Below are 72,089 nucleotides of genomic sequence, written 5' to 3' on the forward strand. Positions count from 1 at the left end.
ACTTGAAACATTGAAAATCAGAATTTAGATAATCTGGTATCTTGATTCATATCACTACAAGAAAAGGTTTCCTTTCTTGGGGACTCTGATCCCCAGCAGGCCTAGTACACTAAGTTCACACGAAAATAGCTTTTAGGATGCCATAGCAACGTAAAGAAATTCTTCTATCTGAAAGTTACTGATTTGTAGGCCACTGTTTGAACATCTTTTTTTTTTTTTAACCTATTTACATACATTCAGCCCAAATCAGTAGATAAAATGTTTTGTCTATATTACAATAGGCATTGTCAACATTTCATCAGAAGGCCAGTGCAAGACAATTGTTAGTAGCCATTGCCCAGCATTTAGGAGATTTTAAAATATCATACAAATATACAGTTAGATTGTGAGAAATCTAATTTTGCGTGTGATATCGGTGGTCTCTTTTACAGACACAGAATGGCAGAAATTAATCGACAGGACAGTAACTAGATGCTACTCATCCAGGGCCTAGTTCTCAGCTGGTGGCTGGGCCTCTTTCCTATGGAGGGGCTCAGGTGGCAAAGACTCCTTTACTCTTAATGCCAGTTCTACCTGACTCAAAGTGACAGGGACACTTGGCCATCATCTCAAGTGTAGACATATCTGCCGCTTCTCCAAGATCCATTTTTCTTTTATGTATACTTCGTATGTAATGAAAAATTAAGGATCTTGAAAAACAGCATTATTTGTCTAAATAAAACTGTTAGACCAGGACTGAAAGAGTCATCATTACTCTGAAGAAACGAAGCAGGCTGGGCATTTGGCCCTTTCTGAAGACTTGTGTGATGATAAAATGCATGGTCAGGACAAATACGTTATCCTCAGAAGAAAGCAGACAACTATGAAGTTGGACCTTATAAAGCTGACTGAAATTTAAATTATATTTAAATTAATGGGTCTAATTAAGGGACTAATAAATGAATGATAATAACAAATGGTAATTCCAACGAGTTTATTCATGAGGGAGAACTTTTTAGTCACTTGGGTTAGGAAATGATATTAAAAATGTCAAAGTAAACTGAACTAACCTGAAGTGTTTTTTTAAAAAATGAAGGTGGTATAATGCATACATGATGATATTACACAGATATTTCTTAATATATCAATAAGCACCAAGTTTAGTGCTGTCAGCCCCTTTGTCCCTTAATTTATTATATATGATTTACATCTTGAAAGCACATCACACTCTAAAATCTACATTGCATACACACAAAGAGTTTCAGAAATGAATCTTGGAATTTTTCTACCTACAACAAGAATTTTACCTTCGCCAGGTCTCCATAGCTGTGAGAAGAGTTGGGAAGTGCCTGGTGAGCTCTGAAATGTGTGGATTAATATTCAGGATAACTCAGGACAAAAAATTGGCAATTCTTAAATGGAAACTAGACCCTGGTGAGTTTTTTCGTAAACCAGCTTCTCTCCTACAGAGATTTTATAAATCCTCTAGCATCCTGAGCCCTCATCTGCATATCACAGGGAGAAAAGCAAGGGGAGCCATCAGGTGGATCTGAGCTGTATGAATAGAACTACAAGTATTCCGGCCTGGTCCACAGACCATATTCAGCCATGGACCATAAACTGCAAGAAGGGGTCTTCTCCCCCATCAGGGTGCTCACCAATCTCCATAGCTACAAATCACCAGCTAAACACTAGCTCTCTATTTCCCTTCATCCTATGCAGGCCTTGGGGTGCTGTAGGAGTCATAATTTATCCCCACAAGGAAAAAGAGATTTTAAGTAAAATCAGGCAGGGTCAAGCGACTTCTTAAGCAATATCACTCCTTACTGAAAAAAGGGCCCAATTCTGAGCACCACGGCACCACTAAGGAGGAGGAGGCTGGGGCATAAAAAGAAAGATGTGCTCATGGCTATTCTTTAGCAGATCTTGCTAACCATGCACAGAGGAGAAGTCCACAGCCTCAGCCCAAGCCTACCCAGGCAAAGGTGGGGCCTGGGCTGCCACAAAGTACACCTGGTGAAGCACAGAAACAGCCATTCATCATCCAGGCACCAGTCACCAGCGTGTCAGCCCCTCACTGCCCTCATCTGTCTCATCCACTGACTTGGCTTCCTTAGCCACATGGGCCAGGCTGTGTTCAGACTGCCTGATATCTACCCAGTTGCTGTCAAGTCAGTTCTGACTCACGGTGATCCCCCATGTGTGTCAGAGTAGAACTGTGCTCCACAGGGTTTTCAATGGCTGATTTTTCAGAAGTAGATCACTAGGCCTTTCTTTTGAGGCACCTCTGATTGGACTTGAACCTCCAGCCTTTTGGCTAGTAGCCGAGCACTTAACCATTTGCATCACCCAGGGACTCTCCAATATCTATCGTGCTACTTAATCTGGGATCGCACCACCTACATGGGCAATTGATACATTTTACAGTGTGGGGCTTATTTTTTAGAACCGCCTTCCTTTTGGCGACTTACATTTAGTGACTTACATCTCCCCTCGTGAACTCGACCAATATTAGGTGCTCAGAAGCCAAAACACTCTCATTTCCTAACATTAACACTGTAGATACAAACCTTCACTTGAATGTTTGCCATTGATTACTCCTTGCTAAACACTGATTTTATGTAACACCTAAAGGTCAGTTTAGTAATACTCGACCCAATCTCTTAAAGGGGTGGGGGTGTTTCTGAACATTTATAGTCAGTATTTTTAGTACCAAGATTTCTGGAAGAACTCAATTACAGAAACTGAATTCATGTGCAAGAATGCAGCAAGTGGTACAGTTTACACCTGGTCACAGATGTCTCACTTTATGACACTACTCTAACAGTACAGGATAGAATCACACAGATACACACATTTATATTCACACACAGCATCATTTTACTGATCCAGACGATACTTCTTTTCAATTAAAAAAAAAAAAAATGAAAACTGTTGTTTTGGCCCCCCAGGCATGAAATCTACTTACACCTGGAATATAAGAATGCAGTACTCCTTCAAGTAAACAGCAACTGCACAGTGATAACGATATACATTAAGATTAACACGTGCTGTCTTAAGAGGTCCAGTAATAGCTAAAGACTAAGGAAAGTCAGAGATATCAGCCAAAAAAGTCCAATATGCCTTCTCTCTTCCGTTCTGATTATAATCCATTACCCAACAGAAGAGGTATAGTCCAGAAGATAATAAATGTCTTCCTATGACAATTTTAAAGTGTCAATGAATTAAGTTGAACGCTTTGTTTTAGATCTTCAAATTCTTGGGTTAACAGAAAAATAAACCTTCATGGGAATTTCAATGTCAAATTCAAACAGAGGTATTTAAACAAATATTAAGGTATCTAAAGACACATCATGGGTAATAATTTTTAAAAAGTGGTCTCATTGGCATATATCCACTGCTTATTTTCCACTGTTCTCATAAAAGTCTTTTAGTTTTGCTGAACTAGACAAATATAAATAGCACATAGTAAACACTGATATACATCTCACAGGACAGAACACATTTTACAAAATATCTCTACTTTGTACTATAACTGTTGTAAAAATGAACATCTGTGATACTTAAGGACAAATACATTTCACATTATAATGCAAGTTATGGTTACAAAGGCATTACTCATTTGATGGCATTTTCTATGGATACTCAGACTTCAAACTGCGTAGCCAAAAGTTTTCCTCTTATTTTATTGAGATTCTGAAAGACCTTTCAGTCATTTAAGCAGCAGGCTTTCTTCACTGTAAACCCTTGAAGAACAGACTTTGAGAATCTAAACTGTTGAAACGTCAGAGAATTGATAAATGATCATGGTGACAATCACCTTTTCACTGAGCACGGTAAACTTAAAAATATAACCGATGAGACGACCGACTCCTCTAGATTTTGAGCTTTAAAAAGACAAAAAAAAAAAAAAAGGATTCCGTTTCCTGTGCTGCCAGGGAGGCATCAGGCTCACAGAGCCTCGGCAGACGTGTCTGTGGACACAGACATGGTCACCTTGGCAATCTTGACCGTGCTCTTGATGCAGCTCTCTGCGGCCCTATGAACACTGGCTGCATTGTTGGCATGTTTGTGCAGGCAGTCCGAGTCCCCCATGCTGTTATCAAGAGGCTGCGCGGTACCTTCACAGGAGGGGAACATGCTCCGGAAGGCATGCCTCAGGTCCTTGCTCCTCAGAGCGTAGATGATGGGGTTCACGGTGGAGTTAAGGAGACAGAGCATACTGCAGAATGCAAACACCGTCTTAATGAGCTTGTTCATCTTCCCAAAGACATCATACACCATGATCGCAAGCAGAGGGCCCCAGCAGATGATTAAAACCACCAGGATCAGGACCAGGGTCTTAGCCAGCCTAATGTCCATGCGGGCTTGGTCTGGCCGAGTCACCTGGACTTTGCCATCCTCTGACGTGTGAATGATGATGCTCTTCTGGGTGCCGCGCTGAATCATGCGTACTGCGTGGCTGTGAGCCTTCCAGAGAATGTACATGTATGCATATACAATAAAGAGGAGCAGCACGCTGGTGACTCCGATCCAGAACATCAGGTAGGTTTCATCAATGAGTGGGAAAATGTCTGAGCAAACGGATTGCAGTTTCTTGCAGTTCCAGCCTAGGAGAGGCAACACGGCAATCACAATCGCTATGGTCCACATCAGGCAAAATGCCACCACGGCCTTCGGCCGGGTGACGATCCTCTTATAGGCCAGAGGCCTGTGAATAGATATGTACCTATCGATGGCTGTGAGAAACAGGCTGCCCACAGAGGCAGTGAAGGAGGCTGTGACTCCACCCAGTTTGAACAGAAACACGTTGGGGCTATCTTTGCGGTGGAACACATGGAAGTCAACAAAGCTGTAGACAAAAATGACACTGCCAAGGAGGTCTGCCACCGCCAGGCTGCCAATGAAGTGGTATGAAGGCCTGCAGCGGAGGCTGCGGGAGTGCAGGATGACGCACAGCACCAGCAGGTTCTCCAGAACTGTGAAGGTGCCCAGCGTGAGGGACAGCACAGCGATGGCCAGCTGCTGGCTAGGGTTCAGAATCATGAAGCACTCCATGTCCATGAAGTTCTCCCCACACTGAATGTTCTCCTCATTTTCCTTGTAGGACGAAAGAGACTTGTTGTAAAATTCTGTAATGTTCACCTGGTCTGCTGGGACTAACTGGGGGTTGTCTCCTGCAGTCATCTTTTCTTGGAAGGGACTTCCCCTAAAAGAAGTTAAAGGAAATTTCTGTGGGAAGTATCCTAATTTGGATGCCATGTCACCTTTGATGTCTTCGTACTGAATGTCATTGGAGCCCACGTAGAGAAGGTCTGTCGTGATGGTGCGAAAGGTGGTATCTGCAAGGCCATCTAGGATTGACTTCATAACCTCAGTCTTCGACTAGGCCTGACTCAAAATGACATGGAAAGAGACTCGCAGGAGGGAATCCTAACAGGAGGGAAAACAAATAAAATGATGAGAAAACCAGGAGAATATAAAAAGCCACTGTAAACACCCCAAACAGGTAGCATGGTGTTACTTCATTCCTTTCTCTGAACACAGGTCAAGGGCTTGTAGATTCAGCAAACTGAATGAGTCAGCCACTCAGAGAAAAGCCTCTCATAGTTGGACAATGGAGCAGGACACCAGAAACATGTTTCCTTCAATATTTAAGCTCCCTGGATTATATCACCATGTAAGTCTCATATGGATCTCCAGAGTCTGATAGGCCAACATAAATGGAATGTTTCTTGGTGTAGTGTGCATTTCATGGTTGTGTTAGGAAGTGTTAATCACCAGGCTTCTACCATCGCAAACACACCACACAGGATCCTAATGCTATTGGGAACCGGGCACATCTCTGCTCTTGAAGACTTTATCACCTGTCACACAGATAAGACAGCCAAAGAACAAGACTGCGTAGAATCAAGTATTGAATTGCATAGGCTATGTGTTAAGTGTAAAGATAAGGAAGAAATTATTGAGAATAGGAGAAAGCATGAGAACATGCTGGGCAGATCTGGGTTTGAAACCTGACTGCACCAGGTAAGCTTCTTCACTCAGAGAAGGAGAGGTTGGAACTGAGTCATAGCTGAGATGAACTTCAGCTCCAAAATTCTACACCAGGCAACAAAAATTTCATGAAGGGCAAACCTGCACTGAGGCTTACGGGAAACCGAGGTCTTTAACACTGGAAAAGACTGATGATGGATAGGACTGCCTGATAGTGTCCCCCATGAGCAGGTGACAGGAGACAGGCTTGATGGTGTCCATGGCTTTCCATGCAAAAACAAGGATGGCTGAGATGAGGGGGCCAAATATTAATGGTGGTTTGATTCTTATTAAGGAATTTGGTTGCTTTTACTGTTTGAAATGTGGCTATTAGGTTCTATAATTTATGAAAGTTAGAAGCATTAATTGATATCCAAAATAACTAAAATAATCATAAAAACCAACATTTTATATATTGATTGTCTTGTGTACATTGGGGGGAAAAAAGGGTCAGTCATTATTTTGGAACAAAGTAAAAAGTTCTGGGTCCTCCAGCTAAAATTCAGATCCTATCTATCTGAATCAATCACTCATTCATTTATTTATTCATCCAGTCAACAAATTATTGAGCATCTACTATGTGCTAAGCATGGTATAGACACTAGGGATACAGAAGTGGCAAGAAAGACAGAGTCCCTGCCACAAACTAAGAGCCCTCAGCACTAATGGGACTAGTAAGCCAGGTGGGCTCCCTTGGCCCCTCCCCCCATGGTCCTGTAGCCCTTTTTCTTGAGCAGTGTAGCCTATGATGGCAATATGGAGGCACCACCAAACCAAAGGCCCTGAATCCTCCATGGGTAACTTTCTGTCATGATTCAGGAAATTAGAGCTTTACCCCTTAGTCTGGGCCTTTGAGCCAGTTCTATACACACACTCCCTCTCCAAGCCCCTGCACTGCCACAGAAAAAGGCACATGGGAGCTATCAGCTGCTTGACCAGAGGCAGGAGTTCCAGGGTAAAAACCATGTAGACTGTGTCAACTCCAGCCAAGTCAGAGCAGTATTCCAGAGGCATAGGCTACTAGCTGAGGATACAGAAATAAAGGATACAGAAATACCCAACAACCAAGCTGGTTGCAGAGCTTCCTGGTTCTTTTACTTAAAATCTCTCCTGAATCCCTAACCTAGCCTAGCTCCAACTGTTAACTCTCAAGTGTCCCTGGGTTCTGTTTATGGATCCCTTGGTTATACCCTTTCGCATACCCTCGTCACTTCCAGAATATGTCCTATGTATCCCACCAGTGGGCTATTTCCATGAATTAACTCTTGCTTTTTACAAATTTATGTTTACTTAAAAAACTCCATTTACATTGAAATGAATGAAGTTTTCATCCATAATCAAAGAGTCACAAGTTAGCCACAATGTGTGAGCGAACTATTCCTTCCATGGCCCCAGCATTTCCTCAAACCCACATTTTGCCTCTCAACTCATTCTTGAACACATAGCTTACTCCTGCCACACGAGATGACCTGCTGCTCTCTGCATATACCACTGCACCTGCCTATCTTCCTCCTCTCCTTCTGCCCTTCCCTCTGCCTGAAATACTCATTTCCAAGCTTTCTGCCTGGTACACTTATCTTTCAAGGCCTAGTTCCAATCTTACTTTCATTTCTGTGAACAGGTCTTCCCATCAGGCAGAATTAGCTCGCCCAGTTCACGTTTCTTTCATAGGTTTCATCAAATTGTATAACAGTAACTAGACTATGGTTTCCGAGTACAGGAATGGTGTCTTTTCTTCTTAAGTGATTCACTAACATGACAGCTGAAGAGAGGGCGAGCACAGGGAAGGGTGGCTCCCTCAGAGTTCTGAAATGTTCACGCAAACCTAATAAAGTGACAGCTGAATTTCATTAGCTGCTGCATTAAACCAGTTATTTAATAATACTTACTTGCATTTGCTTAAAATTAGAGGAGAGAAAGGTAATTACCTCAATGGGTATTTGGCCTAAAGACCAAAACTTGGATCCACATTTCCAAGTAGCTACTGGGAGCCATTCTATGATCTCTTTTCCATAATTCATCATCCCTCAAGTAACTAACACCCCCTCCAGCGAACCAGTCTTCTACCTTAGAGACAAGAAATAAACTATTTCTTATTACCCCTTCCAGAGATATTCCATGCATATTTAAGCAAATAATATATACATTTACACACACTTTGCTTGCAAAAGTACAGGGTCGGGGGAGAGGCGGAGCCAAGATGGCGGACTAGGCAGACGCTACCTCGGATCCCTCTTACAACAAAGACACGGAAAAACAAGTGAATCGATCACATACATAACAATCTACGAACCCTGAACAACAAACACAGATTTAGAGACGGAGAACGAACTAATACGGGGAAGCAGCGATTGTTTCCAGAGCCTGGAGCCAGCATACCAGTCAGGTACGGCACAAGCACAGAGACCTGCTCCACCCCCCTGAACTAACCCCGGGAGGGGGACTAGCCGGTTCCACGGGCGGCGTGGGACGCAGCCGTTAGGAGAAGTCCCCGGGAGGCAGTGACTGATCTTGGAGCAGAAAGAGCAGCACCCGAGCCGGGGAACCGTCCCACAGGGATTTGGACTGCACGCAGGTACGCCATAAACACGGAGAGTTGCTCCACCCCCTGAACTAACCCCGGGAAGGTGACCATCCGGGTCGCGCGGGCGGCGTGGGACGCAGCCGGTAGGAGAAGTCCCCGGGAGGCAGCGACTGGTATTGGAGCGGGGAGAACAGCGTTCCACCCGGGACACTCGGTCACGGCACAAGCACGGGGAGCTACTCCACCCATCTGAACTAACCCCGGGAGGGGGCCCACCTGGTTCTCGGGGGCGGCACGGCCACGCGGCTGGAGGGACGAGAAGTCCCCGGGAGGCAGCGACTGATTTTGGAGTCGAGAGTGCACCGTCCCAGTAGGGGAGCCTTGACGCTGGGCGTGGGGCTGGAAGCGGAGGATCTGACCGTGACTCCAGCGGGCCAGACCCCCCGGGGGCAATCTCCACACAGACAGCACACATAGGCGACGCGCCCGCGGGAATCTCAGATATAATAGTCTTTCCAAGCAAGACAAGCAACTCTGGCTATATTCTGAGGTGCTACTCTCCTATCTCTCTGTTCCCTCCCCCACCCTCCCCAGGCGGCTTCATTAACATCTGAATAGCCTGAGCCAGAGGGAGAACTCTGATAGGGATCTGACTGCAGTTTTTTTTTAGCGGATTTTCTGGAAAAACTAGTTTCCCAGTGATGGCTCGGAGACAACAATCCATATCAAACCACTTAAAGAAGCAGACCGTGACAGCTTCTCCAACTCCCCAAACAAAAGAATCAAAATCTTTCCCAAATGAAGATACAATTTTGGAATTATCAGATACAGAATATAAAAAACTAATTTACAGAATGCTTAATGATATCACAAATGAAATTAGGATATCTGCAGAAAAAGCCAAGGAACACACTGATAAAACTGTTGAAGAACTCAAAAAGATTATTCAAGAACATACTGGAAAAATTAATAAGTTGCAAGAATCCATAGAGAGACAACATGTAGAAATCCAAAAGATTAACAATAAAATAACAGAATTAGACAACACACTAGAAAGTCAGAGGAGCAGACTCGAGCAATTAGAATGCAGACTGGGACATCTGGAGGACCAGGGAATCAACACCAACATAGCTGAAAAAAAATCAGATAAAAGAATTAAAAAAAATGAAGAAACCCTAAGAATTATGTGGGACTCTATCAAGAAGGATAACCTGCGGGTGATTGGAGTCCCAGAACAGGGAGGGGGGACAGAAAACACAGAGAAAATAGTTGAAGAACTTCTGACAGAAAACTTCCCTGACATCATGAAAGACGAAAGGATATCTATCCAAGATGCTCATCGAACCCCATTTAAGATTGATCCAAAAAGAAAAACACCAAGACATATTATCATCAAACTCACCAAAACCAAAGATAAACAGAAAATTTTAAAAGCAGCCAGGGAGAAAAGAAAGGTTTCCTTCAAGGGAGAATCAATAAGAATATGTTCTGACTACTCAGCAGAAACCATGCAGGCAAGAAGGGAATGGGACGACATATACAGAACACTGAAGGAGAAGAACTGCCAACCAAGGATCATATATCCAGCAAAACTCTCTCTGAAATATGAAGGCGAAATTAAGATATTTACAGACAAACACAAGTTTAGAGAATTTGCAAAAACCAAACCAAAGCTACAAGAAATACTAAAGGATATTGTTTGGTCAGAGAACCAATAATATCAGATATCAGCACAACACAAGGTCACAAAACAGAACGTCCTGATATCAACTCAAATAGGGAAATCACAAAAACAAACAAATTAAGATTAATTAAAAAAAAATACACATAACAGGGAATCATGGAAGTCAATAGGTAAAAGATCACAATAATCAAAAAGAGGGACTAAATACAGGAGGCATTGAACTGCCATATGGAGAGTGATACAAGGCGATATAGAACAATACAAGTTAGGTTTTTACTTAGAAAAATAGGGGTATATAATGAGGTAACCACAAAAAGGTATAACAACTCTATAACTCAAGACAAAAACCAAGAAAAACGTAACGACTCAACTAACATAAAGTCAAACACTATGAAAGTGAGGATCTCACAATTTACTAAGAAAAACGCCTCAGCACAAAAAAGTATGTGGAAAAATGAAATTGTCAACAACACACATAAAAAGGCATCAAAATGACAGCACTAAAAACTTATTTATCTATAATTACCCTGAATGTAAATGGACTAAATGCACCAATAAAGAGACAGAGAGTCACAGACTGGATAAAGAAACACGATCCATCTATATGCTGCCTACAAGAGACACACCTTAGACTTAGAGACACAAACAAACTAAAACTCAAAGGATGGAAAAAAGTATATCAAGCAAACAATAAGCAAAAAAGAAGAGGAGTAGCAATATTAATTTCTGACAAAATAGACTTTAGACTTAAATCCACCACAAAGGATAAAGAAGGACACTATATAATGATAAAAGGGACAATTGATCAGGAAGACATAACCATATTAAATATTTACGCACCCAATGACAGGGCTGCAAGATATATAAATCAAATTTTAACAGAACTGAAAAGCGAGATAGATACCTCCACAATTATAGTAGGAGACTTCAACACACCCCTTTCGGAGAAGGACAGGACATCCAGTAAGAAGCTCAACAGAGACACGGAAGATCTAATTACAACAATCAACCAACTTGACCTCATTGACTTATACAGAACTCTCCACCCAACTGCTGCAAAATATACTTTTTTTTCTAGCGCACATGGAACATTCTCTAGAATAGACCACATATTAGGTCATAAAACAAACCTTTGCAGAGTCCAAAACATCGAAATATTACAAAGCATCTTCTCAGACCACAAGGCAATAAAACTAGAGATCAATAACAGAAGAACGAGGGAAAAGAAATCAAATACTTGGAAAATGAACAATACCCTCCTGAAAAAAGACTGGGTTATAGAAGACATCAAGGAGGGAATAAGGAAATTCATAGACAGCAACGAGAATGAAAATACTTCCTATCAAAACCTCTGGGACACAGCAAAAGCAGTGCTCAGAGGTCAATTTATATCAATAAATGCACACATACAAAAAGAAGAAAGAGCCAAAATCAGAGAACTGTCCCTACAACTTGAACAAATAGAAAGTGAGCAACAAAAGAATCCATCAGGCACCAGAAGAAAACAAATAATAAAAATTAGAGCTGAACTAAATGAATTAGAGAACAGAAAAACAATTGAAAGAATTAACAAAGCCAAAAGCTGGTTCTTTGAAAAAATTAACAAAATTGATAAACCATTGGCTAGACTGACTAAAGAAATACAGGAAAGGAAACAAATAACCCGAATAAGAAATGAGAAGGACCACATCACAACAGAACCAAATGAAATTAAAAGAATCATTTCAGATTATTATGAAAAATTGTACTCTAACAAATTTGAAAACCTAGAAGAAATGGATGAATTCCTTGAAAAACACTACCTACCTAAACTAACACATTCAGAAGCAGAACAACTAAATAGACCCATAACAAAAAAAGAGATTGAAACGGTAATCAAAAAACTCCCAACAAAAAAAAGTCCTGGCCCGGACGGCTTCACTGCAGAGTTCTACCAAATTTTCAGAGAAGAGTTAACACCACTACTACTAAAGGTATTCCAAAGCATAGAAAATGACGGAATACTACCCAACTCATTCTATGAAGCCACCATCTCCCTGATACCAAAACCAGGTAAAGACATTACAAAAAAAGAAAATTATAGACCTATATCCCTCATGAACATTGATGCAAAAATCCTCAACAAAATTCTAGCCAATAGAATCCAACAACACATCAAAAAAATAATTCACCCTGATCAAGTGGGATTTATACCAGGTATGCAAGGCTGGTTTAATATCAGAAAAACCATTAATGTAATCCATCACATAAATAAAACAAAAGACAAAAACCACATGATCTTATCAATTGATGCAGAAAAGGCATTTGACAAAGTCCAACACCCATTTATGATAAAAACTCTTACCAAAATAGGAATTGAAGGAAAATTCCTCAACATAATAAAGGGCATCTATGCAAAGCCAACAGCCAATATCACTCTAAATGGAGAGAACCTGAAAGCATTTCCCTTGAGAACGGGAACCAGACAAGGATGCCCTTTATCACCGCTCTTATTCAACATCGTGTTGGAAGTCTTAGCCAGGGCAATCAGGCTAGACAAAGAAATAAAAGGTATCCGGATTGGCAAGGAAGAAGTAAAGTTATCACTATTTGCAGATGACATGATTATATACACAGAAAACCCTAAGGAATCCTCCAGAAAACTACTGAAACTAATAGAAGAGTTTGGCAGAGTCTCAGGTTATAAAATAAACATACAAAAATCACTTGGATTCCTCTACATCAACAAAAAGAACACCGAAGAGGAAATAACCAAATCAATACCATTCACGGTAGCCCCCAAGAAGATAAGATACTTAGGAATAAATCTTACCAAGGATGTAAAAGACCTATACAAAGAAAACTACAAAGCTCTACTACAAGAAATTCAAAAGGACATACTTAAGTGGAAAAACATACCTTGCTCATGGATAGGAAGACTTAACATAGTAAAAATGTCTATTCTACCAAAAGCCATCTATACATTTAACGCACTTCCGATCCAAATTCCAATGTCATATTTTAAGGGGATAGAGAAACAAATCACCAATTTCATATGGAAGGGAAAAAAGCCCCGGATAAGCAAAGCACTACTGAAAAAGAAGAAGAAAGTGGGAGGCCTCACCTTACCTGACTTCAGAACCTATTATACAGCCACAGTAGTCAAAACAGCCTGGTATTGGTACAACAACAGACACATAGACCAATGGAACAGAATTGAGAACCCAGACATAGATCCATCCACGTATGAGCAGCTGATATTTGACAAAGGACCAGTGTCAATTAACTGGGGAAAAGACAGCCTTTTTAACAAATGGTGCTGGCATAACTGGATATCCATTTGCAAAAAAATGAAACAGGACCCATACCTCACACCATGCACAAAAACTAACTCCAAGTGGATCAAAGACCTAAACATAAAGACTAAAACGATAAAGATCATGGAAGAAAAAATTGGGACAACCCTAGGAGCCCTAATACAAGGTATAAACAGAATACAAAACATTACCAAAAATGATGAAGAGAAACCCGATAACTGGGAGCTCCTAAAAATCAAACACCTATGCTCATCTAAAGACTTCACCAAAAGAGTAAAAAGACCACCTACAGATTGGGAAAGAATTTTCAGCTATGACATCTCCGACCAGCGCCTGATCTCTAAAATCTACATGATTCTGTCAAAACTCAACCACAAAAAGACAAACAACCCAATCAAGAAGTGGGCAAAGGATATGAACACACATTTCTCTAAAGAAGATATTCAGGCAGCCAACAGATACATGAGAAAATGCTCTCGATCATTAGCCATTAGAGAAATGCAAATTAAAACTACGATGAGATTCCATCTCACACCAGCAAGGCTGGCATTAATCCAAAAAACACAAAATAATAAATGTTGGAGAGGCTGCGGAGAGATTGGAACTCTCATACACTGCTGGTGGGAATGTAAAATGGTACAACCACTTTGGAAATCTATCTGGCGTTATCTTAAACAGTTAGAAATAGAACTACCATACAACCCAGAAATCCCACTCCTCGGAATATACCCTAGAGATACAAGAGCCTTCATACAAACAGATATATGCACACCCATGTTTATTGCAGCTCTGTTTACAATAGCAAAAAGTTGGAAGCAACCAAGGTGTCCATCAACGGATGAATGGGTAAATAAATTGTGGTATATTCACACAATGGAATACTACGCATCGATAAAGAACAGTGACGAATCTCTGAAACATTTCATAACATGGAGGAACCTGGAAGGCATTATGCTGAGCGAAATGAGTCAGAGGCAAAAGGACAAATACTGTATAAGACCACTATTATAAGATCTTGAGAAATAGTAAACCTGAGAAGAACACATACTTTTGTGGTTACGAGGGGGGGAGGGAGGGAGGGTGGGAGAGGGTTTTTTTATTGATTAATCAGTAGATAAGAACTGCTTTAGGTGAAGGGAAAGACAACACTCAATACATGGAAGGTCAGCTCAATTGGACTGGACCAAAAGCAAAGAAGTTTCCGGGATAAAATGAATGCTTCAAAGCTCAGCGGAGCAAGCGCGGGGGTCTGGGGAACATGGTTTGCGGGGACTTCTAAGTCAATTGGCAAAATAATTCTATTATGAAATCATTCTGCATCCCACTTTGAAATGTGGCGTCTGGGGTCTTAAATGCTAACAAGCAGCCATCTAAGATGCAGCAATTGGTCTCAACCCACCTGGAGCAAAGGAAAATGAAGAACACCAAGCCCACATGACAACTAAGAGCCCAAGAGACAGAAAGGGCCACATGAACCAGAGACCTACATCATCCTGAGACCAGAAGAACTAGTTGGTGCCCGGCCACAATCGATGACTGCCCTGACAGGGAGCTCAGCAGAGGACCCCTGAGGGAGCAGGAGAGCAGTGGGATGCAGACCCCAAATTCTCATAAGAAGACCAAACTTAATGGTCTGACTGAGACTGGAGGAATCCCGGCGGTCATGCTCTCCAGACCTTCTGTTGACACAGGACAGGAACCATCCCTGAAGACAACTCATCAGACATGAAAGGGACTGGTCAGCGGGTGGGAGAGAGACGCTGATGAAGAGTGAGCTAATTATATCAGGTGTACACTTGAGATTGTGTTGGCAACTCTTGTCTGGAGGGGGGATGGGAGGATAGAGAGAGAGGGAAGCCGGCAAAATTGTCAAGAAAGGAGAGACTGAAAGGGCTGACTCAAGACGGGGAGAGTAAGTGGGAGTAGGGAGTGAGATGTATGTAAACTTATATGTGACAGACTGATTGGATTTGTAAACGTTCACTTGAAGCTTAATAAAAGTTATTATAAAAAAAAAAAAAGAAAAAAAAAAAAAAAAGTACAGGGTCAGCGAAAAAGAAGACCCTCAACAAGATGGATTGACACGGTGGTTGCAACAATGGGCTCAAGCATAACAACAATTGTGAGATTGGCACAGGACAGGGCAGTATTCCATTCTGTTGTACATGGGGTCCCTATATATATATATTAGTCTCTCTTTAACAAACAATAACATACTATACACACTGTTCTGCATATGTTGTAACAACTCCATATAAGCCTACAAAGACATCCCTCACCATAGAGCAGCTGCCTTAATGAGCTGTTAGATCCATACGATCAGCCTCCTACTGGTGGAGGTTTAGGTTGTTTATCATTTTTGGCTATTATAAATATGCTGCAGTGAATTACTTTTAAGTGCGTCATTTTTCACATTTCTTACAGTATTGCACCTAAGCTCATACCTTGGACTTACCTTGGACCGCCTCCTTCTTGGCCTCTAGAATCACCAAGTCTTGCTGATTTTCCCCTTTTGAGCACTTATAGAGTGATTACGTGCAGGTGGCAACCTGAGCCTCTCGCATGTATCAATCCGTTTATTCTCACAGTGACCCTATCAGGTAGATGCTTTACTTATTCCCATTTTACAGATGAAAGGCACAGAGAGCATAATTTGTCATTCACACAGCTCATAGGTGGCAGAGCTAGATGTTCTGGCTCTAGAGCAGCACAACCCAATAGAAGTGTAATGCAAGCTACATATGCAATTTTAAATTTTCTAGTAGCCAGGTAAAAAGAAAAAGGTAAAGATGAAATTAAATTTAATACTATTTTCTTTAACCCAATATATGTAAAATATTATCATTTCAAATGTGGCACTAGCCACATTTCAAGTACTTAATAGCTACATGTGGTTTGCGGCTACCGTATTGGATATGCAGGTCTGGAGCCTTTGCTCTTAACCTTTATGATACAACACCTCTCTAATATACGTCAGGGACACTGCCATATCCCTTCTTTTACCCACTGATAGCAACTAGCCAAAGCACTAGTCAGTGGAAAGCATTGAATTAGGAGTTAGAAGACCAAGATTAGTGTCAGTCTTATACTTGGGCAACTAATTACACTTTCTAAACCTCAGTTTTTTCATTCACAAAATGGAGATAATGATAATGATGATAATGCCTACATAGAATTGTACTGAAAATTCAGTGAAAGAATGCAGGCAAGACACTTAGCACAGTGCCTGGCACAAAAATAAGTCTTTAATAAATATTAATTATTATCATTACTTAGTACTAATGGCTACCTGCCATATACTATTAATTATATTTCAAGGTAATTTATTGTGTTAATTAGATCATAAGTTGCTCGTTCAATTTTATGTTTGTCTCAGCACTTCAAGCAAGAAGCAAATAGAAGAGATACACAAAGGTGCAGGAGGGGAAACTTTCAATTGAATGTCTATTATATTCAGGCACTTGAAAGGCTTTATGCACATTCTGTCACTAAATTGTCATGATAACCCTAGCGTGTATTTATTTTTTAACCCCATTTCACAGATGAGGAAACAGAGGCCATTAGATGTTAATTAAGTTGCCTAGAATATGAAGGGTTTGCAGCTGAATCTGTGTCTGTCAAACTCCAGGGTCTCTGCTTTTGGACTTTGTACACTGTCTTAAGAATTAACAACAACTAAAGTGAAGCTGGAGCCCTGGTGGCACAGTGGTTAAGAGCTTGGCTGCTAACCAAAAGGCTGGCAGTTCAAATCCACCAGCCACTCCTTGGAAGCCCTATGGGGCAGTTCTACTCTGTCCTACAGGGACACAACTACAGTAAAGCTATTTTGCATCTTTAATATATTCAAGTCTTCTACTCTCTTACAAACAGAAATTGAGGCATTTTGTCCATAATTACAACTACTGCCTACTAAATCACCATTTCCTATCCCAGCCCATCTAGGTAAATTTGCCTACTGGCATGGCCCCAAGGATTAAAATTTTAGTCAGTATTTGGAAGAGCTACAAAGCTTCTTCAGTGAAGACAAAGGATCACAGACCTTATTTGAGTAATACAAAAACATGTGTTCCTGTGATTTATTCTACATTAAGATCACCACATATGTGATCACAATTTTCCATTTTAATGCAACCAAGCACTTTCATTAAAACAAATTAGCTTGTTAAAATCTGAGCCAGTGTATGGTGTGGTTATGAGATATAGAGTAATTTCTGTCTGATAATAAGATACTAGCCAAGTTTAATTAAAGAGTACAGTTAAAAAATACATGGATTTTGTTCAGTTCAAGGACCTTAGTAATATCAAAACACCACTGAGCACAAGCTATTTTAACAGTTAATGGGATCATGGCAGGAAAATTGTTCTCTGCATTTTGGTAATTTTTTCCTTTATTTCTACATTTGGATTATTACAGTAATTTCCACCTTGTTATTATTATTATTTTTGCATTGAGAGTCTTCTTTGAGAATTCATTAGTAATACAGTTTAGGCTTTGGGGGATGCAGCTACCATTAATCGTTTTTGTTTGCTACTGGGAAAACCATAATTGGAAATTTCTAGCAAGATGCATAGATGCCCCATTATAGAAGCAGCTGGTTTTTTTTACAGTTATAGTAAAAGAAAAATCCAGTGACATTTAAGAGGATTTCCCTAGAACTCTACTTTTAAAAAATATAGCCAACATATTCTAATGATTTAAGGTACAAATCATGCCTTTCAAATAACAAAAACATTTTAATACACTGAATATATTTTAACCCTCAATTCTGGAAATTCTATTATTCGCTATTTTGTCCATCTTTCTATACGCACACTTGCCTCCCTTCTCCAATCATACACATCAACTACCAGCCTACGGTATCATCAAAAGGAATTTTATGGATATAGCAGCAAGCCACTGAGTTGATTCTGACTCACAGCAACCCCATGTGTCAGGGTAGACCTGTGCTCCATAGAGTTTTCAATGGCTGATTTTTTGGAAGTAGAATGCCAAGGTTTTCTTCCAAGGCACCTCTGGGTGGACTCAAACCTCCAATCTACAGGTAAGTAGTCAAGTATGTTAACTGTTTGCATCACCCAGAGTCTCCCATGGCAGCAACATACACAGGCTTTAAAAAAGTGTTTATCCAGAGTCCATATCTTTGTGTCTGTAACCTTTACAGCTGTAAAGCATCCATGTTCTGATTAAGCTGAGCATGGAGTAGGCCCTCAAAATAAGGTTTCAAATACAATTAGAGCTATTTCTATACCAGTAAAATTTAATAGCATGTTATTTAATTTTCATTGTCCCGCTAAAGAAGACTTTCTTTAGTTAGAGGGACATTTCAATAATTTCGATATTTACCACTGTTGCACCTAGAGTGACAATATTTGTAGGATGTTCTGGCCTGGGCACCATCTCTGGCCTGGGTGAATACACAGCAGGCCAACATTTCCTTCTTGTGGGATATTGTGTCCAGGAAAGCAGAAAACCCACTAGGAGCATCCAAAGGACTGGTACTTCCTAATACAATTGCAGACTGTGTGGGCTCACCATGCTCCTTCTCAATTATTCTAAGTTTGTCAATGCTTTAAGGAGGCAATACCAAGCTCGTAGTGCCTAAATTGATATGAGTCTAGGATATCAAATGTAAGAGTTCCCAGCCTTTGTTTAGCCCTATTGTTTTCCTTACTTTGCTGGTTCTGTGTTATTCTGCTAGGCTGGCCTCATGGAAGAACCTTGTGAAGGGCTCAAGAGAGTGAAGGTGCCGCTGGATATATCTGTTTGTTATTTTTTATTCATTGCTGGAAACCCATCTTGTTTCTATGAATTTGATGGGGGGGGGGAACAACTGTGCTAATGTAGTTTTCTAAAGTTAGTAAGGAAATTTTTAATGGACTCTTAGAACTGCATTGTATCTAAATCATATTCTCAATATACATGGCTGGTATCACAGGCCAAAATCATAACCCAATGAGTGATGCTTCTGTTACAGTTGAATGAGCAACTCAGTCTTTTCTCTTACTTAATCATTATAATTTTGGCATTAGCAAAGTAGTTTGGCCACTTTTCCCATCATTTTCTATAGCAAAGAGAAATAAAGTATTGACTTAATTATCCTAATAATCTGGGCAAAAATACATAATCCTTCTTCCTTGTGTTAGTGTCAGCCTCTTTTCCTGTATATAAAAGAAAATTTCATTATGCTGGTAATGGTTGGTTGGCTCTCAAAGCTTTAGTTTTTCATATATTGTAACATAGAATAAAAGTTATTAACTGTACCACTTTCTCTGGTCTATTCTCTACTATCAATATGAGTGAGTGTTAGATTTTTCATAAAAAATATATCAATATGAATTAAATAGACATTCAGACACTTATAGAGCTATACTGCTGTTCAAACTCAACTTGAAGTATGCCTAATTAACTTTTAAAGTTTGTTAAAACTTGAAGAATCTCTGGACTCAAGAAAATGATGCCTTTAAACTATACTGGCTGAGGCACTTATCATCAGGTGACAATGCTGTAAGAAAAACCTATCATGAAGGTGAGCTAATGATACAAATTAAAGGATCTGCTGACTTTTATAATGGATTCCATTTACCATTTAATTTTGTTCTGCCCTTTAGATGTTTCCTTCTACTAAGTGCCTTTGCCCTTTTTGAGAGACATACCTTTTCTACACAGTCTGGGAAAAAAAGTAACCAAGCATAACTGAAGTGGCCTTGCCTTAAATAAGAACATACCAAATTTTAAGTTTGGTAGAAGCCATGCGCCATACACAAAATACTTCATAAGACTGTCCTTGTCTTGCACATGTGATTTCGTCATTACTAACAGGAAGTGATATATTTTTCTGGTCCACAAAATGCAAAGAACTCCGAAGTAAGCATGTCCATGTCTTTACAGAACACAACAGCAATAGCTAAAAGTGTTCTAATGTTGTTGAACTTGTGTGGCACGCTCCTCACAGCTTCTTCTCCTTCATCTATCAACAAAAGGATATTTTCTCTTTGAATCCAAGAGCATACAAATCAAGTCCAACTAAAAGCCTTGTTTCTCCCAGCTCCAATCTCACAGAATTTGGGAGTAAATACACAACAGAGAAAATTCCAATTCCTAAATATTTTCATTAAAAAACATTTGAATTTTTATTATGTGCCAGGCATTGTATAATGTGTTCTTATACTCCCCATTCTACACGAGAAAACAAAGCATCCAAAAAAAAAAAAATCCAAACCCATTGCTGTTCAGTCGATTCCAGCTCATAGCCACCCTAAAAGATAGGGTGAAACTGCCCCTTAGATTTTCCAAGGAGTGTCTGGTGGATTCCAACTGCTAACCTTTTGGTTAGCAGCCACAGCTCTTAACCACTACAGCACTATGGTTTTCATTCTACACAGAAGAAAACTGAGGTATGGAAAGGTAAAACACTTTGCCCAAGGTCAATAGAGGGGACACAGTGGAACTTCAACCAAGGTCTGTGTAACTCCAAGTCCTTGCTCGTAACTCGAAAGGTTCCCAAGGACCAGGGAAACTTTCACTTCTAGAGATGGCAGGAGGGTTGGTTTTGGGGAAAGGTGGGAATAAATAGTACATGATAATTTTACTAAATGAACAAATAAATTCTGAAGGAATGATCTACTGACAGCTAAAAGGTTGTCCATAGCACCTGCAAATAATCCTTGCCCCATGGTCTTCAAGGACAAGGTATGGCAGTAACTACAAGCTTTAAGTCCTAACCCTGAATCAGCACCTTATTTGTAGTGACCGTTAACAAACAACAAAGCCTAACTCATTGCTACCACTATTTTTTAAATTAGGGAAGATTTTTTTCTTCCTCGTTAGTCAATTTTAAGGGTTATAAACCTACTTTTGTTGATGATAATGATGTTTTCCATAACATAAGTGAGGAACGGAGAGGGTGCCTTCTTTAGGTAAGAATGAGACATGATGGTTATAAGTTTGAAACATCCATTCTCCACAAGGAGATATTCAAATTCACTTGAAATAACTCAGCTTCCTAATGAGCAGCGTGGTTCTCTTAGACTCAGAGGGAAAAAGACTCTGGACAATTCCTAACTTCTTGGCTGGAGTTGGAAGTCAACACAGAAGAAATGCTATAAACTTCAGAAGGGTTCCAAGAGAACACTTGTTAGACTTCTGGTGCCCAGTGGGCATAAGGCTGCAGCGATGTGGCTGATGGATATGAAGTTGTAGACCCTAACACACTTCACTTAACACACTTGTATCGAGCACACATTCTGTTCCTAACACTGTGGACATTATACTCCAAGCCACAAACCTTTTCTGTGACATTTTTGTTGCTGTTGGGTGCTGCTGAGTTAACTTCAACTCAAAGCAGTGACCCCATGTGACAAAGTAAAACTGCCCCATAGGGTTTCCTAGGCTATAATCTTTGAGAGCAGACCACCAGGTCTTTCTCCCACAGAGCCACTGGGTGGGTTTGAACCACCAACTTTTCAGTTAGCAGCTGAGCACTCAACCATTGTACCACCAGGGGCCCCTTTCTGTGATATACTACCCTGAACATATATCCACGTAGCACCCCTGAATAATGCATAAGGGACAAGAAAGCAAAGGAAATGATTCTCCATTCCATCAAATAGAGCCCACCTATCTCCGCCCACATTCCCACAGATGGCAATCAGATATTTAAACATCAAATAGTAATGGGCTGTGTAAATTCCCTTCTTCTATGGTCTTTGAGGTTTTCTCCCAGGGGAGATGATGGGCAAGTCTAAGCCACCCTGGACTAGTCCTTCTTGTGTCTAAACCCTTCAGACATGAATGCCTTGAGAGTAGGGGCCCAGCTTCTATGGCCCTTATGTCCTCTGCCTGGCACAGTGCCCGGCCCAGAGGAGGCACTCACTACCTGTTTACTAAATGAATGTTGGTGTGCATCAGCACCGTGACTAGTCTAACTTAACAGAATAGCTTGTAAATGTGGATAACTTTCCTTGACAATAAGCCAGATGATCATTAAGGGGATTAAACCCCTGAATCTTGGTCCATACAAACCTCCATCTGAAAAAAACTGATATAAACTGATAAAAAATGATATAAACTGCATCAATAATTATTTACCCCAGGATCTTTTATCTCACCATAAAATGGGAGTTACTTTGATGACAAGTGGAAGTTACGAGCAAAGATCAAGTATCTACTTTTTATTCCAATTCTTGTTTGGCCTGGGTGTGTATCATAAACCACAATGCTTGGCCATATAACTGACATTTAAAGAGATCTCTTTGTGACATGTACAACCTTTAATGAATTCTAATTGCACGATCTTGATAGACCTTTAAAGCCAATATATGAAAGTATTATTATAATGGACTTTTTCTTTCCCCCAAATGCATGTTATTATTCATTGATCTTTTCCAAATGGGCTTCTCCATATGCAAGTGTTTTCAAAACAACTTGTCAAGAGAAATTATGTGAGTATTCAACCACTAGATGGGGTGGCTTTTATAAGCCCTCAGGAATCAATTTGTTATTCTATTCAGTGGACACAGTTCTTGCTTTGGTTGAGCAAATTCTTCTCCTGCTACAACGTTTTATGCATTTTACAACTGAATTAATTAAAACATAAATAAGAAAATATGTTACAGAAAGCTAAAGTAGCTTATTACTACTGCTTATCAAAACTAAATTTTTAATTGCATTTCTGGGGCAAAAGGGCATTGAAAAAATTTAATATATTGATAAAAATTAATTGTGAGTATTTGGAATTCTGCCTCAAGAACGTAATTAAGGATGAGTAAAAGAAAGCAGTTCTACAAGAAAACAGGCGCTATGTTTATGCCAAGAGATGCTCAAAGTCAGAGGAGAGGTCTCAGGAGCCCAAAATCAATTTTAATAACAAACTCAAAGCATTTCTATTTTATGAAACTTTGGGCTTTCTACTTCCCAAATATGAAATCATCAACCCAGGTCATAATAAAATTATTTTATATTATTACGGGAGCTAAAATGGAATATTTCACAGGAAAAGTGAATATTTGTTCAAATACTTCATACAAATCAAGGATACGATGGCTTTCTGAATAATTTAACTTCTTTCCTAGCATTCTTTCACTGGAAAAAATTTTAAATATGGTCTTTATTATTGTGTAAATCCAGGTTTCCCTTCAAATATTCTTTTAAAAACTAGGTACTTGTTCACCACTCACTTTAGCTGAAATGTTAAATAGAAAATTTTCAGTGTGTACCAACAACGCATGATATAAACAGAAAAAGTATGCTTTCAAGATGCAAATAATTATGTACAAACAGAACTGGAAGAACTAGGATTCAGTAGTAATGCAAAATAATCTTTGGAAATGTAGTTACAATTAAGAAGTAAGCATGCAAACTGGATGCACACACAGAATTTTCATGCCACTGAAACCACAAAGTAGTTCTATTGTACTCATTGAAGGTCAAACCCTTTGTAGGATGCTACGATGCATTCTGAGACTCTCAGCTGTGGAACTGAAAGTATTTAGGAAAAAAAAAACAATGAAGACAAAGAATTAGGTGAGAAGATAGGGGAGAATGGGCTGGAAATTTTAGTGTGCATTTTAAAGAACAGTCTGAGAAGTCATTTAGTGGTTTTTAAGTACATGCAGGGTCACGCTATTAAAAAAAAAAAAACCAAACCCATTGCTGTCAAGTTGATTCTGACTCATAGCAACCCTATATACCCACATTATAGGGTAGTGAAAAAGACTAAACGGAGGGAGGACAGAATTAACCTCGAAGAAGAACTGAGGTTACATAATGTTATAGATTGAACCGTGTCCCCCCAAAATGTGTGTCAACTTGACTAGGCCATGATTCCCAGTACTGTGTGGCTGTCTTCCATTTTGTGATGGAATGTAGTTTTCCTGTGTGTTGTAAATCTTAACCTCTATGATGTTAAAAAGGGAGGATTAGAAACAGTTACATTAACGACACAGGAAACAATCTACAGGATTACGTTCTATTTTGAGTCAATCTCTTAGGAGATATAAAAGAGAGAAGCAAGTAGAGAGGAGGGGGACGTCATGACCACCAAGCAAGAAGAGCCGGGAGCAGAGCAGGTCCTTTGGACCGGGGTCCCTGCATCGAGAAGGTCCTGGACCAGGGAAGATTGAATGCAAGGACTTTCCCTGGAGCTGACAGAAAGAAAAACACTTCCCCTAGAGCTGGTGCCCTATATTCAGACTTCTAGCTTCCTAAACTCTGAGAGAATAAATTTCTGTTACAGCAGTTCTAGATAACTAAGACAGATAGGAAGAAAGAATTCTATGAGTTGTTGTTAGTTGCTGTCAAGTTGATTCCGACTCATGGCTAGCCCAGGTGTGCAGAGTAAAACTACTCCATAGGGTCTTCAAGACTGTGACCTTTCAGAAGCAGCCTGCTGGGCCTGTCTTCCAAGGTGCCTTTGGGTGGGTTCGAACCAACAATCTTTCAGCTAGTTGAGTGCTTAACTGTTTGTGCCACTCAGGGACTCCATTCTATGAGTATAGGTTTTAAATCATTGAAATGGATTGCAAAGGGAGGCTGTTTGTGATAAAGTAGCCTCCTACGCAAGATATTCTAAACCAAGATACTCCTGTTTGGCTGAAATAAAATACCGTATTCTAGCCGGGAAATAACCATAAGGAGAGGGAGACCTGTCAAGGTTTTTCAGTCTACAATCCAGGGCTTCTTTGAACTTTTTCAGGAAACTTACTGTTATATATCTTGTCCAGCAAAAGGAAAGCTTTAAGATATAATATGTATTTACACAGGATACAGATATAAATTAAGAACCCCACACTGTTTTCCCTTAATTCTATTCAAAAAGTCTATGCAAAGTTTGATAGGGCTGCTAGCCATTTCTTCAACACCACTGTTAAGGAGCCCATGACTACTTAGCAAAGAGAGAAGGAAAAAAGTAAATTAACATCCCAGTTTATTTTCTGTTAGCTAGAAATGTTTGTTTCTGTTCTTCTTTCCTCCAAAACCATAAAATAATGCCTCACAGGAGATGAACCCAGAAAAGAACAAACTAAAATGGAAATTTTGCAGAGGGCCCAAGTAACTCAGATCCACTGCAAATTATCTTACAGAATTGCCCTGGTAATTATGGAATTTATTTACACTGCTTATAGCTGGTCAGCATCTTTCAAAAATATCTAAAAGTTATAAATATATGGAAATGTCTCCCAAAGCATTTAAATGTATGACTCTGGGCAGACTGTTCCCTCTCTAATTATTTCATCAATAAAAATGGATCGCAGATTGCTCATAATTAGCTTCCTTAGCAGAAGGCTAAAATCATTCAAAGGTTTCCCCTTTTTTTTTAATTTTTGCTTGTCAGAAGTTAGATGTCATTTCCCAAAGTAGTTGTGTATCTTCCAAAACCAAATTCTCAAATCTGCAAAGATACAGAATTCTTCGGACAATCTTTTGCTTACTTTGGTTATGTGTTAAACCATCTAGCTTTCCTTTTTCTTCATATGTACAGTTTGCTCAGCACAACTTCTACAAAAGCTAGAGAAATGATTTACAAATTTCAGTAGCAATGAGACTGAAACGAGATGAAAATCTGGTCCATTTAACCAACCATACTGGAATTAACCAAAAACTCAGATCACAGTAGCATTACACTAGTCCTTTTTACAAAGAACAGATAAAGTCAATTTATTTTTAACTGTAATTGAGTTAAAAGCAAACAGTAGTGACAAAGGCATAAAACCTAAACTTTTTGGGGAGACTAATGATATTGGTTTACTGGTTAAACACCTTTTTTGGCCTCTTGACCAGCAGAAACCAATGTTATAAGCTTACCTTGTACAAATGTCCATACGTGAAAGCAGAAACCTTTTTTTTTTTTTAAGTATACTGGAATTTATCAACCATTTAAATGTGAAACTCCTTATAACTTAACTCAATTTGCAAAACTCATATTGATTCCAATTTTCTTCTCTAAAGATATGGGATAAAAGAACAGATGAAAAAATGACAAAGGAAAAAGGGAGACTTTTCCATTTGAAGGTGAACTTTGAAAAAAGTTAACTATATTATATTTTAGTTATATTTAAATATACTACTAACATGTACAGTTTGTGAAAGCATTTGTCAGTATATTAAACTACCATAACAGATTGCCTGGCACTTCTTTGGAAAATGCCTCTGCTTTTCTTTAAAATGCAATAGCATGGAAAAAAACACCAAGATAGTGCATTATCAAATTTAGGAAACTGTATTGCACTTTAAGTCCTAAAGTTTAAAAAAAAAAAAAAATTAAATACACTATTCAGAGTTGGTAACATTAATAAGGAATCACCTTTAAAAAATTAGACCTTAAAGATAATCAAATCTCTATTCAACTAACCCAAACTCTGAAGAATTAAGAATCGAAAGAAGGGTGGAAAAATAAGACTTTAGATTTAAAAAAAAAAAAAAAAACTATACTCTAAAAAACCAAGATTTCCATCTAACCAGTCTCAATTCACATACTCAAAAACAAAGCAAAACTTTGAAAGCTTCCCTAAAGTGCAGGTGTGAAAATTCCTCCAGCTGAGTCTAAAATAGAATTCATAGTACTCCCCCAACAACTGCTATGGCTCTGTCAGGCCCATTTGCTCAGGTTTGGTGACTAAACAATTCTTCCCTCAAAAATCCATAGAAACTCAACTACGAACCTCAAGAATTCTGTGGCCAATAAGTTATTAAATTCTGAGTAGAGACTTGCTTGTCACAACCTACCCAAACGAATCTTTTATATTAGAAAATATTCCAAAGTTAGTAATCAACAATCTATATGGAAAATACTTCAAATATATGGAAAAGAGCAATGAAAGCTGGATCAAGAATATATCTGGACATGCAAGTGCCCTGGAAAAACTATTATAATGAAGGTGGACTTGATTTCACCATGAGACATCCTGTTTAGTAAAGAAATATGAAGCAGGAAAACTTTTAGTAAATATTTTCTGTTAAGAATTAGACATAATCACACCAATTACTTTATGTAATGGCTCTGACCTATTATTACTGATATGTCATAAACATACTTAAACTCTCCATAAGGGCAAGTTTGAGACAGAAGGTCATCTAATATCAAACCATTTGAATATTAGCGAGAAAGGTAATGGGGGACCACCAAAAACACTTTCTTGCCCCCCTCACGGATTTCCTATAGTTTTAACTTACTTATGGTAGCATTATAATTTGTTATCTATAGCAAATATAACTATGTTAATATGCATTTTATAGTACAGTAAAAACTTTGATATTTTCTTCCAACTGGTATAGACCAGCTTCCAAAACTAATTACCAATTGCAAGATTGGTGAAAATTGTGTTAAATCCATCTGTATTTACCATAAAACTATAATTGAATGTGGTTATGTCCATCCTGACATACCTGTAAGATTCTTGGAATGCATGGGACTGGAATGAATTTCTACCTATCCCAGAAAACAAGAACAGCCTTGTTTTGATTCAAGGTAGGTATTTTTCCTTGAACCTTCAGTGTCCACCTGCACAGCTGCAGCTTTGAACTTGGACATTTCCCCAAATTTGTGGTATTTATTTTAAAATTAGAATTATATGTTCAAATATATAAAGGCAACATGTCTAAACATTTTAGTTTTGATCATGATACACGTCTAAAAAAAAGTTTGTTTATATACCAAAAAAAAAAACCCACTGCTGTTGAGTTGATTCCAACTCATGGTGACCCTATAGGACAGAGTAGAACTGCCCCGTAGTGTTTCCAAGGAGTGCCTGGCAGATTTGAACCGCCTACCTCTTGGTTAGCAGCCATAGCACTTAACCACTACGCCACCAGGGTTTCCAGTTTGTTTATATACATATATATAAAATATATATTTTTATGTGTGCATGTGTGTGTATACATCCAGCCGTCTAAAATTATGCAGTACATAATTGTATATATCTGGGTGACTTTTATTGTTCCTTTTGGTCCAGAGAATATTTTGGAGAAATCTGAGTTGATCTGAATTATGGTATAAAGTTAATCTTATCTAATCTAAGAATACTACAGATAAATGGATTAAATGGTTATCAACGCATTAAACAGCAATTCAGTGGCAAAGTGCTGAATCCCCCACCTCTCAGAAAATAGCATCCATGCAGTTATATATAAAGTTAACATTTTTATAAGAAATTGGATAAGAACAAAATAGGAAAGAGCTGGGGATTCAAGGGAAAAAATAGGAAGTTAAATTTTTGCCAATACAAAGTACACAGACTGGTTTATCGTAACTGATTTCCTCTTGTTCTTAACTTCTTCACCAATCTTTAGTCAGTAAGAGAAACATCAGCAGAGTTTACAGTCGCTAGGAATATAGATAAGCAATATGTAAACCTGGTCCTCTTACAGTTTTTCAAACAATGTTGGGTCTAGGTTGTTGCTGAGTCAAAAGCAGAATTATAAATAATTTAAACCCAAAGGCTGGTCTGACTCTATTTGTCAGTTCAATTAGAAAATGATGAATACAAAAATAGAAGACACAGACTTGCAATGGTGGAGACATGGCATCCTCTTTTGCAGGGAATAAAAGCTCTCATCTGTGTTCTTTATGCAACTGAGCTAACATAATTACCCCAAGAATAACAGGCAGCAACCTAAAGAACAGGCTCCATCTTACTAACCAAATTCAAGAAGCTATAACCAAATCTCATTTTACCAATCGTGAGTTGTTAGGTATTTCCAAATTCAATTTTTTGCTCCTTTTTTTTTTTTTTTGCAGCATTCCTGGATAACTAATTATGGGAAATAATCTCTTTCTTTCTTTATTAGGCCAACTGTTTTCTGGGAAGAAACATTTGGTAAGCGTGGTGAACTATAAACTGCTATTACAAGTTCCATTTCATAATAGTTTATTCTTATACGGAAAAGTATTCCAATGCTAATTCCAAGCACTAATATGCAAGGCAACCAAGGAGCCTATCTACATTTCCCGGTCATTAATGTGAATTCTGAGTCAAAGCAAAGGAGAATGTCATCCTATTGTTTTGAAAGAGTTTTCCAGGCTTTGCCTTAGTAATTAATAAGCTGACACTGCATACTAAACACTTATCAACACAATCAATGGGGCTGCTTCTTTCTTGAGAAAATAGGTAAACCGATTCAAGGGGATTTCTTTTGGAATAGACTGTAATATGCCGCAAGTATAGTGGTCCTTTTGGAGAATATGATTTCCAGCAGTTTCATCTTGGTAACATTTAACAATTTCACTATTTTAACATTTTGAAATGCCAAAAAGAACACACTGATCCTGCAGCTAGGCTTATTAGAGAAGAGCAATCTCACAGGCGAGACACAGAGAAACATAGTCCACAGGGAGAAGGGTAACAGAAAAAGACAGAAAACAGTGGATAACAAACAAACCCAAGTGCTACACCAATGTAAGACCGAATTTCCAAAAGAAATTTAAACTTTTTTTATGGCTTATTAAGGGGGCCAGCCACAACACTTTTTTTCATATATACTTACATTGATGCTGTTAAAATTTGGGGACATGGATATCTAATGTGTTTTCCTAACATGAAGTATGCAAACATAGTAATTTTATTTTAGAAAGATCAGAACCCAGCATTTCCATCCTTTGGCATCATTTTATCCCCACAGAGGCTTAGGAACACTGCAACTCTCCCCATCAGACACTTGATACATACCTCAGCCAAGAGTTCTCCTCGCCTGGAGTGGGAGACATCTTTGAAACAAAAAGAGTCCGTTTACAGTAAGTTTTCCTGATAACCCCAAATGGGCTAGTTTTTAAAAACCATGTTCAACATGAAGCGTGTTACCCAACTATGGTAATTGCTATTATGCCTACAAATAATCACCTGCAGTTTGCAATGTTTAAAATTCTGGAGGTATGTGGATTCTGTTCATATTTTTTTTTATGGATATAGTCAGAAAATAATCTGTCTCACTTAAGAAATATACATGCCTTTTTTTATTATAAAATTGCTCTTAACTGAGTTAGAGAAGGGGGAGGGGAAGGAGTACCAGAAAAAAAAAAAGACAGAGAAAAATCAATCACTATATCCTTCCTTGCAAACTGTCAGTAGGGTGGGATTAGAAAAGCAACACTTTAAATCAGATAAAGTCCTATGGGAATCTTAAAGGTTGGTTGCTCTGAGCTTCTCAATATTCTGAAAAATAGATTGATGGCAGCAGTGATACCACTGATACTCAATGTCCACTGAGTTTCTGCTAAGAAATTGCATTTCCTCCATTGTTCAAAAGATATTCAAAAGATATTAACTTGGTAATAAAAAATGAGAAGTTATGGACCCACAGAGATATCTTTCAACACCTTTAAAACCAGAAAATCCGTTCTAATCTCTTATTGGATTAAATGCTGAAGAGGCTTAATACACTAAGAAACCAACAACAAAGGCAAGAATACCAGTGATTTGAAGGAAAAGAAAAAAAGATGGGAGGTAAAATGATTAATACATTACTCAATGTTTTTGTTTTTCTCATGCCAATTTAAAAGCTTTGAGAGAGAAATCTATTAAAAATTAGAAACATGCATGCTGCCTTTAAACTTTCAAACAGCCAAAGGACAGTTTCTCACGTCTATCACAGCAAACATATTTGCATTCCGGACGTGATCCATTTATGACTGTGAGCCTTAGCAACAAGAAATGTCTTTTAAAAATGCAAAATCAACTTTATTCATCTAATGGCTAGTTCGGAGTTAAATGGTTCCATCAACGTTCAAATCCATCAACGTTCAAATCTAGGTATTAGTTAAATGCACATTCGTTTTTCTTCAAATAAAAGTGATACACAGTTTATTATTTGGCATGCACTTCTTTATGTGACATTTGGTATTTTACTTCAGTCAGTTTCTAGGTTTGGTGCAGAGACCGATGTTATTTTCTGGGAAGACCTGGTTGCTGATAGGGTTTATAGACATTAAGCACCAACTCAAGCGCCTGTTTTTCAAACATGCACATTACACATTTTCTACAAACAGACATCAGTACATACAGAGAGCCAGGTGCACACACATTCAATAAATAGTAAATGGTAGAAATCTCCAGAAGTAGCACAGATCACAGTTAACCGACTGGGGCCACACAGCTAAGTAAACATCGACGCACGATTCGCTCGCATAGAACAAGAACTCAACGAAGGACACTTGGGGACCACACTGGTCAGTACCCGAGGGGGCGGGAGGCGGAAAAAGTATTTCTAAACGCAACTCTTCCAGGTCTTACCCTTCGCATCCCCTAGTCCTCTGGGGAGACGCTCCCTTGGCACCTCTCGCCCAACGCAGGGGCGGTTCTCCGTCAGAACGAAATGTACCCCCTGACTCTACTGAGAGCTCTGCAGGGAGCCGAGGCGCCCCGCCCGGGCCAGGGGAAGGCACTGGCGCCGCGGGAACCAAGAAGAGGCGGAGGCGGAAAAGAAGTGAAAAAGGAAGGGGTGGCAGAGAGAGTAGCGGTAGGGAGGCGGCGCCGGCGATAGGACGCGGGCGAGGCGGAGTGGGTGGAGCGGAGGGTGCCTCCGTCGGTCCGTCAGTAAGTCAGTCGGTTTGCGCTGCCCGCACGGCGGCGTCCCCAGCCTCCTGAGCCCGCCGCGACAGCGACGGGGGACTGGCGCCCCCAACGCCGGCAAACCTCGCCCTTCTCCGGGCTCCTCACTGGGTCCTCCCGCTCGCCCCGCTGGATCCAGCACCGGGCCGCCAGTGTCTGCCAGCCCGGGCGCCTGTCGCCTCGCCCTGCTCGCGCGGTCCCTGCCTCTCCCTCCGCTCGCGCTCTGTCTCTGGCTTCCTCTCGCTCCAGTCCCATTTATGAAGCGCGGTCCCATCACGTGTTAATGAGCCTTTGTCCTGCCCTGGCAGCGGCGGAGGCACAGATCCCGCCGAGGGAACTGCGCGGGGAGGGACAGTGCGAGCGGCGTGGTGCCCGCGCCTCCAAACTTTGCTGGCGCTGGGGGGCCGCCTAGGCGCCAGCCCTGGGGCCAGAGGGGACGAGCCTCTCCGGCCCGCGTCACCTACTTCTCTTTCTCCTCCTCCACCTCCGCTGTTCCGGGGGCTCCAGCTGTCATGACCTGGCTTTTCTCCCAGATACCCTCACACCCCAGCCGGGTCAAGAAGGGGCTCGTGCCTACGCCACCCCCAACTTCTGGGCCATTAATTACGCGCGCCCCGACTGCGCGCAGCGCCAACACCTTGCGCGGGGGTCACGTCTGGGGCAGTTGGCTAAGCCGGAAGGGGAAGGGGGGCGGAAAGGGAGAGGCCGAAGCGTGTCGGGCGGAGGATACGGCCTCCAGCCTTATTCCCTCCACCCCAGCCGGCCCCCGCGGGGGGCAGTGGTGAGCCGGGCCCCGCGGGCGGGCGAAGCCTTGGGACCGCACCCCGCAGCTCCCGAGCCGTTTGCTACCTGGTGGCTGTCGCGCGGCCACCTGTCCTCCGCCCTCGGGGCACTGCCCAGCTTCGCGCTCGGCGCTATCTCCCGCCCCCGCCACCCTAGTCATCCGCGCCTGGCGCAGACCACTCCGGCGCGCCCCACCCGCCGGGCCCCTGCAGTTGGGTCCGTAGGCGGCTGGCTACGCGCCTCCCTGCCCGGCGCGCTCTCTCCCCACCCTCCCTGGGGTCCCGCTCCTCGCACCTTCTCGCTGAAGAAGGATGTCCCCCTCCTGGGCGGGGCGGGGGCAGCGCGGGGTTCGGGGGCTGCCGCCACAGGCGACTGGGGATCCGCGGTGCGCCCGGCGGTCGCGGCAGGAATTAGGGTACATGCTCGTTAATTGGTTCCACTATCAGCCACCGTCTGCCTCCCGTGTGCACGGATCAAACCTTAATTGGTCTTTACATTTATCATGGTGAATTGGGGACATACAAACAAGCCCCAGCGGCTGCTTCAACCGACAAGGCGCCCCCATCCCCCGGGGCCTGAGGACGGTTGTTGTTATTTAGACATCTTTCTCGCAAGCTGCGTCGGGGGGGTTGGGGGGGGACGGCACGGTTTCCACCTGATGGAGCCACGTCACTCCGGCCTCAAGGGCCCGGCCAAGGCACTTGGCTCGGTTCCCGTCTCTCCACGGTGGCCTTGGCGTTCATTTTATGACACCTTGCCTGGGATCCGGCTAAGTCTGTCCCAGTCTTCCTCCCGCGCCTCCCCCCGGGTACCAACCCCCAGTCTCCTCCTGCCCCAGCCCAGAGCCCAGCGGCAGTCATAACATATGCGGGCCGGGTATTTGGACTAGGAGGCGAGGATCCGGGTAAGCCAGCCTCTTAAGAAAGGGAGGAAAATTGGTGGGGAGGAAGCAGACGGTTAGAGCCCTGGAGGAGGGAAGGCAGCAAAACCCTTTCAGAAACATCAGGCCAAATCGTAGAAGGACTTCCTGCTGGGTGCCAGTTCGGTCTTTGAAATTCATTCTAGACCGGTTTAGGTTTAAAAAAAAAAAAAAATGTATTCTCCATTTCCCCATCAGGAAGATTGACCATTAGACAGAGTCCACAGCTGAAATGATCAATTTCTACTAGGTTGGTAGATAGAATAGGTTATAAATAAAGATGTGATGGACCCATCAATAGATAGAGAAATGGATAGAGGTGGGTTTAGTGCTGGGCATTAAACCTGCTGCACGGGGCAGGCTCTAACTACATCTGAGAAAGGCATCTTTAACCCACCTCCACCACGCAGACAGCTCCATCTAGGCATTTAAAGGAATGGGGGATCTTCGACATCTGTTGTGTTTTTAAGTGTCATGGTTATTAGATTTTACCGTCACCTCACACTCCTGGCAGGAGGGTATGTTCAAAAGCTTTGCCCTCCTTGAGACTTCCCAGACTCTGATTTCCCAAGTGGCTGGGCAGCTTGACATGCAATACCTCCAGCAAGGTAGCACCAGTTCAAATGATTGCTGGTAATTAAAAGAAAGGATCTAGGCAGTGTCACTTCTCCCTCTTTGTGATGAGGACACCTTTCATAGACCGGAAAATCTGGGGGTGCTGGGCTCCTAGAGCCCTTTGAGGCAATGGGATTTCATAAGGGTGCTGCCACCCCCTCCCCATAACCAGGTAATCTGTGGCAGAGCTGTTTAGCATCCCTGAGGGACACAACACTAACAGATCCATGGTGTTAAACCTTCCAGTGTATTGCCCCACACACCAGTCTAGCTCCTTGGTTGTAACATTGGATCTGAATATTGAAACCATTTACAACCTGCAGAAGGTACTCCGTGGAAAACTCCTACCTCAACTCAGCCTTACCAACTTCTGTTTTTTCATGAAGAGGAGCAATCTAATCTTAAGTGTTTCTAAGTCATCCCAAATCTCTTTTTATTAATGGTCGATTTCTTTACGGAATTCTGTGAGATTTCAAGCAGAAACCTCAGCTCCTAATGGCTGGAAGTCTGTTTGTTGAGTGACTGGCCAAAGTGACCTGTGGACCCAGCCAATCATTAAGAATCTAATCAAGAAGTGACTCCAGCAGCTATAGCTGTTTAGCCTGTTGTTCTGTTGTTGGGGTGGACGAGTGGAGAGCTGAAGCCTGACAGCTGGTGAATTGTACTGACTTTCCATTTAGAGCACAAAGATAATGTTCAGTAATGGAGTCAAAATTTGACTTGTGACCCGGCATTTTATCACCACAAGTGAATGCATTGTTGAAACCGAGGGAGTTATCATGTTGTTTGGAAAATGCTGCTCTTGTGGGCATGTGTGTATATCTTTAAAATTTCAAGTCTGTCCCGGGCTCATTGGAGTGTAAGATTGACAGTCAAATAGCTGCTGTATTTTTCCCTCAGAGCTGGGGGAGCTGGAAGAGGGGCAGGTAGCAGAAAGGGCAAGGGCAAGATTCTCTTCAGTGTGGTGCCTCAGAGTTCACGTTTGGCAAAGATTACCTTTACATGGGAGGAAATGATTTAGTTTCCACATGTGGTTGACCATCCGCTGTTCTCCTGACAGAATCAGCAAGAATGACAAATGCAAACTGTCAGCATACCTGTTAGGAACATTATGTCGAGGGCACACATAAATTTAACACCAGACGTTGCATGGTCCTTGGTGACCACAAACCTAGGTTGAATTTGAACCCATAACCTTCTGGGTAAAGACCCTGACGTCCCTTTAACAGGTTCCACTAGACCCTTCAGGGATATGTGCTTAGGCTGTCTGGTTTTTTAGTTCTTTATCCTTTTAAAATTAGTACAGGGCTATGATGAGCCAATTTACTGCCTTTCTGTGTAATTTAGATTATTCACTCAGTGAAATGTAGAGGATGAGAGCACAGTTAAGGCTGCATATTTCAACTTCAAAGAAAGATCTCAATTTATTCCTGCCAAAGTGTTAATTGGTACAGTGGACATAGAACATTAGAGAAGCATGTCCTGCCCCAGCGAGATACTGTGGATCTGAAAGAAGTTGTATTTCAAGGTTTCTTCTTTTTTTTTTTTTTACTTGTCATGGTTGGTTGTCCCTGTCTCTCGCCCCACAAAGGGGTGGCATGTTGGGAATGATGGTAAAGATTTCCTGGTTTGGGAACTGGTAAAGTGAAACATCATTCTCAGAGTTTTGGGGTTCAGCCCAACTTTGGCCCCCATGTTTCCCTTGGTGTTTTCAGCATGATGCTAACAACACAGAGCTGGAATGTTCACTGACTAAAGACATTTTCAGAATGATATTATGACTACACGATTTCTTTCTAATCCGGAGCATTACTTTAGATGTTCAATAGCTATAATTGGCTCTCCCTTGAAGCATTAAAACGTTTTGTTTTTCAGTGGCTTCGCATTGCTAAATGGGAATTTGTTTCTTCATTGATGATTTAAAGGGCAAGTGTCAGGAAGCCTGTGGACTGGGCTAGGGCTCTGTCATCCCGAGGTGGAGGTCTGAAATGCTTGCTCAGGGTCTGCTCTACCCATGATGCAGGCAACTTACAGACCTCTGGCACCATGTCTATAGGTTTCTCAAGAACTATAGGCTGGTGATGGAAAATGAGATTCTTTTTCACTCCACCATCAGAAATTAAACTTCATGAAAACTGCTGTAGGTGGAGAAGCTGGTTACCAGGGTGGGGAATGAATTGTTGAAGAAGAATGGGCTTCTTTGATCTTGGGGGACAGATATTGCGTTAGCCTTCTCTAGGCACAAAGAAAATCACTACTGCTTCTCAGTGATCTTTCCATATAACTAAACACACCCTAATTAGGGCTTTTTTTTTTTTTTCACCTTCTCACCTTCTTTCATTAAACTCCACTCTCAACCATCCCAGCTGAGCAGCTGAGAAATGACAGGAAGGCCTTTTTCCTTTGTTCGTGTGTTTTGTTTTTTTTTTCATCACCAAGCAGAGGATCCCCACCCAGTGCCCTTGAGTCGATTAAGCAGAGTATCAGTAATGAGGAAATGGGTCATTCTTTTATTTCAGACCATATGAGGAGTAGTCTAACAGATAACAAACAAGCATACAGTACAAATAAGGGGAGCAAGAAAAAAGGTTAATAAGGCTTTTGTTTCCCTTAGTTAAACGCTTGCAATATAGCCATCAAACTCTATATTTAAACAGGCTACAAACATTATATGTCTAAATATTTCATTTTTTAAAAATCAGGTGAGCAGTAGCATTATAACGTCAAAATAGGGCAAATAATAGAAATATAATACTAAAAAACATGTAGTCCTTAAATAGTCACTTGACCTTTCTTCTGAGTAAACACTCTTCCTAGTGTTCTAATGTGGTTTCCTTTAGATTAAGATGAAAACTGGAAAAAAAGAAAGAAAAAGAAATTATTATCCATCTTGGATTATGATGATTAAATGAAATAATATACATAAAACCCCCAGTCTGGTGCCTAGAACTTAGGCTTTCAGTATTTCTTCCATTCCTACTGCTGCTCCATAGATGCAACGTTATTAAGTATATGGAAAGGGCCAGAGTATGGCTGGAGGCTCTTTAATTCTCAAATCAGAGGGCAGGCGGCTGCTTCGTGAACAAGATGTTCACATTTTGAAGATTTCTTGGGGCTCAGCGATGACTTCTTTGCTGTGTGTCCCATTCTAAACAGATGTGGTAGATTATCGGCCTTGCACTGTGGATGTACTGATACCTTGAGGAGTCCCCATTATCTACTCCCTGCAGTTCGCTAGCTTTTCCTTGAAAACGCAGCTGCTAGTAAAAATGAGAATTGGCAACAGCCAATGGGGTGTATGATTGGTCTGTGGGGTTCTCATCTTGTCTGTTGTATCCAAAACATGTTAAAGATACAGGTTCAGCTTGGGCCTTATTGTTTCAACTGCACTGAAGAATGGAAACTATCATCTTGTTTTCTAATTTTTGCTTAAAGAACTATTGATTTAGACAGGCTGTGGTGAGATTTGGGAACAGAGCATCTGAGATATAGATTTTAACTCCCAGCTCTGATGCTGGTGGTCCAGGTAATCACTCACTATTTCTAGGCCTCACTTTTCTCTTCTGATAGATGGGAGTAACAGTAACTGCCCAGCTTCTGGTGCACAGTCTTTGAGAGTGTCTAATAAAATAATAAAGGTAGAAATACTTTGGGAAACTTTTTAAGAAAAATTCAAATGAGAGGTTTTACTACCCTTAATGATTTGCTTGTATTAATGGCCCACTGGACTCCTCAGTTGTATCAAATGATTTAGAATATTTAAATTATCCTGCTCATTTCAAAAAGAATAATAAATCGTGAATCTTAAAGCTCTGATGGCATGGATTTTGTGTTGTGACTCAAATAAGAGGATGTAGCATGCTGATAACAGAGTTGAAAACCCGTTAATAAGAATACTGTGTGTATATATAACCTGGTGCTACCGAGTTGATTCTGACTCATAATGACACTATAGGACAGCGTAGAACTGCCCCATAAGGTTTCCAAGGAGTGCCTGGTGGATTTGAACTGCCAACCTTTTGGTTAGCAGCCAAGCTCTTGACCACTGTGTATATATTAAAAGAAATTTCAGTTCATGACATGATCATATGACATTCTAGCCTGGTAAATTTGACTGCTCCACCAGTGACTATTTCTACTACATAATACAAACTATTGCCTCATGGGGGTTGCTTTTTCAATTCAAGGCAACATAGCTTTCTCATATATAAAAATCTGGAAAACACATGACATTATTTCATTTAAAAATACCATTTTCCTCAAAACTAGCTACTTGGCATTGCAGCGTGCATGACTGCTATTCTTTCTATAGTAGGCACTGAGTGAAATAATGGCAACTTCATCTCTGTGTAGTGTGTGGTTCTCAGGAGTCAGAGGAACAACTGTAAGCATGGAAATCCCAAGCAAGAGATTAATTTTGAAAAAAATAATTTTGAAGCTGTTAATAATTTATCAGCTATAAGCTCATGTATCAACTCAGCATAACACTCTAGCAAAAAAAAAAGTGATTATTTTGTAGCATCAAAGTTATTAAAGAACAAATGAGGGGGAATGAACTAATGGTAAATGTCACTTTAAAAAATTCGTCAGTTCTGAGTTTTCTGTCGTGATAGGAGGAAAATCCTAATGCCAAGGCCACTTCTCTAGTACTCTAAAATCTTTACTGTAGCCTTCTAGTTACTTTTTCCTTTAATAGCTATTTTTATTAATATGGGACCCACGGATGAGGGGAAGATAGAGGAAAGAAAAAATAAACAAAACAAAAAAAAAAGGACAAAAGTAGAAAAGAAAGATTTTCAAGAACATTTGTGTCTCATCCACAACCACAACAGGGTCCTTTAAATACTAAAAATGAGAAACTTGAGAAGGTATATGAAATTTGTGACCTGATATTTTGCCTAATGGTAATAACGGTGTTTTAGATTGAACTGTGTCCCCCCAAAATATGTGTTGTAAATTCTAACCACTGTGCCTGTGGTTATAATCCCATTTCGTAATGGGTTGTCTTTGTTATGTTAATAAGAAAGGATTAGTGTAGGGTGTGTTGGTTTAGTCAATCTCTTACAAAATATAAAAAGAGCAGATTAGGACAAGCAAGCAAGCAGAGATGGGGGAAGACTGATGCCAAGCCACATGGAGATCTCCAAGGCACCACGAAATAGAAGCTGAAGAGATAGGACCTTCCTCCCCCAGAGCTAACAGAGTAAAAACCTTCTCTTAGAGCTGGCGTTCTGCATTCAGACTTCTAGTCTCCTAAATTGAGAAAATATATTTCCGCTTGTTAACGCCATCCACTTGTGGCATTTCTGTGACAGCAACACTAGATAACTAAGACAATGGTGCTCAGCTTTCACAGCGGGAGTGGGAGGGTGTAGGGCGGAGCCCCAGGGTCTGACTTGGAGAACTTTTAGAATATTCTGTGAGGGCAAGTCCCTGATTAATTCATTTCTGTTCTAAAAGACCTTGGGGAGACGGGTTGGTCTAGGAATATCCCTTAAAATTAGAACATACTGAGACAAAGGGTAGACTTTTAAATGTTGTTTGACTAAAAAAATGATTCAAAGATAATACAAAGTGAAGACGACATCTGATAGTTACATCACAATAATATGTAGTAGCTACTGCACTCAATTGATTGGGCCACTGAAGCAAGCCATGAATTCAATACTCAAGATGATCATTTCATTGTCAGCACTTTATTAATATGTTTGAGTAAAAATAACATCAAAAAATTATCATCTTAATAAACAGTGAAACATGCTCATTATAAAGAAAAACTGCTTTAGAAAGTAAGCGGTCAAAGTCCCTGGCTTAGTTCCTGGGGCTGCTGTAACAAAGTACCACACACTGGGTAGCTTATAAGAACAGACATTTATTGTCTCACAGTTCTGTTGTTGCTGTTGTTGGGTGCCATCAAGTTGATTCCAACTCATAACAAGTCCATATGACAGAGTGTAGCTGCCCCATGAGGTTTTCTTCACTGTTACCTTTATGGAAACAGAACACCTGGTCTTTTTCCTGCAGAGCCACTAGGTGGGTTCAAACAACCAACTTTTTGGTTAGCAGCTGAGTGGTTACCCATTGGAGCACCAGGGCTCCTCTCACTGTTCTGGGAGCTGTGAATTCAAGGTGTCAGCAGGGCCATGTTCTTTCTGAAGGTTCTTGGGGAAGATTCTTTCTTGACTCCCCTGGCTTCTGGTAGCCTCACATTTTCCTTGACTTTCAGCTACAGCATAACTGTATTGGCACATGACCATTTTCTCTCTGTGTATCTCTTCTCTTTTATAGGATGCCACTCAGATTGGATTAAGGGCCATCTGACTCTCATATGACCTCACGTTAACTGATAACATCTTGAAAGACCCTGTTTCCAAATAAGGTCACTTTCACAGGACCAGGAGTTAAGCCTTCAATATACCCTTTTGAAAGACCCAGTTCAGTACCTAACAGTCCCCCACCTGAGTTCCTATCTCCCAACTCTTTACCAGAGATATTTGCTGTTAAGTATGACTTATATCCTTTTAGACATTGTTTATGTATATAGTCAATTGGGTGAATTAAAGGATAAATTCCTAGCAGTGAAATTTGGGGGTCAAAGTTGTGTGTATTTTAAATGTTGAAAGAAAATGCCAATTGCATGCTGAGCCTTTTAAGTGGACATGATTAATCCATATGAACACAGATAAATGCATGGTTGGAGTCAAGTGAAAACGCAGCTTGCCTCATCTTTAGGACTGCATTGGCCTAGCTCAGAGATAGTAGATCACTGGGCAACACTGCCCCTCCTCCTTGCCCCTGGGTCTTTGAAAATTTGTCGGAGAAGGGATGTTCTTTTGACACCAAGATTAGGAGCATAGAATAAAGAGCTAGGATTTTAGACATGCTGCAGTGACCAAGACAGTCTCACACAATGAAAAATTGTCCTGTATTCCATATGATTTACAAATGTTTTGATGGCCATTTATGTTTATTTTTCTGGTCTCAGAGCCTAACTATGTTTTACATCTATATCTAAAGTTTTTGTTTTTTTTAACATACATTAAATATTCCGTGAATATAATCACTGTGTAAATTGAGAGTTAGACATTTTGGAAAATTGCATCACTGGCATTTAAGCCACTAAACCAACATATCTTTATCGGTCTATATTTATAACTAGTGTATTCACAGTGATTCTATGTATAATCTGACTATGTCACCACTATGCCTAAGCTTATGCATAGTGATATATGTATTATGAAAATTATTTTCCTTTTGGTTCTTTTTTATATTTTGTTTAGGGCATGTATTGATTTTTTTAAAGCATGTATGTAGTAAATTATATATCTATGAATTTATTTCACTTTATTTAGGGTTACAATACACAATGTTTGTTATAAAAAGAGGCAGCTGTATCCAACGATGTTGAAACTCACTGTTCTGCAGAACATAAGCACTTCCCCAGTTTAGGTTGAGATGTGCTGCTTTGTGGGCCCCCAGCTCTCTAACTCCTCTTGGCTTGCTCAGACTCTTGAGGCCTTCCGTCAGTCATCCTCCAGAACCCACAGATAAAGAGTTACTCCAATATTATCCATCAGCCCCAGAGAACGCAGCTCAGCCAGGTTAATACTGCCCAGTACCCTCCAGAGGGACAGGGAATTTGTGGGCAGAGATATTCTCTCTGTTTCTAGGAGAAAGCAAATTGATCAATCTAGTGACTGTAGTTCTACTGAAGTAGCTCTACTCTGCAACACACAGAATTGTCATGAATCAGAATCAACTCGACAGCAACTAACAACAACACTAGAGGAGTAAAAACATGAAGACGAACGCTGACTTTCCTGAGGCCTGCCAAGTATCTAGAGAATGTATATCACTGACCACACAGTGCACAAAAGCCTACATGGATGGCTGAAAATGCCCACCACCACTAGGGTTAGGTCAGTAGTAAGTCTTCCTATAGAAGAAGAGAACATTTTTCTTACTATTATTATTATTATTTTCAATTAGAAACAGTGCCATAGTTTTTTTTTTTTTTTCTCATAGTAAAGGTAATGAAGGTTTATTTTAAAAATTTTAGGGGTTATAGGAAAGTATGAAAAATAAGCAGGAGCCCTGGTGGCACAGTGTTTAAAGTGCTTGGCTGCTAACTAAAAGGTTGGCAATTTGAATCCACTAGCCGCTCTGCAGGAGAAAGATGTAATAGTCTGCTTCCGTAAAGATTTACTGTCTTAGAAACTGTTATTGGGCAGCTCTCCTTCAGGGTTACCATGATTCTGAATTGACTTGACGGCAGTAGTTTTTTGACATGAAGAATCAAAGTAATGTCACATAGAATTTCTTTACCCAGAAATGATCATTACTACTTGATGTGTAGCTGTCCAAACTGGTTACTTTATCCATATACATACACTTACATGTGTGTATATTATAAGTGCAATGCTGGAAGTGCTCACTTGTCTTTGCCAACAAATTTGGAACACAGCTACCTGGCCCACTGACTAGAAGACATCTATCTATATTCATGCCCATTCCAATAAAAGGTGATACAATAGAATGCAGAAATTATCAAACAATATCATTAATATAACATGCAAATAAAATTATGTTGAAGATAATTCAAACTAGATTGCAACAGTACATCCACAGGGAACTGGCAAAAATTCAAGCCAGATTCAGAAGAGGATGAGGGATACTGCAGATATCAGATGGATCCTGGCTGAAAGAGAATACCAAAGATGTTTCCAAGACCAAGAAAACCAAACCCACTGCTGTCAAGCCTATTCAGACTCACAGCAACCCTACAGGACAGAGTAAAACTGCACCATAGAATCTTTACGGGAGCAGGCTGCCATGTCTTTCTCCTGAGGCACAGTTGGTGGATTTGAACTGCCTACCCTTTGGTTAGTGGCCAACCACTTAACCACTGTCCCACCAGGGCGCCCCTGAAAAATGTTTACCTTGTTTTATCGACTATGCAAAGGAATTTGACTGTATGAATCATAATAAATCATGGGTAACACCGCAAAGAGTGGGAATTCTAGAACACTTAATTGTGCTCACGTTCATGTACATAGACCAAGGGGCAGTCCTTCTAGCAGAACAAGGGGATACAGCATGGTTTAAAATCAGAAAAGCTGTGTGTCATGGTTATCCTTTTGCCATACTTATTCAATCTGTATACTGAGCAAATTATCCAAGAAGTTGGGCTATATGAAGAACGTGACATCAGGTTTGGAGGAAGGCTCATTAACTTTCTGTGATGTACAAATGACACAACCTTGCTTCCTGAAAGTGAAGAGGAATTGAAGCATTTACTAATGAAGCTCAAAGACTACAGACTTCAGTATGGATTACACCTTAACAAAAAGAAAACAAAAATCCTCACAACAGGACCAATAAGCAACATTATGATAAACAGAAAAAAAATAATAATGAAGTTGTCAAAGATTTCATTTTACTTGAATCCACAATCAATGCCCGTGGAAGCAGCAGTCAAGAAATCAAATGATGTATTGCATTGGGGAAATCTGCTGTAAAAGACCTCTTTAAAGTGTTAAAAAGCAAAGATGTCACTTTGAGGAATAAGGTGCACCTGACACAAATCATGGTATTTTCAGTCACTTCATACGCATGTAAAAGCTGGACAATGAATAAGGAAGGTGGAAGAGGAATTAATGCCTTTGAATTATGGAGTTGGTAAGGAATATTGAATATACTGTGGACTGCCAGGAGGATGAACAAATATGTCTTGGAAGAAATACAGCCAGAATGCTCCTTAGAAGCAAGGATGGCAAGGCTTTGTGTCACGTAGTTTGGACATGTTATAGGAGGGACCAGGCCTTGGAGAAGGACAGCATGGTTGGTAGAGGGTCAGCGAACAAAAGGAAGACCTTCAATAAGATGGATTGACACAGTGGCTGCAACAATGGGCTCAAACGTAGCAACCATTGCGTGGATGGCACAGGACAGCTTGGTGTTTCATTCTGCTGCTATGCTTGGAACTGACTGGATGGCATCCAACAACAACAACAAGCTCCTCAGTAGAGACTCCACAGGCTGTAGTCTGACCCTTAACTCTTCATAATGAGAAACAAAGCCTTGTTATTGGGTCCTGAATTAATCATCTAAGAGGTGCTGTCTTATGGTAACCGAACTCGTAAGAGACAGATGTGTAGAAGTTAAATGACAAGGAATGATCAGAATTACAACTGCGTGCTTGTATTTCCCCTGACCAATATGGTCTCTCTTAATGCACAGGAAGTTAAGATACACTCAGAAGGATGTTGTTAGGGATGGAATCAGGGGAAAGAAGGCTGGTGACCTTCCTAAAAGCTGTCATGAAGCTAAGGTAGCCTAACATGCCCATCTCCATTGCAAGAGCCTACTGACAGAGTGGAGCAGCCTCATCAGCTGCTTAGGGCACATCTCTCCCGGATAGTCAGACTCATCTCTTGTTCAGGCTTTATTCAGTTGGCTTACCTTTTTGTAACAGAAAAATATATATATGATAATAAGTAAATTATAAAACATGAATAAAATATTTTAAACCACTGTTGTTAGTTGCCGTGGAGTCAATTCTGACTCACAGCAACCCCATGTGTGCAGAACAAAACTGCTCTACAGAGTTTTAGAATAGATTTGACGTGTTGAACACTGATGACCGAAGACCAGATGTGTTGTAGAATGATGCCAAGGACATCATCCATGAAGAAAGCAAAAGGTCATTAAAAAGACAAGAAAGGAAGAAAAGACCCAAATGGATGTCAGAAGTGACTCTGAAACTTGCTGTTGAACATCAAGTAGCTAAGCAAAAGAAAGAAATGATGAAGTAAAAGAACTGAACAGAAGATTTCAAAGGGTGGCTAGAGAAGACAAAGTAAAGTATTATAATGACATATCCAAAGAACTGGAGATAGAAAACCAAAAGGGAAGAACACACTTGGCGTTTCTCAAGGTGAAAGAACTGAAGAAAAAATTCAAGGCTTGAGTTGCAGTAGTGAAGGATTCTACAGGGAAAATATTAAACAACGCAGGAAGCATCAAAAGAAGATGAAAGGAATATACAGAGTCACTATACCAAAAAGAAGTGGTCAACGTTCAACCATTTCAGGAGGTAGTATATGATGAGAAATCGATGGTACTGAAGAGAGTCCAAGCTGCACTGAAGGCATTGGCAAAAAACATGGCTCCAGGAATTGACGGAATATCGATTGAGATGTTTCAACAAATGGATGCAGCGTTGGAAGTGCTAATAATCTATGCCTGGATATTTGGAAGACAACTACCTGGCCAACTGATTGGAAGATTTCCATACTTATGCCTATTGCCAAGAAAGGTGATTCAATCGAATGCAGAAATTATTGAACAATATCATTAACATCACACAGAAGTAAAATTTTGCTGAAGATTGTTCAAAAGTGGCTGCAGTTGTGTATCGACAGGGAACTGCCAGAAATTCAGACCAGATTCAAAAGAGGACGTGGAATCAGGGATAGCCTTGCTGATACCAGATGGATCCTGGATGAAAGCAGAGAATACCAGATAGACGTTTACCTGTGTTTTATTGACTATGCAAAGGCATTCGTCTGTGTGGATCATAACAAATTATGGATAACATTGCAAAGAATGGGAATTCCAGAACACTTAACTGTGCTCAAGAGGAGCCTGTACATATATCAAGAAGCAGTTGTTTGAACAGAACAAAGGGATACTGCATGGTTTAAAGCAGAAAAGTTGTGAGTCAGAGTTGTCCTTTTGCCATAGCTGTTCAATCTGTATGCTGAGCAGATAATCCAAGATGCTGGACTGTATGAAGAAGAACGAAGCGTCAGGATTAGAGGAAGACTCATTAACAACCTGCGTTATACAGATGAAACAACCTTGCTTGCTGAAAGTGAAGAGAACTTGAAGCACTTACTGATGAAGATCAAAGACCACAGCCTTTAGTATGGATTACACCTCAACATAAAGAAAACAAAAATCCTCATGACTGGACCAATAAGCAACATTGTGATAAATGGAGAAAAAATTGAGGTTGTCAAGGATTTCATTTTAGTTGGATCCACAATCAACACCCATGGAAGCAGCAGTCAAGAAATCAAGAGACACATTGCATTGGCCAAATCTACGAAAGACCTCTTTAAAGTGTTAAAAACCAAAGATGTCACCTGGAAGACTAAGGTGCGCCTGACCCAAGCCATTTTATTTTCAATCACATCTTATGCATGCAAAAACTGAACAATGAATAAGGAATACCAAAGAGGAGTTGACGCCTTTGAATTGTGGTGTTGGCAAAGAATATTGAATATACCATGGACTGCCAAAAGAGTGAACAAATCTGTCTTGGAAGAAGTACAACCAAATGCTTCTTAGAAGCAAAGATGGCGAGACTGCATCTTACATACCTTGGACATATTAACAGGAAGGATTAGTCCCTGGAGAAGGACATCATGCTAGGTAGAGTACAGGTTCAGCAAAAGAGGAAGACTGTCAAAGAGATCGATTCACACAGTGGCTGCAACAATGGGTTTAAGCATTACAGTGATTGTGAGCATGGCGAAGGACCAGGCAGTGTTTCGCTCTGTAGTACGTAGGGTCGCTATGAGTCGGAACTGGCTGGATGGCACCTAACAACAACAACAACAGGGTTTTTAAGGCTGTGACCTTTCGGAAGCGGATCCCCAGGCCTATCTTCAGAGGATCTCTAGGTGGGTTCTAACAGCTAACCTTTTTTTTTTTTTAATAATTTTTATTGTGCTTTAAGTGAAAGTTTACAAATCAAGCCAGTCTCTTGCATAAAAACTTATATACACCTTGCTACATACTCCTAATTACTCTCCCCTCCATAAGACAGCCTGCTCCCTGCTTCCACTCTCTCTTTTTGTGTCCATTTTGCCAGCTTTTAAGCCCCTTTACCCTCCCATCTCCCCTCCAGGCAAGAGGTTCCAACATAGTCTCAAGTGTCTGCCTGATCCAAGTAGCTCACTCCTCATCAGCATCCCTTTTTTACCCACTGTCCAGTCCAATCCATGCCCGACAAGTTGGCTTCTGGAATGGTTCCTGCCCTGGGCCAACAGAAGGTCTAGGGGCCATGACCACTGGGGTCCTTCTAGTCTCATTCAGACCATTAAGTCTGGTCTTTTTATGAGAATTTGGGGTCTGCATCCCACTGTTCCCCTGTTCCCCCAGGGGTCCTCCACTGTGTTCCCTGTCAGGGCAGTCATCGGTTGTGGCTGGGCACAGTTCTTCTGGTCTCAGGATGATGTAGTCTCTGGTTCATGTAGCCCTTTCTGTCTCTTGGGCTCTTTATTACCTTGTGTCCTTGGTGTTCTTCATTCTCCTTTGATCCAGGTGAGTTGAGACTCATTAATGCATCTTAGATGGCCCCTTGCTAGCATTTAAGACCCCAGATGTCACTCTTCAAAGTGGGATGCAGAATGTTTTCTTAATAGATTTTATTATGCCAATTGACTTAGATGTCCCCTGAAACCATGGTCCCCAAACCCCTGCCCCTGCTTCGCCAACCTTCGAAGCATTCAATCTATTCAGGAAAATTCTTTGCTCTTGGTTTAGTCCAGTTGTGCTGACCTCCTCTGTGTTGATTGTTGTCCTTCCCTTCACCTACAGTAGTTCTTATCTACTATCTAATTAGTAAATATCCCTCTCGCATCCTGCCTCCCTCCCCCCCTCTCGTAACCACATAAGAATGTGTTCTTCTCAGTTTAAACTATTTCTCAAGATCTTATAATAGTGGTCTTATACAATATTTGTCCTTTTGCAACTGACTAATTTCAGTCAGCATAATGTCTTCCAGGTTCCTCTGTGTTATGAAATGTTTCACAGATTCATCACTGTTCTTTGTTGATGTAGTATTCCATTGTGTGAATACACTATAATTTTTTTATCTATTCATCCATTGATGGGCACCTTGGTTGCTTCCATCTTTCTGCTATTGTAAACAGTACTGCAATAAACATGGGTGTGCATGTATCTGTTTGTGTAAAGGGTCTTATTTCTCTAGGATATATTCCGAGGAGTGGGATTGCTGGATCGTATGGTAGTTCCGTTTCTAGCTTTTTAAGGAAGTGCCAAATCGATTTCCAAAGTGGTTTTACCATTTTACATTCCCACCAGCAGTGTAAAAGTGTTCCAATCTCTCTACAGCCTCTCCAACATTTATTATTTTGTGTTTTTTGGATTAATGCCAGCCTTGTTGGAATGAGATAAAATCTCATTGTAGTTTTGATCTGCATTTCTCTAATGGCTAAGTATTGTGAACATTTCCTCATGTATCTGTTAGCCTCCTGAATGTCTTCTTTAGTGAAGTGTCTGTCGAACAGCTAACCTTTTTGCTGGTAGTGAAGCGTTTAACCATTTGTGTTACCCAGGGACTCCAAAACATTAAATGAATGTTCCATCTGCTGTGAAATTCCTGTTCATGCCTTTTGCTCCTTTTTTTAATTGTCTGTATCATATATGGAAACCCTGGTGGTATACTGGTTAAGTGCTACGGCTGCTAACCAGAAGTTCGGCAGTTCAAATCCACCAGACAAACCTTGGAAATTCTATGTGACAGTTCTACTCTGCCCTATAGGGTCACTATGAGTTGGAGCCAACTGGACGGCAATGGGTTTAGTTTTTTGGTTTTATACAGTACATAGTTTGTCTTATAAGAAAGAGAGCAAGAACAGAGAGAGAGAGAACTATATAGATAAAAAAATATATATATAGATAGTTCTAGATTATTATATGTTATTGGTTATATGTGTTGCAAATATGTTCTCCCATTTTCTGACTTGGTTTTTCCCTTTTTTATAGTTCTAATGAATATACATCCTTATTTTTTTCTTCTTCTACAGTTCTGTCTTGACTATCTTCAGTCTTTGCTTTTTAATGTAAATATTAGAATCAGCTAGTCAATTTTCTCTATACACTTTGTTGAGATTTTGAATGGAGTTGTACAGAATTCATCAATCAGTTTAGAGAGAATTAAGTTCTTTATTAGATCGAGTCTTCCTGTCTGTCAGCATGGTGCCTAGTTCCATTCAGTTAGGTCTTCTTCAATATATTTCAGTGTTTTATGAAGGTCACCATAAAGGTCTTGCACAGCATTTACTGGATTTATTCCTGGATGTTTTCCACTTTTTATTACTACTGTAAATATCTCTTTTAAAAAAATAATACTTTGTGTGTGTTCGTAGAAGGCAATTGATTTTGTATGTTGATTGCATATCCAGTCACTTTGCTAAACCTTATTTAGTCTAGTAATTTGTCTGTAGCTTCTTTTGTATTTTCTGTGTAGACGATCATATCATCAGCAGGTAAGGGTAGATTAGTTTTTTATTTCCAGTCATTTCTCTTTTATTTCTTTTTCCTGTTTTACCATACTATCTAGGATTTCCAATTGATGTTGAATAGAAACAATGGTAATGGGCATCCTTGCTTGTTCCTGATTGTAACTTTTCACCATTAATAATGGTGTTTACTATAGCTTTGATAGATACTCTGTATTAGGTTCTTGTGTGCAAAAAGTTTTTGTGTTGAGTTTTATCAAATGCCTTTTCTGTATCAGTTGAGAGATATATATGGTTTCTCTCCTTTATCTGATAATATGATGAATTCCATGTATATATTTTCTAGCCTTAAACTACTCCTGCATTCCTAACTCAACTTGATCATGATGTATTTGTTTTCATACACTGCTGCATTCATTTGCAAATATTTTCTTTAGAATTTTTGCATCTATGTTTCTGAGATTATCCTATAATAGTCCTTTCTTATACCATCATTGTCTTATTTTGATATCAAGATTTACTAGCTTTATAGGATGAGATGATAAGTGTTTCCTCTTATGGTCTGAGAGACTAAGATTGACATAATCTTGTTTTTGAAAGTTTCTTAAATTGCCTACAAAACTGTCTGGACATGATGTTTTCTTTGCGGGAAAATTTAAAACTATTGATTTAATTTCTTTAATGATTACAGACATTTTTGGCTTTCTATTTCTTCTTGGAAACCCAGGTGGCATAGTGGTTAAGTGCTAAGGCTGCTAACCAAAAGGTCAGCAGTTCGAATGCACCAGGTGCTCCTTGGAAACTCTATGGAGCAGCTCTTCTCTGTCCTATAAGGTTGCAAGGAGTCAGAATCGACTTGATAGCAGTGGGTTTTTTTTTTTTTTTTTGGCTTATTTCTTCTTGATTTGGCTTGGTTAAGATATTTTTATATGGATTTGTCAATATCATCCAAGTTTTCAAATGTACTGGTATAAAATTATATGTTCTTTTATCCTCTTAATCTCTGTGTTTTGAACAAAATCCATTCCTAAGTATGTCTTTAAGTCGAATTTGTAGGTGAATCAGAACAGGTGCATATGGTTCTTATTTAGCCTTCCTTTTTTTTAGTGCAGAGCTCAGCTGCTAACCAAAAGGTCGGCAGTTTGAATCCACCAGCTGCTCCTTGGAAACACTACAGGGCAATTCGACTCGATGGCAACGGGTTTAGTGCAAGAAAAGGCTCCAGCCCTTTCCAGTGATGTAAAAGCTGGAGGTGAAGGTGGTTGTGATGAAGAATTTGTTGTGAGTAAGGATTGGTTCAACTGTTTCAAAGTGAGGGCAAATTTATATAACATTAAGGGGCAAGTACAAAACCAAAAAAAAAAAAAAAAAAACCCAAACCCGTTGCCCTTGACTCATAGCAACCAGTTGTTCCTAAATCAGACGTTTGTAACCCAAGGACTTACTGTATAAAAAAAACTTTTTTTTTTTATAGCTGTAGTAAATTTGCCCTCATTCCTCATACTGTTTATTTACACCCTATTTCTTTTCTCCTTGATCATTCTTGCCAGAGGTTTGATGTGAGAGAGATTTAAACCCCCAAAACCAAACCTGTTGCCATGGAGTCAATTCTGACTCACAGGGACCCTATAGAACACATTAAAACTGCCCCATAGAGTTTCCAAGGCTGTGATCTTTACGGAAGCAGAGTGCCACATCTTTCTCCCTCAGAGCAGTTAGCAGGTTCGAAACACTGACCTTTTGCTCAGCAGCCAAGCACTTAACCACTGTGCCACCGGGGCTCCAGTGAGAGGTATTTAGGGGCCAGGAATTTTTAGAAAACCCACAAAGAACATCAATGTGCCGATTTACTGGTATCTGCTTTGGTGCAGTTATTTTTTTATCCAAGAATTTTCAACTGATCAAATTATTATTATATAGCATGCTTATGCTGTGAATGCAACAACCTGTTATATTTTTGTTTGTTCTTTCTCTCTTTAGCTTTTTTGTTTCTTCTTCTCTTTCTCTTTCTTTTTTTGGTATAAAGGAAATCTTTATTATTGGGTAAAATCATTACTGGATTTTTTAATAATAAAAGGAATACATGGAAATGGAAAAAAAATCTAGGGTTATATAAAATGAAAAATCAGAATATTTCTTATTGCCCCATACCCAGTACTAACTTCTAGAAACAGTTACCATTTTTCACCTCCTGTCTATCTTTAAAGACGTTTTACACATATATGTGAAGTCCCATTTTTACATGATCTTTACCATACTAGTCATGTGATTCTGTACCTGCTTTTTCACTTAATAATCTGTCTTAGAGATTTTCCCGTATCAGCAATTGTAGCTTTATGTTTGTATCTATGTTTCCTATTTCATTAATTTCTGCTCTTTATTATCTCTGCCTGTCTACTTTCTTTGGCTTACTTTGCTTTTTGTTTTCATTTTCAAGTTCTTTACTGTGGATGCATAGCTTCTTTTTCTGTTGTTAAATTATATTTTATTGGGTTTTTGGTGAAGGTTTACACAGCAGTTTAGATTCACATTCAACAATTTCTACACAAGCTGTTAAGTGACGTTTGTTGCATTCTTGACAATGCGTGAACATTCTCGTTATTTTTGTTCTGGTTGTTCCATTTCCATTCATCTACTTTCCCTGCTTCTTTACATTCTTATCTTTGTTTTAAAGTAATTATTGACTATTTGGTCTCTTTTAGGTGATTTTTTAAAGAAGCATAGTACTTACGAGGCTGTAGCCTTGGAGAGTCCCCTAGTCTCAACCAGTGTGATAGGTCTGTTTTTTTTTTCCCTCTCTTTTTTTTTAATTTGAGGTTTTGTTACACATTTTTCTCCCACTCTTTCAGGGTCCATTTGCTGTTGCCCTGATTAGAAGAGCCATTTAGTGGTAGCAGGGCATCATCTAGTTCTTCTAGTCTCACAGTAGATGAGGCCATGGTTTGAGTAGACTATTGTTCCTGTAGACTAGTTTCTTCTCTGAGTCTTTGGTCTCCTTCTTTCTCTTTTGCTCCAGAAAGATGCATAGCTTCTAATTTTCAGCTTTTCTTTTTTTTAATATAAACCTTTAAAGCTATACATTTCCTTTGAAATACATGTTCAGTGTATCATATAAGTTTTGAGATGCTGAGTTTTCATTTTTTATTATTTCTATGTATTTTAAAATAAATTTATATTTTGATTTTTCTTTTGCCATATGAGATTTTCAGCATTATTTATTTAACCTAGATATATGTATATGTATATAAAAGACTTTTTAAACATCGATCTTTTTGTTATGGATTTCTAATTTAATTGCATTGGGGTCAGAGAACATAGTATTTATGATACAAATTCTTTGAAATTTGTTGAGAATTAGTAAAACATAGTAAATTTTTATAAACATCGGGCATATTATTCTATATAAATCCAATAGATGGTTAATTTTGTGGTTTAAATTTTCTATAGCTTTACTAATTTTTTTCAGTTTGTCTTGTCAATAATTGAGAGAGATGTGTTGAAATTTTCCCCTATGAGGGATGTGTAAATTTCCCTTGAAGTTCTCTCAATTTTTGATTTACAATATTCACAGCTATTTTATTAAGTGCATCCATATTTTGAATAGCTATATCTTCCTAATGAATTAAACTGATCCTGTTAGCATTATGTAGTGACTCTATTTATTTTTATTAATACTTATTGTTTAACCCTTTTTGTGTTTTCTGTTATGGTATAGTTATCCCAGCTTTCTTTTGGTTAGCATTTTGCTGGCGTATCTTTGTCTATTCTTATACGTTAATCCATTTTTAATATACTTTTGTATATTTTATGAGGTAAGGGTCCAACTTCATTCATTTGCATATGGCTATCCAGTTGTCCCAACATCATTTGTTGGAAAGACTGTTCTTTCACCAGTGAACGATCTTTGTGCTCTTGTTGAAAATCAGTTAACCATAGACATATGGGTTTATTTCTAGATACTCAATTCTGTTTCATTTATCTATGTGTCTACTATTCTTGTGCTGGTACCACATTGTCTTGATAATGGCTGCTTTGTAGTAAGTTTTGAAATCAACAAGTGTAAGTCCTCCCACTTTATTCTTCTTTTTTAAAATTGTTTTTGGCTATCCTGGGGCCCCTACAGTTCCATATAAATTTTAGAATCAGCTTGCCAGCTTCTACAAAGAACCAATAAATAAATAAATAAATCTATTGCCGTGGAGTCCATTCTGACTCGTAGCAATGCTATAGAAGTCACCTGCCATTCTGATGGGGATTGCGTGGAATCTCTACATCAGTTTGGGGAGTACTGCCATCATAACAATGTTAAGTCTTCCAATCCACGGACATGGCATGTTTTTCCAATTGTTTTTATCTTCTTTAATTTCTTTCAACAATGTTTTGTAGTTTTCAGAGTATATGTTTTATACCTTTTTTGTTAAATTTACTTCAAAGTATTTTATACTTTTTGACGCTATTGTAAATGGAATTGTTTTCTTAATTTTGTTCAATGAAAATGTAAAAAAATACAATCGATTTTTGTCGAGCTGGAAGAAGGGAGAGAGGGTGCCATCTTGGTTCAAACATCACAAACTCTTGCCTTTCTTGAGGAGCCTGGTGGTGCAGTGGTTAAAGAGATCCACTGCTAACTGAAAGGTCAGTGGTTCAAAACCACCAGCCGCTCTGTGGGAGAAAGATGTGGCAGCCTGCTTTAGTAGAGATTTACAGCCTTGGAAACCTATGGGGTTGCTATGAGTCAGAATCGACTCGATGGCAGTGTTTTCTGTTTTTTTTTTTTTTTTTTTGCCTATCTTACTAAATCGGTGTAGAAGTTTTTGAGTAGATGTTTCTGCATTTGCAGTTCACCCTTAGATTCATTTCTACAGGCTTTAAATGGTTGTATTTTTTATAATTTTCATCAGTTTCATTGAGAAGCAGGTCAACAGAGCTCCTCATGCTGTGCAACATTTATTCCTACATCAGCAAAGTCTAAAATTAACTCATAGCTTAATTATCATCTTGAAAAATGCTTGAACCTTAACCAAAAACCAAACTCATTTCCATCAAGTCGATCCCAACTCACAGCAACACTATAGGACAGAGTAGAACTGCCTCCATAGGGTTTCCAAGGAGTGACTGGTGGATTCAAACTGCTGACCTTTTGGTGAACAGTCGTAACTCTTAACCACTGTGCCCTACTTTAATTTTGCTCTTTCTTAATTTACATGTAATCATTATCAATTATTTTATATGATTTTTAACCCTATAGATAAGACATTATTATTATATACAGACAATATTATTTTATATTATCGATATGTGTACTGATTTATCTATCATTTATTTTATATGTCAGACCTTTCTGCTAACATTTCCTTTTTACCTATACAGACCTTGAATTTTGCCTGAATTCAAACAATGGGGCTGCCACTTACTAACTGTGACCTTGGGCTAGTCCCTTAACCTCTGTGTAAAATGGAGATGATGGCGCCAATTGCATAGGATTTATTGTGAGGACCAATGAGCTAATAAATATAAAGAACCTGGCACATAGGGAGTGCTATGTAAGTGCTAGCTATAGTTAAGAAATTGAAAAGTTCCTGTAGTGAAAGTCTGCTGGTAATAAACTTTCTTAGTTTTTGTTTGTCTATTTTTTTTTTCCTTCATTCTTGAAAGGCAGTTCTCTTGAAAGATAATTTAGTTGAGTACACAGTTCACTTTGAAGGTAATTTATATCATCTCTGGCTTCCATTATCACTGTTGAGAAGTATGCTTTCTCTGGTTGTCATTCTCTTTTAAGTGATTTATCTTTTCCCTCAGGTTACTTTTGAGATTTTCTATTTTTCTTTGCTATTATACACACTTTTGCTACAGTGTTTCTAGGTGTGGATTTCTTTATTTATTCTATTTACATTGTACTTCTTCTTTTGTGGGTTCATGTTTTTCATCAGATCTAGAAATTTCTCCAACATTATCACTTCAAATATTGCCTGTCTTCTGTGATCTCTCTTCTGTCTTTGTGGGATTCCTATTAGATGCTAACTAGGTCTCTTTATTTCCCTTTTAAATTTTTCATCTCCTTGTTTTTCTGTGTTGCATTCTGGGTAATTTCCTCAGATCTTTATTTATGTTAACTTATTTTCTCTTTAGCTACATCTAATGAATTGTTTAGCCCATTCACAGTTGTGTTTTTAATTATAACTTTCATTTCTATATATTGCATATAGTTCTTCCAATATACCTGACCTCTTTCGAAAAGCTCATCTTTGTTTATTTTTATTCCACTTCCATACTGAAACATTTTAATGATAATTATGGTACATATTGAATCTAATCATTCTAATATCTGAAATCTTTGATGGTCAGTCATCTTGTGTGTGTTTTTGTTGACTTTCATTCGTTGTGTCCTGTTTCTTATGGTTTAGTGTTTTTTTTTTTTTTTTAACTGAGAGTTCATATTCTATTGTAGTTAATCTGAGAAAGTTTTGAAAACCTAACTTGAATATGCTTTTCTTCAGAGAAGATTTGGTTTTGCTCTTGCTGCAAGCCAGGGAATGCTACCAGCTTGGAGCTACTTTAGGTTCTGGCTTTCCATGAAAATCTTTCCCACCTTACAGACAGTATAAGACTCAGTCTTTGGATCTCAGAGTTAATATCTGCATTTGCCTTCAGAGTATACGCACCTTACTGTTTCTCAATTGGTTACAGCATACCTTTTTATATTTACTTCTTTTTCTTTCTCTCTTTATTTCTTTTTCCTCTCTATTCTTTTCTTTTTTCCTTTCTCTCTTCCTTTTTGGTTTCTTGGCTAATTCCCTTAATTCCTTGGAAGCCCACAATGCATTAAAAATTATATTTCTTGCAATTTATTGACAATCAATTTATATTTTAACAGGGAGAAACTTCAAAATATCTAGCTAATCAGATTCAAAAATCCACAATTTTTTTCTTCAAATAAATTTACAGTACAGCTTCTATATTACAGTCCTGTGGATAGAGACTCCTCACATGATTGATCTTGAGTATTTCTCCTTAACAATATATCTTTTTCATGACCATTGGAGTATGCGGTTGCCCACCTGTATTTTCCACCTCTGAGGTTTATTGGGAAGTTGCTTTCCCACTAAGTATGTGCAGTCAGCAGGCAGGAATGAAAGTTTGGGTCACCCCTACAGGCAAAAAAACATGACCAGCTGATGTGCTTGCTGAAGGCAAAGGGAATATGAAATGGGTGGTGGAAGAAGGTAGTTCTAAATACTAGTTACAACCATGTGACTGTTTGCAGAAACAAGAATTGAAATTGTTATGAGTATTCCTTCCTTGTATGCGTGCATCAAATATTTTTGTTTTCTTTACTTATTAAATATAAAATGTGAAAGAGGCTAGTGCATTTTTGGTTGTACACATGTTAACTTGTATCATGTTAGGTGCAAGTACGACTTTGCAATTATCTTCATTTAGGGATTGTGTGTGGTTTAAGGAGATGAGTACAGGTGTCAAGTTGACAAAGGGTAGACTATGATGGGTAAGGCTGTGTGTCAATTTGGTTGGGCCATGATTCTCAGTAGTTTGGCAGTTATGTAATGATGTAGTTTGGCAGTTATGTAATGATGTAATTTTGAAGTTATGTAATGATGTACGTGTAGTTATCCTTCATTTTGTGATATACTGTAGTCACCTCCATGATGTGATATGATGTGATATGATGTGATCAGCCAATCAGTTGTAACGGGAGTTTCCTCAGAGGTGCATCCAATATACATAGACATTCTAGCAAAGCTCACTGGCCTTTACTCACTCTGAATCCTGCATCTACTTATCATCATCTGACCTTCGGGTCTTGGGACTTGAGCCAGAGGCCTGCCACTGCCATATTGCCTGCCAGTCTTGGGATTCGTCAGCCTCCACAGCCCAAGAGCCAGAAACTTACTTTCTGACTTGATGATCTTGGGTTCATCAGCCTCTGCATCTTTGTGAGTCACAAGAAACCTCCAGCCTGATGTCTGACCCACGGACATGAGACTTGCCAGCCTCTACAACTGTGTGAGCCATTTGCTTGAGATAAATCTCTTTCTCTCTCTACACACACACACAGACACACACACACACACCGCCTAAGACTTGTATGACAGCTTGAAATGGAAAAAAACCAGGCATATGCCACAAGTTACTATTTTTACAGGGTATTTTATGAGCCCTGGTGGTGCAGTGGTTAAGAGCATAACTGCTGACTATAAGGTTGGCAGTTTGAATCCACCAGCCACTTCTTAGAAACCCTATAGGGCAGTTCTACTCTGTTCTATAGGGTCACTATGAGGCAGAATTGACTCGACAGCAGTGGTTTTGGATGAGGTGATGCTGAATTAATGTTTTTGGTTTGAATAATATGGATTTTGATTAAAAGTTTTTTAGGACATGTATGTCCCACTGGACTCTGCGGGGGAGGGGCAGAATTAGTGGGACACATATGTCCCTCTGGACTCTGTGGGTAGGATTGGTGAGATGAGGCAAGAAAAAAATCCATAGTACCTACCAAAATTCAAACACATCCAATGATTCAGTATGTATTCTATTAATGAAAACACATAGTATCAATAAAAAATTCAAAGCAGAAAATAATCAGGTCTCGAAAGGGTTAAACCATCTCTTAAATATACAATTTTTGTAGGTGGCTCAGTTCATCACTATTTGTCAACTGTTGCTAGTTTCAATTTCAAAAAAATGATGTAATCTCCAAATTTTGATATAGTTTACAATGTGCTAAACATAACCCCAACTAACTAACCAGCCAGTTACATCAATTTGATCTGATTCATGGCAACCCGATGTGTTTCACAGTAGAGATGCACTCCATAGGGTTTTCAGTGGTTCTGACCTTTCATAAGAATATCACTAGGACTTTCTTCCAAGGCACCTCTGGGTGGATTTGAACTGCCAACATTTCAGTTAGTAGTGGAATGCTTAACCATTTGCATCACCCAGGTATGCCCCAGCTCCCATATTTCCAGAATGAACTTAACTATTGTATTGAATTACATTATTAAATATTATTCAATTTCACTTTAGAACATTTTTCAGTCTCTCTTGACTCCTAAAATGATTTACTACTGTTTGCCAACTTTCATTTTGCATAATGTGAAAATTCTTTCTTCAAAATATTGTGAATAATACTCACAAAACTCTGAAATAAGAAAAACAATTAAGAAATCTACAGGGAAACCAACATGGCACTGTAGACAGAAGTGCCACACCATCCCTCCACAGCAAAGACCCAAAAACTAAGTAAAACAGAGAAAAATATCAATCCTAGAAACATCAGCATCAAATGAAGAGATAAAGAACTCAACCAAGCACCAAATGGAAGAAGAAACTGACAGAGAATGAAGAGAGATACGAACAGAGGTCCTGTATCAGCTAACACAGTATGGATTCGCCATCTTGGATTCCTGTCAGAGTTCTTCGGGCAGGGAATACAGGGAAGCAGCTTCATGGAGCTCCCAGCAGGAGACAGAGCACCTGGTAACCAGCAGAATATGCTTTCCAATCCCCACCCTTCTTCCCCCTGCTCAAGCTTTGCCACTTCCCAGTGCGCCCAGTGACCGTGGCCTGGGAGACACTGGCTCCATGCCTCTTGAACTTGCCCTGCCCACACCAGATGGCTTCTTCAGTGCCATTTCATTGTTGCTGGTGGTGTTTTCGTTTTTTTTTACTTCTTTTGGTTTCTTCTCTGCCTCTCACCTCCTCCCCCTTGCTTCTCTTGAACACCTGGCTCCATGTGCCATCTTTGCTTCTCTTGACAGTCCGGGAAGCACAACTTGGCTAGGAAACTGCTTCCCCAGTCCATGCCACCAAGTTGCTGGAATCCTTGAGGCCTTTTGTTTTGTCTGTTTGTTTTCTTTTTCATGGATTAGGAGCCCCCCCCCCCCAAAAAAAATTTTTTTTTTTTTTTTTCTAGCCAGGCTGTACTGTGAGGCTTGGGAGCCACTTGCCTGGTCTGCACAGCCACACTGGTGGGATCCCTGGGGCTTTTCTTTCTTTATTTCTTATTATTCATTTTTTTCTTATTCTTTTTTCCTTTTTATCTTTGTTCATTTCTCAGTTTCTTGTCTCTCTCTACTTACCTTCTTTTCCTGTCTCCTGAATACCTGGCACTGTGTGCCAGCTCTGCCCCTTCTAGGAGCTGTACTGTGTACTGCGCGGCTTGGGAGCCACTTCCCAGGCCTGTGCAGCCACACCAGTGGAATCCCTGGGGGCTTTTCTTTTTTCTTTTTGTCTTTCTTCATTTCTCAGTTTCTCTCCTCTCTCTACTTACCTTCTTTTCCTGTCTCCTGAATACCTGGAATTGTGTGCCATCTCTGCCCCTTATAGCTGGGCTGTACTGTGTGGCTTGGGAGCCCGGTCTGTGCAGCTTCACCAGTGTGATCCCTGGGGGCCTTTCTTTTTAAATTTATTTTTCCTTTTCTTCATTTCTTGGTTCATCATCTCTCTTTGCTTTCCTTCATATCCTGTCTCCTGAATACCTGCCACTCTGTGCCATCTCTGCCCCTTCTAGCCAGACTGTGCCCCGAGGCCTGGGAGCCACTTCCCTGGTTGCTGGTGGAATCCCTCGGGCATTTCTTTCCCTTTTAAAAAATGTTTCATTTATGTATTTCTTTTTTCCTTTTTGTTTTTCTTCATTTCATGGTTTCTCATCTCCCCACTCCAATGGCAGACTCCCTCAATGCTTTTTCGTTTGTTTGTTTGGCCCTATTTCTTTCTCCTCTCTCTCTCCCATACACATCTTAGCTCCACACATCACAACCTCCACCCTCTCTTCTGCCTATCTGCACCATGCATTGAACATCACACCCCCAAGCAGCACAGTCTTGACCTACAAGAACCTGTCCTGCACTGACCCCTGGCCTACATTGTTGGCCACAGTACATGCCTGAAACAACCAATTCCAGCCCCTCCCCTTCAGCTGGACCTGCTCTGCTGCACCACAGCTGAGCAACAGACCCTGCCCATTGGACAAGGAGGTGAAAAGTGTCATGTCTACAGACAAGCAAACAACAAAGAACACACAGCCCGCCTGCTCAGACATAACCCCCTACAAGAAAAAGTATGACACAAACAAATGTACAATCAATAAATGAAGAAAATAAATACTGAATGTCCTGAAGACAGCAGACAATATCAAACCATATTTAAAAAAGGACAAGATGGTTCTAGTAGGTGTCCAAAATAAAACACCAGATGACTTCCAGTAGAAGAAAAGGCACTAGAACTACCTGATAGGGAATTCAAATCTCTAATATTCAGAACATTCTAAGAGTTGAAGCAAAAAGCAGACAAAAATGAGGAGAAAATAGACAAAATTCATGGAAAATACAGACAAAAAAATGGAAGAATTAAGGAAAATAATATGTGAACAAAATGCCAAAAATTCACAACTAGAAATAGTACAAAAACAACAATTAGAAATCCTAAAGATAAACAAAAGGATTTCAGAAATGGTGTCATAGAAAGTCTGACTAGGAGGTTTGAAACAATGGAAGGCAGGATCAGTGAAATTGAAGAAAAACACTTGGCTACAACTTTGAGGAAAAATCAGAAAAAAAAAAAATGAAGAAACCCTGAGAATTATGTGGGACACAATTCAAAGCAAAAAATCTGCGAGTGATTGGAGTTCCAGAAGAGGGGGAGAAAACAGAAAACACAGAGAGGATCATTGAATTGCTGAAAGAAAACTTCCCTATTTTGAAAGGTGAAAAGCTGATTATACAACAAACCCCATATAGGATAAACCTCAAAGGAAAATCACAAAGGTATATCATAATCACACTCGCTAAAAACCAAAGACAAAAAAGAATCCTGAGAGCAGCTCAAGAGAAGCGAAAAGTCACATAAAGAGGGGAAACAATAAGACTAAACTCTGATTACTCAGCAGAAACCATACAGGCAAGAAGGCAATGGGATGACATATATAAAACCTTGAAAAAAAATTGCCAATCAAGAATAATGTATCATGAAAAATTCTCATTCAAATATGTTGGTGAAATTAGGACATTTCCAGATAAACAGAAATTAAGGGAATATGTAAAAACCAAACCAAACTTACAAGAATTATTAAAGGGAGTCCTGCAGTTTGAGAACAAACAACATCAGATGACAGCCTGAATCTAGGACACAAGACTGCACCAGCCAGATACCAACCTAGAAAATGAACTTTGAAGGACTATTCAAAACCAAAAGATTTACAACAGAAACCTGAAAGGTTAATCTGTAAATGACAACAATGTCAGAACAATAAAAGAGAGAATAAATGATGTAGGTGTAGAACTTTCAAATGGAGAGGAAGGCAAGGTGATACCAACTAATAATATACTATTTCAAAACTAGGAAGATAAGAGTAAATTTCAAGGTAACCACAAAGAAAGTTAACAAACCTATTTGTCAAAATAAAGAAGAAAGGCCTAAAGTCACCGTAAAAATAAAATCTACAAAAACAAAATAAATAAATAAATAAAAATCCACAAAGAAATTCTTCACAGGAGAGTAGGAGGAACAAAGAAAACATCTGCACCACAAAAAAAAAAAAGCACTACAAAATAATAGCAATAAACTCCCACCTATCAACAATTACACTCAACGTAAATGGCCTAGATGCACCCATAAAGAGACAGAGTGAGAGAATGGATTAAAAAAAAAAACAGGATTCATCAATATGCTGTCTACAAGAGATTCATCTTCGAAACAAAGACATAAGTTGATTAAAAATCAAAAGATGGAAAAATGTATCAAGCAAACAGCTACCAAAAAAGAGCAGGAGTGACAATACTAATCTCAGATAAGATAGACTTTAAAACAAAATGTACCATAAAAGACAAAGAAGGGCACTATATGATGATTAAAGGACCTATCTATCATGAAGACATAACCATAATAAATATCTACGCATCCAATGACAGGGTTCCAAAATGCATAAAGCAAACTCTAACAGCACTGAAAAGAGAAGTTGACAGTTCCACAGTAATAGTAGGAGACTACAACACACCACTCTCAGTAAAGGACAGAACATCTAGAAAGAAACTCAACAAAGATACAGAAGATCTAAAAGACACAATCAGCCAACTTGACCTCATAGACACATATAGGACACTCCACCCAACAGCTACAAAGTACACATTCTTTTTCAATGCACATGGAATGTTCTCCAGAATAGACCACATCTTAGGCCACAGAGCAACCCTGAACAAAATCCAAAATGTTGAAATAATACAAAGTATCTTCTCTGGCCACAATGCCATCAAAGTAAAAATTAGCAACAGGAAGAGTAAGAAATAAAAATCAATTACACGGAAGCTGAATAACACCCTGCTTAAAGACCACTGGGTAATAGAATAAATCAGAGATGGAATCAAAAAATAAGAATGAAAACACATCATACCAAAACCTTTGGGACATAGCAAAGGCAGTGCTCAGAGATCAATTTATAGCAGTAGATGCACACATCAAAAAAGAAGGTACAAAATCAAAATATTAGCTGCACTACTTGAACAAATAGAAAGAGAACAGCAAAAGACCACAGTCACCAGAAGAAAGGAAATAAAAGATCAGCACAGAAATAAATGAAATAAAGAATAGAAAAACAATAGCAAGAATCAACAAAACCAAAAGTTTGATCTTAGAAAGCATCAACAAAATCGACAAACCACTGGCCAAACTGACAAAAGAAAAACAGAAGAGGACGCAAATAACCCAAATAAGAAATGAAATAGAGGACATTACAACAGACCTAACAAAAATAAAAGGATCATAACAGAATATTATGAAAAATTATACTCCAACAAATTTGAAAACCTAGAGGAAATGGACGAATTTCTAAAAACACACTACCAACCCAAACTAACACAAAATGATCTTGAAAATCTGAATAGACTCATAATGTGAGAAGAGATTGAAGAGGTAATTTTAAAAACTCCCAACAACAACAACAAAAAAAACCCTGGCCCAAATGGCTTCACTGAAGAATTATACCAAACATCCAAAGCAGATCTTCCACCAGTACTACTCAAACTATTTCAGAACATAGAAAAGAAAGCTTCATTCTATGAAGCCAGCATAACCCTGAGACCAAAACCAGGCAAAAACACCACAAAAAAAGAAAATTATAGACTAATATCTCTCATGAATATAGATGCAAAAATTTTCAATAAAACTCTAGCCAATAGAATTCAGCATCATATCAAAAAAAATAATATACCATGATCAAGTAGGATTCATATCAGGTATGCAAGTATGGTTCAACCTTAGAAAATCAATCAGTGTAATTTACCACATAAGTAAAAGAGTCACATGATCATCTCAATGAACGCAGAAAAGGCATTCAACAAAGCCCAACACCCATTACTGATAAAAACTATCAATAAAACAGGTATAGAAGAGAAATTCCTCAACATAATAAAGAGTGTCCATACAAAAGCAACAGCCAACGCCATTCTCGGGAACACTGCAAGGATGCCCTTTATGGTCATTTCTATTTAACGTTGGAAACCCTGGTGGCATAGTCATTAAGTGCTATGACTGCTAACCAAAAGGTCAGCAGTTTGAATCCACCAAGTGCTCCTTGGAAACTCTATGGGACAGTTATACTCTGTCCCAGAGAGTTACTATGAGTCAGAATGGACTTGATGACAACGGGTTTAGTTTTTTTTAATCTAACATTGTGCTGGAAGTCCTAGATAGACTAATAAGACAAGAAAAAGAAATAAAGGGCATCCATATTGTTAATGAAGAAGTAAAACTGTGGCTATTTGCAGATGATATGATACTATACATAGAAATTCTGAAAGACTACCTGAGAACACTACTGGAACTAATAGATTCAGCAGAGAAGCACGATATAAGAGAAACATACAAAAATCAGTTGGATTCCTATACAGCAATAAAGAGAATGATGAAAAGGAAATCACAAAAACAATACCATTTATAATAAAAAAAAAAAAATACTTAGGAATAAATCTAATCAGGGATGTAAAAGATCTATACAAAGAAAACTACAAAACACTACTGCAAGAAACCAAAGGAGATCTACATAAATGGAAAAATATACCATACCCATGGATAGGTAGATTCAACATTGTGAAAATGGCAATTCTACCCAAAGCGACTTACAAATACAATCCAATCCCAATCCAAATACCAACAACATTCTTTAAAGAGATGGAAAAACTAATCATTAACTTAACAAGGAAAGGGAAGAGTTCCCGGATAAGTAAAGCACTATCAGAGAAGAAGAATAAAGTAGGAGGACTCAAACTACCTGACCTCAGAACCTACTATACAGGTATGGTAGTCAAAAAAGCCTGGTAGTGGTACAATGACAGATACATTGACCAATGGAACAGAATCGAGAATCTAGATGTAAATCTATCCACTTACAGTCACCTGGTCTTCGACAAGTGCCCAAAGTCCATCAAATGGAGAAAAGACAGAGTTGTTAACAAATGGTGCTGGCAAAACTGGATGTCCATCTGCAAAAAAATGAAACAGGACCCTTACCTCACACCATACACAAAAACTAATTCAAAATGAATCAAAGACCTAAATATAAAGCCAAAAACTGTAAAGATCATAGAAAAAAAAAAATAGGATCAACACTGAAGGCCCTAATACATGGCATTAACAGGATACAAACCATAACTAACAACACACAAACTCCAGAAGATAAGCTAGATAACTGGGATCTTCTAAAAATTAAACACTTATGCTCATCAAAAGACTTCACCAAAAAAGCAAAAAGAGAACCTACAGACTTGGAAAAAAATTTTGGCTATTAGAAATCCAACAAAGGTCTAATTTGTAAAATCTACAGGAAAATCCAATGCCTCTACAACAAAAAGACAAATAATTCAATTAAAAAATGGGCAAAGGAAATGAACAGACACTTCACCAAAGAAGACATACAAGTGGCTAACAGACACATGAGGAAATGCTCTCAGCATCTACCCATTAAAGAAATGCAAATCAAAACCACAATGAGATACCATCTCACCCCGGCATTACTGGCACAAATGAAAAAAACAGAAAATAACAAATGTTGGAGAGGCTGCAGAGAGACTGGAACTCTTATGCACTGCTGATGGGAATGCAAAATTATACAACCATCTTGGAAAACAATATGGTGCTTCCTAAGAAAGCTAGAAATAGAAGTATCATATGATCCAGCAATCCCAGTCCTAGGAATATATCCTAGAGAAATAAAAGTCATCACGCAAATAGACCTACGCACACCCATGTACATTACAGCTTTGTTCACAATAGTAAAAAGGTGGAAACAACCTAGGTGCCCATTAACAGACAAATCAACAAACAAACTATGGTACATACACACAGTGGAGTACTATGCAATGGTAAAGAACAATGATGAATCTGTGAAGCATCTCAGAACATGGATGAATCTGGAGGGTATTATGCTGAGTGATGAAAGTCAATCACAAAAAGACAAATATTGTATGAGACCACTACTATAAAAATTCACGAAAATGTTTACACACAAAAAGAAACAATCTTTGATGGTTACTAGGACGGGATGGGTGGGAATGGAAAAAACTAACTAGACAATAGGTAAGTGGTAACTCTGATGAAGGGTAAGACACTACACAATATGGGAAGCCAGCACAATTGGTACAAGGCAAGGTCATGGAAGCTCCATAGACACAACCAAACTCCCTGGGGGATCAAATTGCTGGGCTTAGGGCTGAGGGGACCATGGTCTCGGGGAACATCTGGCTCACCTGGAATAACATAGTTTATAAAGAATATGTTCTACATTCTACTTTAGTCAGTAGCGGCTGGGGTCTTAAAAGCCTGAGAGCAGCCATCTAAGATACCCCGTGGCTCTCACCCCTTTGGGAGCAAGGAAGAATGAACAAAACTAAAGATACAAGGGAAAGATTAGTCCAAAGGACTAATGGATGACAACTACCACGGCCTCCACCAGATTGAGTCCAGTATAACTAGATGGTGCCCAGCTACCACCACTGACTGTTCTGACAGGGATCACAATACAGGGCTCCAGAGAGAGTTGGAGAAGAACATAGAACAAAATTCTAACTCACAAAAAAAGACTAGGCTTACTGGTTGACAGAGACTGAAGGAACCCTGGGAATATGGCCCCCGGACACCATTTGAGCTCAGTAATGAAGTCACTTCTGAGATTCACCCTTCATCCAAAGATTAGACAGACCTATAAAACAAAATGAGACTAAAGGCACACACCAGTTTAGGAGCAAGGACTAGAAGGCAGTAAGAAACAGAAAAGCTGGTAAATAGGAAGCCCAAGGTCGAAAAGGGAGAGTGTTAACATGTCGTGGGGTTGGTAACCAATGTCACAAAACAATATGTGTACTAACTGTTTAATGAGAAGCTAGTTTTTTTTCTGTAAATCTTCATCTAAAATACAGTTAAAAGAAAAAGAAAAACACTTGTACAAGCTCTAATACAGTGCCACGTTTATGCGTGTACATCAAACATTAGAAATAGGGAACTGATAAGTTCTTAAGCAGTTGCCTGCTAGACTCTAAGCTCCCAAAGATAGAAACTAACCCTATTTCCCTTATTACTGTGTAGCCAGGACTTAGCATAGTTTCTACCATGTAAATAAATATATTGTTGAATGAAAAAAAAAAAAATCTACAGTCATCAGTAAAATGTCAGCTCCATCCATCAGAATGCATGCTCTGTGACGACAAGGACTCTGAATGTTTTGTTCATCATTCTAGTCCCAGCACCTATGGTGGTGCCTAATAGGTTCTCAATCCACCTTAACTGAATTAATTACTTTTTACATTCTGTAAAGAATCCTTTTTTTTTTTCCTACTTGAGATTGCAGAGAGATGTGACTCTTGCTTTACCAAGAAACTGTGCTTAAGTTTCAAAGTTAGAAACATTTTTTTATAACTTTGTTTAGCCCTGATCTACTCTAATGCTCATGAAAGAACCAGTATTGTGCTGGATCACTGTTATATAAGAACATTTCACAGAATTATTTTTCTAAATGGGTATAATCTAGAAATGATGAATTCCCTCTTATGACATTTAATTTTTGATACTGTTTTTTTCCCCTGTTCTTTTTTTTTCTTCTTCTTAGAAATCAGATCTATTACTCTTGTGAAAAGCAGTGTGTCACCCCTGCTTGTTGACATTGATAAGATAGTATTGCAGTGTTTTGGGGATCTGGTTCATCAGGCATTATCACTTCTGTTCAAGGTTGGTGTGCCCTAGAGGAGTATCAGGCAAGATCCCTTCCTTCTATCCAGTAACTAGCGTTTTTTGCAGTTTTAGGTATGGAAGAAGAGTGCAAGTAGCAGTAGATTAATGACTTGGCATTGTTCCCAGCTTGGAGTACTTTGTCAAAGTTTCGTGTCGGGAAGGCTCGTTCTCCATCCGTATGGTGGGTAACATGCCCCACAGAATATCGCTTTTACAACCAAATAGGTTCATATAAAAGTGCTGATTGATCTTATAAGAAATGGAAAATAACAGGCATTCTCCCTGTGTTGGTGTCCCCATGGTACAGTGGTTAAGCAGTTTGAATCCACCAGCTGCTTCTTGAAAACTCTGCGGGGCAGTTCTACTCTGTCCTACTGGTTCACTATGAGTTGGAATTGACACCACGGCAAAGGCTTTCCCCCTAGGTTGCTTTATTTATCTATTTCCTTTTTAGGGAGATCTGCTGAAAACTATGTATTCTCTAAATCTTTTACTCAGTTACAGCCATGAAATAATCATTATATTAGGAATTGAGATAGCTACAAAAATAAGTAAGATGGGGTCCTTGGCCTTGAAGATTTTATAGTTTGATGAGGGAGACAGGCATGGATCCAGAGACATATTAAATTGGGGGAAGTCCTTGAATTGGATACAGAGTACTATAGAAATACAGAAGTCGTAACTAATTCTTTCTGGACTGAGGGTTGGGGTAGTGAGAGAGGATTAGGAAATACCTCACAGAAGAATGAGAATCAGCCTTGGGTTTAAAGAATAAAATGCAGTTCAACAGGTATCCTAGTCATAGAAAATATCATATGTGAAGATCAGAAGTGTAAATAATTATGGACTTATCAAGCAAGTGGAAAGTTGGGGCTACCTAAAGGGAAGACGGTGGGAATAAGGCAGGATATAAGGCTGAAAAGGGAAGTGTGGGACCTTTTGTTAAAGAGTATTATATGTTGTGCTAAGGAGTTTGAACTTAAGGACTTAAACGATTCATAGTATGAAAGATGGAGTGGAGAAAAGAAAGACTGAAGATATGGAGACCAGTTAGAAGGCTTTTGGGGAAGCTTAGGAGGAGAGATAGCAGGGATAACTAGGATCTTGACTTTCAGCACAAATCAAAATCTCAAATGCCTTTAGGGCTTGGCAGGTAGCTTGAATGGGTTAAGGGACTGGGTATAAGATAACAGCAAGTGGTGAAGACTACAGTGACAGAGAGACTATGTGTCTAGAGGCACTCAAATTCAATTTTAAAAGTAGCAAGAATAATAGCATCTTTGTTGGTCAAATTAAGCCACTTACTAGGCAGATTTGGTCTGCAGGTGCTGCCTTGCCACCTGTGATGGTTAATTTTATTTGTCAATTCAGCTAGTTTATAGTGCCCAGTTATTTGGCCAGACACTAAGCCATATGTTGTTGTGAAAAGTATTTTGTAGATGTGATTAACATTTATAATCAATTGACTTTAAGTAAAGGAGATTAATCTTAATAATGTGGGTGGGCCTCAGCCAATCAGTTGAAGGCCTTAAGAGAAAAAAACTGATGTTTCCAGGGAAGAAGGTCTTCTGCTTTTCAAGACTGTAACATAGAAATCTTACCACAGATTCCAACTCACTGGCCTGCCCTACAAATTTTGAACTTCCCAGTCCCCACAGTCTTGTGGGCCAATGTGTTAAAATCTATCTATCTGTCTGTCTGTCTACCTATCTATCTCCATCATATTGGTTTTGTTTCTCTGAGCCCTGACTAATACATAGAATGACATGTATGTTGGGAGGCTCCAAGACAATTCTCAGGTTCAATTATTTGCTAGAACTTGCAGAACTCAGAAAAGGTGTTATATTCATGGTTACAGATTATTATCGCCAGAGGATACTGATTAAAATCAGCAAAGGTAAAAGGTGCATAAATAGGGTCCAGGAAAGACCAGACACAAGTTTCTGATTGTCCTCTCCTAGTGGAGTTGAACTGACAGCACTTAATTTTCCCAGCAATGGTGTGTGAGAACACATACTGAGTATTGTCTTCCAGGAAAGTTGACCTGATTCTTGGTGTCCAGGGCTTTTACTGGGGACCAGCCACATAGCCATGAAACACCTGCATGGCTGACTTTAGTTACTCAGGCTCCAAATCCTCCATCACACATCACATTATTAGCATAAACTAACAATGCTGGCATTGACCCAAGGCCCCAGGTAAACAAAGACACTTTTATCAGGAAGGATATTCCAAGGGAAAAAAAAATTTTTTTTTTTAGAGATTATCTTCCAGGAACAAGTCAAGGACCAGACCTTTCTTTGGAATGCATGGGGTTTGAATGCCACAGACCTGCTGCACAGCATATTTTCTTTTCTATGGCCTCTTGAAAGAGAAAACCTCCATAATCTTGGGTAGGCTGCTGGTGTTTAGTCATTCTGAAAGTCAAGGACTAAGGTGCTTTCTAAACTTCTGCTTCGTTAGTTTAAACTCATTTCCTTTTGTACTACCTTCAGTGAACCGAAATATTGTGTTTTCCCTCATTTTTCATATTCTTTACCCTCTAACTCAAATAATTTTGTTTAAAAACAATATAATACATGAATAATAATAATAACCACCACTAAGATTTGCATAGCACTTCATGGTTAAAATGTACTTTCTTCCTCTTCTTTTGATGTAGGTAAGACAATTTTTCAGTTGAGAAAACTAAGCCTGAGGTTAAATGACATGCCCAAGTCTTATGGCTAGGAACAGTGAAAATGGGACTTCAGTCTTCTCTCACTAAATTGGTTTGCTCTTTTCTTGACACCATAGTGCCTCCCATGGCCTATTTGCAAGTCAGATGACTCATCTGCATATTTGTTCCATACAAGTGCGGAGAGGAAGAATATTGATTCAGTAGTTACAAAACAATGGCATTTTAATAAAAATGACACTTTGGGACTTAAAACCATTAATCTTTTCTTTAAACCCATAGTTTGGTTGAGTTGACAGTGTGTTAAAATAATGAATAATAAAAAGTTTGATTTTTTAAATATGGAATTTTCAGTGAATAAAAATTCTCAAACTTTGAACTCATTCACTTGTTCATCCATTCATCAAAACTTTATTACTAGATTCCGTGCTAAGGATATAAAGAAGAATAAGACATGGTTCCTGGCAGCAACTCAGACTCCAAGTCATTTCTGACTTCCTCCCTGCTGGATCCAAGAACTGATAATATGATGATGCCCTTTTTGCTTTTTTCCTTTAATTCAAACTCCAGTGTCCCTCTGAAAGAAGGATTTGGAGAGAAGCTTTCACAACCTGTGGTAAAACCCAACTCAAGTTTTACTTAATTGCAAGGGAAAACCTGGGAAGAATATAGAACCCTTTGAATGAATGAGTAAACAAAGAAAAATCATGTTGCCTACAAAAATATTTTTAAACCAAAAAAAGGAGGGGGGGTTGTGAGATTCAGAGAATTTTCAGAAGACTGTTTTAAAAAAATATCTGACATGTCTTTTCATTAAGATTCAAAAAAGCATTGCATTCATATAACTAGAACAAACAATTATGAAAATCTGAAATAGTGAATGATTGCTTGAATTTGAAAAACATGACCGACAAATTTAAAACAGGGATGAAAACCAATAGAGCGGAAATATTGCAGAAAATCAAGTAGTGACATAGAAAAACATTTGCAAAACTCTCCTCAGAGCACAGAAGAAATGGAGAAAAAGATTGAAGTGATGAAAGAGATGATAAAATATATGGGGAAAAGATGATGGAGAAACAACCAAGTAACACTGAATTCCCAAAGAAGAGAACTGAATATATAGGCCAGAAACAAAGATCTAAGGGTTAATGGAAGAAAACTCATCGATTCAAAAGAACTCAGTTTAAACAGTAAAAGTATGAAAAATATTCCCAGACAAATCTCATAATAAAATAACAATACTTTACTACTTTCAGTTATTAAGGACACGTAAAAAGCCTAGATATTTTCATCCCCTACTCCCCCTTCCAGCAACAACAACAATCCACCGTGTTATCTACTGTGTCAGTTAGGGTTCCCATAGGAAAGAGAAACCACCCCAGATGATTCAGAGAAGAGACTTGAATAAAGGGGCTATTTTTTTGTTGTTTTTTTTTTGTACCCCCAACAACAATCCATTGTGTTATCTACTGTGTCAGTTACGGTTCCCATAGGAAAGAGAAACCACCCCAGATGATTCAGAAA

At 39.3% G+C, this 72,089-nt stretch overlaps 1 protein-coding gene across 2 annotated transcripts; it reads right to left on the reverse strand.

The window, feature by feature from the left end:
• Positions 1 to 3,901: 3,901 nt before the first annotated feature.
• CNR1 (cannabinoid receptor 1) lies at positions 3,902 to 31,935 on the reverse strand. Of its 2 annotated transcripts, XM_049897099.1 has the most exons (3): positions 31,742 to 31,935; positions 5,264 to 5,412; positions 3,902 to 5,188 (listed from the first exon to the last, which is right to left on the reverse strand). In XM_049897099.1, exons 2-3 carry the CDS (start codon positions 5,347 to 5,349, stop codon positions 3,931 to 3,933), a joined length of 1,344 nt encoding a protein of 447 aa, XP_049753056.1. In that variant the 5' UTR covers positions 5,350 to 5,412; positions 31,742 to 31,935; the 3' UTR covers positions 3,902 to 3,930. The 2 variants fall into 2 exon arrangements, with proteins under 2 accessions (XP_049753056.1, XP_049753045.1); XM_049897088.1 differs by having other exon boundaries at positions 3,902 to 5,412.
• Between the last annotated feature and the right edge of the window lie 40,154 nt (positions 31,936 to 72,089).

Source organism: Elephas maximus, chromosome 1, assembly GCF_024166365.1.
Source record: "Elephas maximus indicus isolate mEleMax1 chromosome 1, mEleMax1 primary haplotype, whole genome shotgun sequence".
Lineage (NCBI taxonomy): Eukaryota > Metazoa > Chordata > Mammalia > Proboscidea > Elephantidae > Elephas > Elephas maximus.

Bases quoted from the DNA above. Each gene is read 5' to 3' on its own strand.
- CNR1 (XM_049897088.1), bottom strand. From the start codon at position 5,349: ATGAAGTCAATCCTAGATGGCCTTGCAGATACCACCTTTCGCACCATC.